The sequence below is a fragment of the Miscanthus floridulus genome, chromosome 7 (genome assembly GCF_019320115.1).
Source record: "Miscanthus floridulus cultivar M001 chromosome 7, ASM1932011v1, whole genome shotgun sequence".
Classification (NCBI taxonomy): domain Eukaryota; kingdom Viridiplantae; phylum Streptophyta; class Magnoliopsida; order Poales; family Poaceae; genus Miscanthus; species Miscanthus floridulus.
In genome coordinates, this window is record NC_089586.1 from 12,995,159 (window position 1) to 13,061,455 (window position 66,297).

Sequence of the window (66,297 nt, forward strand, 5' to 3'; positions counted from 1 at the left end):
TTTTGAGAGCTTTGCTAGCCAGGAGCCAGCATTTACATCAATAGAGAGATATGCGACGAGCTGGGAACAAATGCAACTTCTCCGGTATCCATGAAAACCCCATACCAAGCGGTTCTACTTCATCTCACGTTGGAGCCCACGGTTACCATTTTCACAATATGTGCTTCCAGTTTACAGCACTCAAATTTTTTAGATCAGCTTGTACAGTCGTGCCGAAAAGAACTCTCAAGACATTTTAGCCTTTGCCCGTATCCGGTTTTGCTCTTTTAGTTGTCAAAAAAAGTGAAACAATATTCAAATCGGATCGATTACAAATGCCCTTTATCCGTAGTAATCGCACGAGCATTTTTCCTAGTTTATATAATAAAATTTATGATACCAAATAAGTATCATTAGATTAATTATTCATTGATTATATTTTTATAGTATATACCTATTTGATGTCATAAATTTTTTAATTCTCTTTATAATTTTGGTCAAATTTGAGATGCTTTGACTCTCCAAAAAATATTGGAATGACTTATATAATTTTAAACAGAGGAAGTATATCTCTAAAAATACCAAGCGATTCCTCGTTGGTACCCTTTTGAGCACAACTATACTTTCCATAATAACTCGGATTCTAACAACTTGTCATTGTCCATATGAACTTCCTTTCCTTTTTAGGTCAGCTTAACCTAATTCTAATACCTATTCTTTAATTTTTCTATTTTGGATCCAAAGAAAAAGAATAAAATCCATAGAAGCTCCTAACTAAAAATGCGATTTTTGAAGATTTTGTTGTAATTCTTCAAATTCTCTAATAAATCCAATCCAATAGAAAAGTTTTTTTGAAATTAATAAATTAAGTAATAAAACATAGAGAGAGAAAATTAAATAACATAGTTCTTATTGTCCATCATTTCTTTATTTTATTAAGAATGGCATAAATAGTCATTTCAACTTGCACCGTGGAGCTCAAGATGTTCAATTTGTGTTGGTAGTATATCAAATAATTATATGTGTAGTAGTATGAAATAGAGTGCTTAAAATTAAATTACTAGTATCTATATGGGACAATGTTTTAGCCAAAGGTATAAGGGCCTGTTATTTGGATTTTCTCCTCTAAACGTATATATCCAAGTTGTATACATACATATACGGATACATCTATCTTGATAATACATGCACAAACCTGAATCACAGAGAACAAATCCATTCCCTTTCCATACATACAGACACAAAAGCTGATTGGGCAAGCATATTATTGATTTAAATTAAAAGTGTGGCTGAGTCTTCTAGTGAGTTGACCTGATGATGGGCCGCTCGACCCGTCCCGCTCAAAAAACACAACGGACTAGTTGTTGAGATTGGGAGGGTTGCACTCATCCAATATTTGCAGTATACTCCCTCCGTCTCAAAAATAGAGTCGCTATGGGAATCGTGCTAGTCAAACTTTCTCAACTTTGATTAGGTTTATAGAAAATACGTGTAATATTTATATCTCCAAATAAGTTTATTATAAAAGTATATTCAACGATATACTTAATGATACTAATTATGTACCATAAATATTATTATTTTGTTAAATATATTTGGTCAAAGTTAAAAGTTGCTGACTTTTTGAGAAGCGAAAATGATTCTTTTTTTTGGACAGAGGAAGTATGTATTATCACAATTTGTTGAATAATAATTTGACAAATATTTCTAACTATAGCCAGAGACCAGCACACATATATTATAACTATTATAACGTACAAAGAGGGGCAGAAGATGGATGTATAATTGATATCCACCACTCTCGCTGTGTCACACTTATATCCATCTCGGTTGTGACGGACCAGGGTCCTAGGGGTTTTCCAAGGGGTACTACCCAGACGGGCCCGGGACCGGCCCACGATCTGTTGAATGACACGAGACAAGGTGGCGTGGACTTCAAACTTTCAGATTGACTTAGTCGGCTTACTATGAAGCTAGATTCTATAATAAGTCTAGAACTCTTCTCTTGTAATCGGCTAGGACTAGATACGTGACATTACCCTCTCTCCATATATAAAGAGAGGTACGGTGCACCCCCTTTAACCCTAACAATCATACAATCAATTCAACGCAAAAGGCTACACCGACTGGACGTAAAGGTTATTACTCAACAAGAGGGCCCGAACCAGTATAAACCGTTCGTCTCTTTGCGTTTACTACTGAGTTCTACGTACGCCGAAGCCCTCCGAACACTGTCCCGGGTACCCCCGTGATGGGTTGCCGGTCATCAAACACCGGCAGCTAGCACGTCAGGCTAACCCTTCCCGAGGTCCAGAGCAAAGGGCGCCAGCCCACTCTCGTCTCGGGCCCCAGGGTAACCAAGGGGGACAACTACGAGCGCTAGCCCACTCCCGCCTAGGACCTCAGGGTAACCAGATTAGGAATCAAAGAACCACGCAGTCGGACTACCACGGGCACCAGTACAGCAATATGGAAGGCGGAGGCGAGTCAGAGTACAGGGAAGCCGGCATCCCACTGGATAGATTCTCGTGTTTCTCCAATAGACTACTCAACGTCCATCTCCCCTACAAATTCAAGCCATCCAACCATACCAAGTACGACGGGAAGACAGAACCCAACCAATGGTTGTGCATCTACTCCTAGTCTATAGAATTGGCGGGTGGCGATGATGACATCAAAGTTTTATATTTCCCCATGGCACTCGACACTGTGCCCCTAGCCTAGTTTGGCAGACTATGAGCCCGCTCTATTGATACTTGGGACAGCTTCAGCAAAATTCTGTGAAAATTTTTGTGGAGTACTCACCACTCCAAGTACCCGAAACGAACTCAAAACCTACAAATAGAAGCCAAACGAATCTTTTCAGGAGTACTATCACCGCTTCATGGAAATCAGAGCCCAAGTTTTTAACATCATGGACATGGAGGTGATAGATCACTTTGCTAACGGGATCAAATACAAGTGGCAATTTGAAAAATTCTGCGATGACAACCCAGAAACCGCTGAAGAATTCAAGCGCGCGGTACAAAAGTTGATTGCATCTGAAAACGTACTCGCGAACGATTCCCACATGGCCCACAAGACAAAGGTTACGACTCCAGGGGCAATTAGGGTGGTCCATCTGCCAGGAAGAGAGGACCCGACAACACCGTTGCCTCCACAGACGGGTCTAAGAAGTCAAACAAGAACAACAAAAAATTTGAAGACCTCAAGAATTTACCCTGCTCTTTCCATAAAAACGCCAAGCACATGGCAGCCGAGTGCAGACAACTTCAGGAACTAGGTTTTTACGCCAAAAGCAACAAGGGCAAGGGTAAAGATGATAACAACAAAGACTGAGACGACAACACTGACCCTAGATTTTGGCAACCTAAGGGACAAATCGCAGTAATCTTTGTCGGGTTACCAACCTCCTTAAACAAGCGCTTAGGGAAGCTGGCTCTCTGGGACATCATGGCAGGAGAACCCGCAAAGCCAAAGTACATCAATTGGTCTGAGTACCCGATCTAGTTTTCTAGAAAAGATCAATGGACTAGCGTGACTAACGCCGGCCACTACCCACTCGTTCTGGGTCCAACAATATCCGGCATGACAGTTCCCAAGGTCCTAATTAACGGTGGCGCAGGTCTAAATATCATATTCGCAGACATGTTAAGGAAGATAGGCCTGGATTTCACCAGCCTACTCACTCCCACTAACATCCCATTTTACGGGATAGTACCCAGCAAAGCTGCTATGCCACTCGGATGGATCACGCTCTCGGTAACATTTGGTCCCTCAAACAATTTCCGAACGGAGTTCATCTAGTTTGAGGTGGCTAATTTTCAATCATCGTACCATGCTATCTTCGGTCGACCTACTTTAGCCAAATTCATGGCCATACTGCACTACCCGTGCCTCTTGCTCAAGATGCCGGGTCCTAATGGCGTACTCTCCTTTTGAGGTGACCTCAAGCATTCATACGACTGCGACACGGAAGCTGTTCAGATTGTAGCCAAAACCCCACAAGTCTACGAAGCGCAGGAGATTGCCAACCTCGCATAGTAGGCTAACCCGGAAGATATTGAGATTCCAACAAAGAAGGCGAGAATTATCACCCCCCTCCAAATCAGATACCATTGAGATTGATCTAGGTACTGGTGATCCCTCTAAGATGGCTATCATCAGCACCCACTTCTCCAAGGAATAGAAACTCGCGCTCACCAACTTTCTCAGAGAAAACGGAGATATCTTCGCATGGAAACCGACTGATATGCTAGGTGTCCCGAGAGAGTTGGCTGAGCACAAACTGGATTTAAATCCCAGCTCAAAGCCGGTCAAGCAACGCTTACAACGGTTTTCACCTGATAAGAAAGCAGCAATCAAGAAGGAAATCACAAAACTACTGGCAGCTGGCTTCATTAGGGAAATCCTTCACCCTGACTAGCTAGCTAATCCAGTACTCATCCAGAAAAAGAACTCAAAAGAGTGGAGCATGTGCGTCGACTACACAGACCTCAACAAGCATTGCCCGAAGGACCCCTTTGGCCTACCTCGCATTGATCAGATAGTAGACTCTACGGCGGGTCAACTTTACTGTCCTTTCTTGATTGCTACTCGGTCTATCATCAAATTGCCCTCCGCAAAGAAGATCAAAGCAAGACATCCTTCATCATCCCATTTGGCGTCTACTGTTACACGATCATGTCATTTGGGCTAAAAAATGTTGGTGCAACCTATCAGCGGGCTATCCAGGCGTGCCTAAGTGAACAGACTGGTCATAATGTGGAAGCCTACGTGGATGATGTCGTCATCAAGACCAAGGATCCCTCTACTCTGATTGCGGACCTGAAACAAACCTTTTGACAACCTTCGTGCATACAAGTGGAAGCTTAACCCAACCAAGTGCATGTTTGGAGTACCCTCTTCCTCTGCTCCTACCTGCTCATCCATGGCCTCTTCGGTGGTGGCTGATCCAAATTTTGGGCTCAGCACAGAGTAAAATATCAGCTTAAAACAGAGATAATTTCTTACATCTCTTACCTCGCCTCACTGAAGCGGGCCGACGAGGCTTTTTTGGCACCGGCCCACTACCGCTGGTGGCTGCATCGGCCTCCAGGGACCGCTTGCCTCGGGCGCCTCCCTCCCCAGCACTCGGGTTAACCTAGATGATAAAATCATCTGGGTTCCCTGAGTCGTTGTCGCCCCGTCCCTCCACGGGGTCAGCGAAGGCAGCTCTACCTCCGTCGTCTCCTCCAGACCCAGCTCTGGTCCCGCCTGCTCCACCAGACCTGGTCCTACTTCCGCCTACTCCTCCAAACCCTAGACACGGAGGCCGAGTGAGTAGGTCATCAAAATTGTGCCCCAAGTGCTGCCCCAGTAGTAAATATAGACAAGAAGTTACACATCTACAACTGCAACAGATAGCAGAATAAAGAAGTTTTTAGACTACTTACCGCAGGGGGCGGGTTGTCAGCACTTAGCTCTGAGTAGCGGTATGGGATCACCAACACCGTCTAGAGCACGTTTTGGATCCGCTCTAGGACCTCTTCTTCCGACAACTCATCGGTTGTCACTCGGGCTAGATCCTGTGGCCCAGTATACTCAAAGCCATTGTGCATCCTCTCCTGTAGAGGCTGGACACGATGCCTGATGAAGCTGGTGACTACACCAACCCCGTTCAAGCCTCGGTCCCTCATGACCGAGAGCTGCTTGAGGAATGGCTAGATTCCCTTAAGGTTGATCGTGCTCAGGGGCCCCTTGTCCCAGCGGACGTTGGGTACTGGCGGGTTGTTGCCGTGTGTACCCAACGGCGGGTACATGTTACCCGCATAGAACCACTCGGCCCTCTAGTTCTTCATGGACTCTACAAGGGTATAGTGTGGGTAGTCTTTCTTCCTACTCGCCTGGAATTGGATGCCGGCCCCACCTAGCACATTGGGGTTTGCAGCGTCTGGCTATGGTTTCATCTTGAAAAAATACCAGAAAAGGGTGATGGATGGGGGAATGCCAAGGAAGGTTTTGTAAAGATGAACAAAAATAGAAAGATGAAGAATGGAGTTAGGGTTGAGATGGTTCAGGGTTATGCCATAGTAATGGAGAAACCCATGTAGGAACGGGCAGGCTGGTAACCCTAGCCTGTGTTCAATGAAAGGAACGAAAAGCACAATCTCACTAGTCTCGAGATTGGGGATGCGGTGCTCACCGGGTGCTTTCCACTCCCCTAGCTTCTGATCGGGCAGGTAGCCTTGGTCATGGAGTCGTTGGAGATGTCGCGCCTTCATGATAAGCGCCGGCCAAATCTGTGCGGCGGAGGCCATCTCCGGTACCTCCAAGGCCCACTTCTCAGCTGTCTTCTTCGGTATGGTGCTCAAGTTCTTTCCTTTGCCCATCCACTACGACTCCCTCACGAAATCTAGGGCTTGTGGCGGACGAAGTTTTGAGTAGGAATGGTGGCTACTGTTAAAGGCAAACGCGAATGGGGGATGACGCCGGCGTTGATTACCTTTTATAGGGGAAACCTATCCCCCACGTCACCATTAATCTCGCCACCAGGAGCGGCGTTTTGGTTTTTATCCCCTTAAATGGCACCGCGTAGTTTGATTTGATTATTGTATGCCTTTTCATGATTTCCAACGGGCCAGATTTATCTGTTGGACTTTCATTGCCCGGGTACTGGCCTTGTTTCAACATCCTTACATGGTCCCAACGAGAAGTACCCGGACGACAAAAGTACATGGACATTTCAAGATTACCCGGACATCCAAATAATAATTACGCATCACACAGAGCAGTAGTTCGATAAAGGTTTTTATTCAACAACAGTCATCTAAACACAAAGTTACATCTTTTACAAGATACCAGACTACTCAGTACAACATCTTTTCGGCCAAATACAACGACAACACCTACCCAGATATAACAGAGTACTCAAAGTGCTTCTTGGTCGGTACTTTTCTACCCGATGCACCTAGCTACAAGACAAGCGTGTCACATCGGGGTAGATAACAGAAGTGCAGTGTGTCCTAGCCTAGAACCTTGGGTAGAGTGTCCGGCTATGAACCTTTGTTGGCCGCCTACCCTTGGGAGCCTAGCTCCTGCAACAAGGTGCCTGCTGATCGGCATGAACGACGAGCTAGTCATACATCTTGCCACCCTACCGACACCATTTGTGTACATTCAGGGCCAGGAACGACCCTTTATGGACAAACATCAATAGGAACCCTCGAAGAACTGACATGGGACTGTGGAGTGTGACACTCTCCCAACCGTCACAAGAATTCTTCTAGTTACAGATCCAGACTAGTCTACTATGCACAACTACGGGTTTAGCCTACCACTAAACCCTCTCACAAGAATTCTTCTAGTCACTTTAGTTTTTGGCTATTCCAACAGAGTAATCCTAGGGTCTGGTCTACTTCACTCAACATCATGTTTGCAGGCTCCATCCTTTGCAACACTTAGCTTCTTCTACAACTGAAGTTCAAGTGCTCGCTAGGAGGGGTTTTATAGGCGCTTCTCAGGGTGTCTATGGACCGAGTTCACGCGGACTATGCAGAAAATCCACTGACTTTCATGCAGGTTCACGTGCTACACTTCAGGGGTACAGTGCATCCCACTACACCTTTTCAGTGTACCAACATGCTTTATTATGGCGCGTGTGAAGATACAGTACACCTGGTAGCATCTCTCAGGGCATATTCTCATGAATATACTGAGCATCTCGGGAACAACTGTACTACAAACTTTGCAAGTGACTGTTCTGGGTCCTACCTGCCTCTTTATAGGCCGACAGGGCAATAAGTTTAACTGACATCCTCGAGTATATTCTTTTCAGATCCTTGTCTCGTGTACAAGTACCCAGACATTGGTGCAGGGGCTGCAGGGTACATATCCTCTATGGATGTTTTTTATTTTAGACCCTCTGACTCTTTGTTTTACAAATAGCAAGATGCTCGGGGGCTACACTCAGTGAGTGCACTTTTTCTGAAAAAGCGCACGTCACCCGGAGGTTTTTCAAGAGCACCTCATGGCTTCACTCATGAAAGTACCCAGACTACGCTTGTTTCTACCCAGCAAGACCAGGAGGAACAAGAAGACTTCTAAGTTCAACCATGACACGCTCAGGGGCTTGACGGGCCAGGGTCCTAGGGGTTCCCCAAGGGGGGTACTACCCGAACGAGCCCAGGCCCGACCCACGGTCTATTGAAGGACACGAGATAAGGTGGCGTGGACTTCAAGCTTTTAGATTGACTTAGTTGACTTATTATGAAAGCTAGGTTATGTAATAGGACTAGAACTCTTCTCTTATAACCGACTAGGACTAGATACGTGCCCTTACCCTCTCCCCCTATATAAAGAGAGGTACGGTGCACCCCCTTGTAACCCAAACAATCATACAATCAATCCAACGCAAAAGGCTACACACCGACTAGACGTAATGGCTATTACTTGACAAGAGGGCCCGAACCAGTATAAACCGTTCATCTCTTTGCGTTTACTGCCGAGTTCTGCGTACACCGAAGCCCTCCAAACACCGTCCCGGGTACCCCCGTGATGGGTTGCCGGTCATCAAACACCGACAGGTTGCCAATACAATAGTAGAGATGATGAGGAGAAATGCAGCAATGAAGATGGAGAAGATACTAATTTTTCCATTGATTGTTCTGTTGATGCTGATCATCATCGTTGCCTCCCGTAAGTCTTGTTGGTTACGGTATCAATCCGCGACTAACACCACTATAGTTATAGAAACGATTTCTAGTTACTAATTATTTGATTTGTAGGATGTTTTACTCAACGGCATTTAGACCCCTAGAAATGGATTTTTAGGGATGGTTAGAAACACCAACAGCCACATAGAAACTGATTTCTAGGGCGATTGGCAACGTCGCATGACACTACAGATCGTTTTGAAAAATTTCAAAACGGGCATAAAAATACCAGTCTTTTCTAATCCTGGGAGAAGCCCACTGGCTAAGGTATGTTTGGATACATAGGACTAACAACTAATTCACTATTTTTTTGTCTCTAAGGACCCAAACAGGCAGAATAATCATTAGTCAATTAGTCATGGACTAGTTGTTAGTCTACTGGTCCACAAATAGGAGCTAACAGGACCAGTTCTAGTCCCCTAGATCCAAAGAAGGCCTAAGCCATAAGTCAAATGATTTTTCACGCATGTGCATTTCCTAGCAGTCAAATCTGTGCGGGCAACTCTTCTTTACTACCATGCCACACAATCATTTGTGATGAGGTATACGATTTATAGTTTATTGTTAACTACTAAATAATCTAAAATGAAAAAAGTTACAACTACAGAGTTTTAGATTTCATTGAGCACTACAACTTTTTGGTACATGGTGTGCCTCCATTTGAGGTTGTTTGAAGAAAACAAAAGTTGAATTTGAAAACTCTGAGTGTTTAGAACATTTATTGTGACCCTTAGACAATCTCAAATATAAAATATGTCAAGTACAACATTTTAGATCTTGTCGATGTCGATGTTTCACCACCGATAGCCTGCCACGGGGGTACCCGGGGCAGTATGTTCGGGCTTCAGCGTATGCTGAACTCGATGGTTAACGCAATAGACAGCCGATTTATCCTGGTTCAGGCCCTCGATCGTAGATCTAGTAATAACCTTACGTCCAGTCGGCCTTAGGCCTTTGCGTTGGATTGATTATGATCTCTCTTCTTCTCCTTCTTACAGGAGCCCTGCCCTCCTTTATATAGTCAGGAGGCCAGAGTCCTAGTCGGTTTACAATGAGATTTCCTAGTAGGATTACTTAATAGTTCTACTACTAAGATTTACATGGGAAGAATCCTAGTTGAACTAGATCTTCTCTCTCCCTTGCGAGGAAGCTCTGAAGCCCCCGCAGCGACTTCATCAATAGAATGTTGTGAGTCCTGAGGCTCGGAACTCGTTGGCACGGCAGGAGGCAAAGAAGAAGTCGATGAAGAAATGAGAGAAGACGAAACACTGAAAAATGATAAAATGAAGCACCATTAAGAACCAGAGGAAGGAAGATAAAAGCCAAAAAGATAAAGCTAGAATCTACTCACCCAACCACTTTCTTCTTCGCGAAGCCAAGAGAAGGCCTCGCAGGGGGAACCACGACGGCGAAGACGTCCCCACCACCTGGCGACGGGCGCGGGATAGCCGACAACGGAGCCACGGAAGAAGCCGGGGCTAGAGCCATGGAAGAACTCCGCACCGGAGGAGCAGTAGAGCTCGGGGCAGAGGCAACCAAAGAACTCGACACCGGAGCTTCAGGAGAAGTCGGCGCGGGAGCCTTGGAAGAACTCACACCCGACCTCCGATTACTTCAAAAAGTTCAAGACTAAAAGTCAAAACAAAGAAGAGAAGTTCAATGCAACAAGAATATGAAAAACAACTCACCGCCGCATGACGAGGGGGACTTCATCATCCTCTTCTTCCTCAGCCAAGGAAACCAGAGCACCTGCTGAAAAGAGAATAAAAGTACTCGGATCAAGAGAGAGACATGAAAATAAAGGAACAAGGAGTATTAAATGTGCTCACCTAAGAGCATGCTAGCAATGACTGGAGTACCTGAGGGAGTACTTGGTTTGCGAGGCTTCTTGGAGACAGGCAGGCCAGATGAAGACCCATCCGTTCGCCCCCTCTTCGGGACACTGCGAGGGCCGCGAGGGACTAGACGAGGAACATATTCTTCATATACATCAACAAATCTGAAAGAAACCCCAGGAAGGGCTGTAAAGGTTTGAGACTTACTAATTGCAGAAGTACCAGCTAGACGATCCCCAGTCTCCGCCACAGCAGGGAGAACATCAAGGGGGATCGGATCGACAAAGTTCCGCCCAAGCTCCTGCGAAACAAGATAAAACACCGAGACAAGGAAAAGCTAAGCAAGAACGGATGCAGCAAGAGTACATAAAGAACTCAAACAAAAAGATAGACAACTCACAGCTGGGGGCGGGTTGATGGCCGAGAACTCAGAGACGGCAGGAGGAATGACGCTCACTCCTTTCAGCATCTTCTGGAGGCGCTCGAGTACCTCCTCACCGGTCAGCTCAAGAGCTGGGACCATGCGTGAAGGATCCTCGGCCCCAGAATACTCAAAGCTGAGATGCTCCCGCTCTTTCAAAGGCTGAACCCGGCAACGAAGGAAGCTTGAAACAATACCAAAGCCGGTCAAACCCTGCTGTTTCAGCATGCTAATCCTATCAAGGAGTGGCTGGATCGCTTGAATCTCAGCAGGTGACTCAAGCTTCTTGTCCCATCGGTCATTCACCACAGGACCAGATCCGGAGTGGACGACAAGGGAAGGGATCAAATTGGCGGCGTAGAACCACTCGGCACGCCAATCTTTGACAGAATCGACCAGGTCATAATCAAAAAACTTAATTTTGAGACCCTGGCGAAACTGAATCCCACAACCGCCGAGGGCGCTGGTTTCTTCACGGCGGGGTTGAGGTTTCAGATGAAAGAAAAAGCAAAAAAGAGATAGAGAAGGAGGGATCCCAAGGAAGGCTTCACAAAGGTGAACAAAAACAGAAAGATGGAGAATGGCATTGGGGGTTAGATGGTTCAGACTAACCCCAAAATAACCAAGGAACTAATGAAGGAAGGCGGAAGCAGGAAGACAAAGTCCAGCGTGGACAAAGGAAACAAAAAGGACGATCTCACCAGGACCCGGAGCCAGAACCCGATGCTCGCCCGGAACCCTCCATTCAGCGATGACTTCGCTTTGGATCAAGCCGTCGCTAACGAGCTCGCGCAGCTGGTCTTCGCTTGTTGTTGGAGCCGGCCAAACCTTCTGAGCTGCCCTCATGGCCACAAACTCCTAGTTTTCAATCAGAGAGAGGGATGACTCCTCGTCCACGAAGGTCGCCTGAGACTTGCTTGCGGTTTTCTTCTTTCCCATGAACTGGCGGAAGCAAAAAAGGCACTAAGGAAGATGAAGCTAGGATGATGGTGCTCGGGTGATGGCGACAATGACGGCGGCGGATTTCTGAGAGCTAGGGTTTAAAGGCAAGAGCTGGACAGCAAGGGAAAGGAAGATAAAAGGTCTTTAAATAGATTTTTCAGTGATACAAACGGCCCACAAGGCCCGTTAAAACACAATGTGGGAACGCAACGGTCCATTTACCGACGCAGCTAAAACGACGGAGGGCACGAATCCACACAACGGTAGAAACCAACGGGCAGATTTCAGACTTATCTGTCCAGCGCCACGGCAGGGTTATCAGATTGATACAAGAACAACCCGTCAAACCAAGAAGAAAGAAAGAAGAAAGAAAGGGCTACCTCATGAGGAACAAAAGAACCCGGTTATGTAAGAAAGAACTCGGTAGTCTCATGAACGACAGGGATCACAACAGAAAAGTCAAAGACAACTCAGAAGACAAGATTCGTTACATTACAAGCGACTTCAAAAATAGAAGATTACAAATCTTACAAGACCCAACGAACTCGGCACCACGACAAGCAAAGTAGCAAAGAGAAACACGGACACGACTAGGCTTTGGAACGACTACGTGTCCCAAATTGCTACTCGGAAGGACAAACCGCCATCAGCTACGCTGTTTTCTTCAAAGGACGGACGCAGTGCATCCAAGGCGGAAATCGGCAGCACAGTAGGGCAACATGGAGCAGAGAAGGCCGGCGGGCATCTGTCTACCCAAGACCGATGTGATGCTGGATATGGTGTTGATCTGCACCGGACAGTCTCAAGACAGGCGACGAGGATCAACCCAGAACTGCCGGATGAAGGAACGAAGCCCACATCACAAGACTTCCTCCAACTACCACCACGTACATCCTGGCACAATGCTGTCGTGGGATTAGCCTACCTCTAATCCCTATCACAAGACTTTCTCCAGCTACGACAAGACACACAGGAACTACAAAATATGCCCGGGGGCTGCTCTACTTCACAAACTACCATGTTCATGACCACCAAGGTTTCAATAGAATGTCCAATGGATGAAAACAAGCACTCCAGGACAGTATTTATAGACCAAAGGATCGGCGCACATGGACTAGGAGTACCAACGAAATAAGCCTAACAAAGGACACAGTGAAAAGACAGGACTCAATAATAGATGACTCAGGCGAGAGGAAGCAGTACTCGAAGACGGGCATATTCGGAAGAATATACCAGCACAGTACAACCCGTGGACAAAAGGCATTTACACTCAACCACCACCATACAACTACATCTGACAACAGCAGACCATCAAAGAATACGCCAAGACCTCGCATCCGAGTTCTTCCCGAACAAAACAACACGGATATACGCTCGGAGGCTCGGCCAGCACCATAGCTTAATCAACACTAAGCTAGGGAACCCGGTATTCATTTCAACTACTCCCAGAGGCTCGGAACCAAAGACAAAGGACCAAGAATACAAGAAACTCAAGACTACAATGACGACGACACATCAAGACTCTTCATTCGACTTCTTTTCTAAAGAGAAGAACTCGGAGAAAGCGCGGAGCTGCGGGATAGACCCAAAAGCACGAGGCTCGGGGGCTACAGTCAGTGAGTACTCGGACGATGACATAATCCAAGTCTTGGGGACTACTTCAGAACACAAATTTTCAAACAACATAAAGGATCAAGACCCTCCAACTTTTTGTTCCAAATAGCAAGAGGCTCGGGGGCTACACTCAGTGAGTGCCCCTTTTCTTCGAAAAAGCGCACGTCACCAAAAGACTTCCTCAACGCAGACCATTTCAAGACATTACGACAAAAAGAACCCGGAACGAGCCATATTCGAGTTCTTTTTTATAAAACTTCGACGAACAATCAGAACAACTTCAAGACAAGATCCTCCAGCTCCTTGTTCCAAATAGCAAGAGGCTCGGGGGCTACAACCAGATGGATGTATTTTTTCTTCAGAAAAGCACTCACCACACTCAAAGATCCTAAGAAGCGCTACAAGGTTTCACTCCAGAAAGCACTCGGATGACATCTTGTTCCTACTCAACAAGACTTGAAGGAGCAGAGCGAGACTTTCAGAGCTCAACCATGAAGTGCTCGGGGGCTTATCGATACGGGACCCACAGGATACCCCGCAAGGGAGAGAGAAGATCTAGTTCAACTAGGATTCTTCCCATGTAAATCTTAGTAGTAGAACTATTAAGTAATCCTACAAGGAAATCTCATTGTAAACCGACTAGGACTCTGGCCTCCTGATGTGCCAACGAGTTCCAAGCCTCGGGACTCACAACATTCTGTTGATGAAGTCACTGCGGGGGCTTCAGAGCTACCTGGCGGAGTTGCGGACTTGGCCGCTCTGGAGGTGACTGTGGCCGTTGCGCCGGGTCCTTCTGAGGGTTTGGCTCCGGCTTCCCTGGAGGTTGCTTTGGTCGTTCCTTCTTCGCCCCAGCCGGCCTCTCCTTCCCCTTCTCTTGCTTCCGGCGGCCCCTCTTTTTCCGGTGACGTGGTGCAACAGTTCGATGCCACTCATCGGTTATCAGAGCTGACCGTAGCCTGGGGGAGCTTGTCGACCCTCGCGACTTCTTTTGGTGAAAAGCTCCAGGTAGGTTTTATTGCCACTCCTCTTTTGCATGCTTGTTTTTCTTCTGTTCTTACGCCCTGTTTCTCTTTACCTCTTTTTGCTCAGTCTTTCTCTCGTGATCATTCTGGCTTCTTTTTCTCATCTGAAAATGAGAGGAAGTTGTCTTCGGAGGTGGACGCTCTGAAAGCCGATCTTGACCTCCTCCGGGCTGAGTTGGAGACAGAGCGTCAAATGCACCAAAAGGAGGAGAAGACCCTTCACGCCCGGGTAGTGGAGATGGAGAAACAGAGAGATGCTGCGGTGGAGTCTGCGAAGAATGAATGCAAAGGTGCCGCGGGTTCTGCCTGTTTCTTCCTGTATTTTGACTTCTTTTTCCGCTGACTTGTTCTTGGGTGTTTTGTCTAGCTCTCCGAGTTGAGAAGCAGAAGCTCTCGGAGAGTATCGATGAAATGAAGGCCCTTGTCCGTTCTAGTCATAATAAAGCTGAGGAGGTAATTACTTATGCTGAGGAAGAACTCGCCCTTGCTAAGCTGATTAGGCGCAGAGCTGACAGAGATCTTGTGCAGGCCCAAAAAACTATTGAAGGCTTGTCCGGGAAGCTGGCGACGGCTACTGAAAATTGGAATGTTTTGTGGAAATCTTTTCGTTCAGTAGCCGATGTCCTCCGGACTCCAGCGGATGACGGGCAATCTTGGGCACAGTTCATTCCCCGGATTCTGACTCGTTTCCAAGAGTTTGCGAAGAAGTGTGCCCAAGTATGTACCAAGAATGTGCTGGCCCAGGTCCAGGTCCTTGCTCCAGAGGCGCCTCTGTCCAAGATAGCAGAGGAAGCTGAAAGCCAAGAATACCTTGACGCCGTTGAGAGGATGGAGGCCGAGGTCGAAGGTCTAGCCAGTAGGGTTGTAGACAGTCTAAATATTGACATCTCCCTTTCTGATGACAACGCCTGACTTGATTGAGCATCCCCTTGTAATATTACACTCCTCTTTAAATGAAGATTCTTTATTTTTGTTGATGTATTCTTTGCCTGGGTGCGGTTGAAGTTACTTGACTTGCTGAGTATTTTGTCCTGTTCCTGTCTCTGCTCCGCAAAACAACTCTGTGTGTTATTCTGACGAGACCCCTCGATTTGTCGAGTACTTTTCTTTTCTTCCTCCTTTGTGATCCGTCGAGTGCTTTGTCCACGCTATGACTTTGTTAGATGTAGATCTTTGTGTTGACAACCTTTCTCCTGCGCTACGTAAAACGACTCGGCATAGAAAGTTGCTTTGACAAACTTCAGCATCCGAGTGCTTTCTTGAGTGGCGCTTGTGCTTTTCTGAGGAAAAAGTATTCCTATCTGGATGTCCTGGATGTAGCCCCCGAGCCTCTTGCTTTTCGGAACGAGGAGCTGGAGGGTCTTTTTGAAGTTATATTTCGGTCGACTGGTTTTAGGTGTTAGCTTTTAGCTACCCTCATCGGCGGGCTCAAGCTTCTTTTTAGCTATTTTGCTCTCGGCCGGGAGCTCAGGCATGTTTTCAGCCATTTTGCTTTTTGTCTCGGGTGTTAGCTTTTAGCTACCCTCATCGGCGAGCTCAAGCGTCTTTTCAGCTATTTTGCTCTCGGCCGGGATGCTCAGGCATGTTTTCAGCCATTTTGCTTTTTGTTTCGGGTGTTAGCTTTTAGCTACCCTCATCGGCAAGCTCAAGCGTCTTTTCAGCTATTTTGCTCTCGGCCGGGATGCTCAGGCATGTTTTCAGCCATTTTGCTTTTTGTTTCGGGTGTTAGCTTTTAGCTACCCTCATCGGCGGGCTCAAGCATCTTTTCAGCTATTTTGCTCTCGGCCGGGATGCTCAGGCATGTTTTCAGCCATTTTGCTTTTTGCTTCGGGTGTTAGCTTTTAGCTACCCTCATCGGCGGGCTCAAGCGTCTTTTCAGCTATTTTGCTCTCGGCCGGGATGCTCAGGCATGTTTTTAGCCATTTTGCTTTTTGTTTCAGGTGTTAGCTTTTAGCTACCCTCATCGGCGAGCTCAAGCGTCTTTTCAGCTATTTTGCTCTCGGCCGGGATGCTCAGGCATGTTTTCAGCCATTTTGCTTTTTGCTTCGGGTGTTAGCTTTTAGCTACCCTCATCGGCGAGCTCAAGCGTCTTTTCAGCTATTTTGCTCTCGGCCGGGATGCTCAGGCATGTTTTCAGCCATTTTGCTTTTTGTTTCATGAAAACAACTCGTTGGAAGTCACGACAAGACATGCTGTGGATGAATATCATCTTTATTGATCATGAGTATAAACTGATACATATGTTGTTGAAGAGTATTGTCTTTCGTTGATTGTGAACGTAGGTCCCTTGTGGCTTGCATATCTGTTTTTTCTTGAGTTGTTTTTACGCGTAGAACCTTCTTAGCTGGCTGATGTGACATGTATTGCTGACTTCTTTTCCATCTTCGGTCAATAACTTGTATGTGCCTGGTCCGGTGACTTTTGTGACAATGAACGGGCCTTCCCATGGACTAAGTAGCTTATGTCGTCCGTCAGTCTTTTGTATCCTTCTTAGCACTAAGTCTCCAACTTGTAGTGACCGAGGTTGGGTACTCTTGTTGTAGTGCCGTCTTAAACCTTGTAGGTATCTGGCTGATTGGAGGGTAGCGTTTACTCTGACTTCTTCTGAGCTGTCGAGTTCTAATCTTCTTGTGTGTTCTGCTTCTCCTTCGTCGTATTGCTCTATCTTTGGGGATGTCCAGATCAAGTCGGCAGGTAGTACGGCCTCTGACCCGTAAACTAGGAAGAAGGGTGAGTAGCCTGTTGCTCTGCTTATTTGAGTTCGTAGTCCCCATACTACTTTTGGTAATTCTTCAATCCATTTGGACCCATAGTCCACTAGTTCTTCGTATAATCTTGGCTTTAATCCGGCTAGTATGAGTCCATTAGCTCTTTCTACTTGTCCGTTGGCCTCTGGATGTGCAACAGACGCATAGTCTATACTGAAACCACAGTCTTGTGCCCAGCTCTTGAATTCTGTAGCTGTGAAGGGGGAGCCTAGATCTGTGATGATTCGATTGGGCATGCCGAAGCGGTGCATAATGTCTTGGATGAACTCGATTGCTTTGGTTGCACTGTATTTCGCGAGTGGTTTGTATTCAATCCACTTGGTGAACTTGTCGATTGCCACAAAGATGTATTCGAAGCCGCCTTTTGCTTTTTTCAGGGGTCCTACTTGATCTAGCCCCCAGCAGGAAAAAGGCCAAGCGGGTGGGATGCAGATAAGATTGTGAGCTGGTACGTGGGCTTGTCTTGCAAACATTTGGCAACTTTTGCATTTTTTGACAAGCTCTTCTGCGTCCTTCAAAGCGGTTGGCCAGTAGAAACCGGTGCGAAATGCTTTGCCAACCAGTGTCCTTGAAGCGGCATGATTTCCACAGCAACCTGAGTGTATTTCATCTAGGATTTCTTTGCCTTCTTCAAATGAGACACATTTTAGTAGTACTCCTGATGATGCTGCTCTTCTGTAAAGTTTATCCCCTACTAGAACGTAGTTTTTGCTTCTGCGAACAACTTGGGTGGCCTCTGCTTTATCTGCTGGCAGTTTATTTTCTTTGATATAGTCGATGAAAACTTGGCTCCATGAAGTGTTGATTACCAAGATCTGAACGCCTTTAGCCTGAATTTCATGTGTTGTTTCACCGGGTTGTTTTATAGAGGGAGCTGATAGTTCTTCTATGAATACGCCGGGTGGAACCTTTGCTCTGTCTGATCCGAGCTTGGCAAGGACATCTGCTGCAATGTTGGAATCGCGTAGGACGTGTAAAATTTCTAATCCTTGGAAATGTTTTTCAAGTTTCCGTATCTCAACACAATAAGCACCCATGTTTTCTTTGGTGCAATCCCAATCTTTGTTGACTTGGTTGATGACTACTGCTGAATCGCCGTATACGAGTAATCTTTTTATTCCGAGGGTAATCGCCACTCGTAGCCCGTGGATGAGGGCTTCATATTCTGCTTCGTTATTTGTAGCTTGCCATAATATCTGAAGGACGTACTTGAGTTGTTTTCCTTCTGGAGAAATGAGGAGAACGCCTATACCGGCCCCGCCTAGTTTGAGTGATCCGTCAAAGTACATCTTCCAGTGGTCAAGGATTGTATCTGATAAAGGCTGTTGAATCTCTATCCATTCGGCCACGAAATCGGCGAGGGCTTGAGATTTGATTGCTTTCCGTGGGGTGAAATTGATGTCAAGAGCTCCAATTTCAACTGCCCACTTGGATATGCGCCCCGTGGCATCTTTATTGTGTAGGATGTCTCCGAGTGGAAAATCTGTCACCACGGTGATCTTGTGGCTTTCGAAATAGTGGCAAAGCTTCCGTGAGGTAATGAGTAGAGCGTAGAGTAGTTTTTGTACATGCGGGTACCGGATTTTGGATTCTGACAGTACTTCGCTGATGTAGTATATGGGACGTTGCACTTTATACACGCGCCCTTGTTCTTCTCTTTCTATGACTATTGCTGTGCTGATTACGGTATGAGTTGCCGCAATATATAGCATCATATCTTCATCTTTCTTTGGAGGTGTCAGGATAGGCGACGAAGTGAGGTATTCTTTAAGTTTTTTGAAAGCTTTGTCGGCCTCTATTGTCCACTTGAACTTGTCTGTCTTCTTTAGTAGTTTAAAGAAAGGTAACCCCTTTTCGCCGAGTCTTGATATGAAACGGTTGAGGGCCGCCATGCATCCTGTTAGTTTCTGCACATCTTTGACACTTCTAGGTGGGCCCATTTCTGTTATAGCTCGAATTTGCTTAGTGCTGGCTTCGATCCCGCGCTGACTGACCAAAAATCCGAGTAGTTGTCCTGATGGAACTCCAAATACACATTTATTTGGGTTCAATTTCCATCTCCATTTCTTCAAGTTTTCGAAGGTTTGCTTTAAATCTTTAATTAGAGTGTCCGAGTTCTTTGTTTTCACCACCACATCGTCCACGTATGCCTCCACATTTTCACTGATTTGATTCCCAAGGCAAGTCTGGATAGCTCTTTGGTACGTGGCACCAGCGTTCTTTAGTCCAAACGACATGGTCTTGTAGCAGTAGGCACCAAACGGGGTGATGAAAGATGTCTTGCTCTGGTCCTCTTCTTTTAGTGCGATCTGGTGATATCCTGAATAGCAATCGAGAAAAGATAATAGCGCAGATCCTGCTGTTGAGTCAACTATCTGGTCAATGCGTGGTAGCCCGAACAGATCTTTTGGGCAATGTTTGTTGAGATCTATGTAATCGACGCACATACGCCACTCGTCCGTGTTTTTCTTCTACACCAGGACCGGGTTTGCTAGCCAATCTAGATGAAGGATCTCCTTGATGAATCCGGCTGCCATCAGTTTTGTTATTTCCTTTTTAATTGCTGCCTTCTTGTCGGGTGAGAATCATCGTAGCCGTTGCTTTACAGGCTTGGAGCTTTTGTTAACATCAATTCTGTGCTTAGCCAACTCCCTTGGGACTCCTGGCATGTCGGCCAGCTTCCAAGCGAAGATATCTTTGTTGTCCCGAAGAAAGTTGGTGAGCGCGAGTTCCTATTTTGCCGAGAGGTGAGCACTGATGGTTGCTGTCTTGGAGGTATCGCCTGTGCCTAAGTCGATTTGCTTGACGTCGGCTTCTTTTGGTGGTGCGATGATGCTGGGCTTTTTAGCCGGTATTTCTAATTCTTCTTAGCTTGTCTCTGCAGCGATTGCGGCTATTTCTTTTCTTCCATTGTCGGCTTGCGCCTTAGCTGCAATTTGGATTGCCTGAACGTCGCAGTCAAAAGCGCGCTTTAAATCGCTTCGAAGAGAAAGGATACCGTTGGGTCCTGGCATCTTAAGCAGTAAGTATGGATAATGTGGTATTGCCATGAATTTGGCCAGTGCTGGACGTCCGAGGATTGCATGATATGACGAATCGAAGTCGGCGACTTCGAATTTGATAAACTCTGTTCGGTAGTTTGAAGGAGTTCCAAAGGTAACAGGTAAAGTAATTTGTCCGAGTGGCATGGCTGCTTTGCCAGGTACTATTCCGTAAAAAGGTGTGCTTGTTGGCGTAATCATCCCGGCGAGTTGTAATCCCATTTTCCTTAGAGTTTCTGAAAAGATGATGTTGAGTCCAGCTCCTCCATCGATTAGTACTTTGGTGACGGTCATACCAGCAATAGTCGGATCTAGAACCAGTGGATAATGGCCTGCGTTTCCCACGCTAGTCCATTGGTCTTCTCTGGTAAATTGGATAGGATACTGTGACCAATTGAGGTATCTTGGTGTAGCCGGTTCTGCTGTCATAATGGTCCATAGTGCTAGTTTTTCTTGATGTTTGCTTCTGCAATCCGGAGCCCCTGAGAAAATCACTGCTACCGTTCCCCTGGGTTTTTGGAATCCTTTGTCCTCGTGGTTGTCTTCTTCCTTTTTCTGATTGTCCTCTTTGGTGTTTTCCTTACTATCTTTTCTTGTGTATCGATCATTGAAAGTGTAGCAATTTCCGATGGTGTGCCTCCCACTATGGTGCAATGGGCAACGTATGTTTTCAATGTCATCATATCTTCTGGGTTTGGGAAACTTCTTTGATTTGTCGGCCATTGCCACAGTATTGTCTGGTCTACGTTTTCTTTCTTGATGTCTGCTATTTCAGTGATTTTGCTTGTCCGAGTTATCCTAGCTGCTTCTGTCCGGGAACCTCTCTCGTGTTTTTTCTTCTGCAGTAATCATCTTTTCTACTGTACGTCTGAATTCTTCATTGTTTCTCGAATTTTCTTTGCAGAAGTCTTGAAATTGCCATCTAGCCATGATTCCGTGAGAGAAAGCTTCAATTACTTCTCGTTCGGTTATGTCATGCACTTGAGCTCGTAGTTCGCCGAATCGTCGATAGTAATTTCTAAGACTTTCACCTCCCTTTTGCTTGAGTCCTTTTAGTTCTGCATGAGTGATTGGGTGTGTAATGATTCCTGCGAAATTCTCACAAAAAGCTCTTTGCAAATCCTCCCAATTTCTGATAGATCCTGGGTTCAGTTTGTCGAACCATTGGAGGGGCATGGCCTCCAGTGCCATGGGAAAGAAAAGGGTTTTGATATCGTCGTCTTCTCTGGCTAGTTCAATTGATTGTGAATATATTCTGAGCCATTGCCTTGGTTCAGTTTTGCCATCATACTTGGAGTGGTTAGACGGTTTGAATTTGTGAGGTAATCGTACCAATGCAAGCCTGTTCGCGAAACAGGGGAACCTGTCGTGTGCCTTGGTTTCTTTAAATTCAGATTCGGCACCTTCTTCTGGCCAACTGTTGTTCTGATGGGAACAATCTTGCGAGGTTGTCTGGGTAGGTATCCTGCTCTTAGTCTTCCTTAGTTGTTCAAATCGGTGGCCTTGATTATGTTCCTTCCTACTTCCTCCGTCATGGCTTCCACCCGGCCCAAGTCTTTCGAAAGCGGATTTCCTTTGATTTTGATCTTCTTGCCGGTGGGTTGTTGATCTAGCGGGTAGTCTTGATCGAGCTTTCTCTTCATGCGTTCTCGGGGTCGTCGATCGGAGCAAGTCCTAGAGCTGTTCATACTTCTCACCAGGATGTGAAGTTGCTCTGAGTTCTTCTAATGCTTCTCGAATCTTATCGTAAGGCGTATTGGTCGTGCGTCTTCCTTCAGCTTCTCGTTGCGATTTTCTTTTGTCGTACTCAGCTAATTCTGACTCGTATCTGATCCAAGCTTCCCTGCGCTGCCTAGCACGGTGTTGACGCCCCTGCTTCAACTTGTTTTTTCTTTCTCTAGCTTGTTTTTGACTATCGGTTTCTCCATCGTAGCCCTAGGCAAAGGGTGATATGTTGGATTCTGATTCATCTGATGATATGACATCGAGTGCTTCTGGGGGATTTAATGGTGACCGCGGACGCCGCACCATGAGCACTTCTCATGCGTGAGTCGTTCTGTTATTGGCGTCAGTTTTCATGCTGTCGGAGTCGCTGATAACTTTAGTAGATGCCTCGGTGTCGTAGATCGAGTTTCCTTCTTGGTAAGGTAGAATAGCTGTTGTTGTTGTGCCGACTAGTTGGGTTCCGCTACCCTTAGGAACGGAGTCCGGCCAGTGGATGATACAGTCCTACGATGTTATCGTTAGCACGAGACCCTCCTGAGCTCCTGTCAGTGGTATCCCGAATCTAGGATTGAAAGATCTTTCGAACTGTCCCTGATAGGATTTTGCCATGTTGTCGAGCCCAAATGGAAAAAGAACTCGACTTCTTGAGAGAACTCTGGGGGTAATCCGAGTTGTTTTGAGTTGTGCTCTGGAATCTTGCCAAAAAAGAACTCGGTTTCTTGAAAGCACTTGGATAAAACTTCGCCTTGGGGCTTGAATTCGAATCGGATACGAGTGGTCGTGAAATCTGATTTGAATCGGATACTATGAGCTGCGCGAATCTTCTGGTGAGCTGATCCGTTGGAGTTGTTGAAATAGGAACTTCTTTTAGATGATCTGGATCTTCGAAGAGATGGCTTTGAAGCTTGCCGTTGTTGTCTACCTCGCAGATCCATGAGCCGAAGATGAAAGTTGATCCTGTCGGGAAGATTATGTTGTCGAGGTCCATCGAGCTCTCGGATGCAAAGTCGCCGAAATCCCCTACCTGGCGCGCCAGCTGTCGATGTTTCACCACCGATAGCCTGCCACGGGGGTACCCGGGGCAGTATGTTCGGGCTTTGGCGTATGCTGAACTCGATGGTTAACGCAATAGACAGCCAATTTATCCTGGTTCAGGCCCTCGATCGTAGATCGAGTAATAACCTTACGTCCAGTCGGCCTTAGGCCTTTGCGTTGGATTGATTATGATCTCTCTTCTTCTCCTTCTTACGGGAGCCCTGCCCTCCTTTATATAGTCAGGAGGCCAGAGTCCTAGTCGGTTTACAATGAGATTTCCTAGTAGGATTACTTAATAGTTCTACTACTAAGATTTACATGGGAAGAATCCTAGTTGAACTAGATCTTCTCTCTCCCTTGCGGGGTATCCTGTGGGTCCCGTATCGACAGTTGACCTCTAGAACTTTGATATAAAGTGTCTTCCTCTAACTTGTAACACGCTAAAATTTGCACTTTTGGAAATAGAGCTAAAAATATTTAATTTGGAATTTTTGTGCACATGAAATAAAGGGAAAAAATTCATTAATTTAAAATTTATCATAAGGCAGCAACATGTTTGTGCATACATGTCGATGCATTTGATTTATTGATTGAGTGGTTTGAATCAAGATTCAAAATGGTTTGAATTGCTTTTGGAAATAAATTTGAAAATGGCTTTGAAATAAAAGAAAAGAACATTAGAAAATAAAAGAAGTTAAAAAGTTGTAAAATTTATTTTTTGAAAGCCTACCGAAATTGCCCATTTTATTTGAGTTGAAAAGTATATTTGAAAACATATTCGAATTTGATTTGGTTTACATTTGAATTTGGTTTTGAAAACAAAATAGAAAAGGATTTGGAAAAAAAGAGAAAACTCTCTCTCCCTCACCTCATTCCCCCGCTTGGGCCTAATGCTCTCAGCCCAGACTTCTCTTTCCCTTTCTCCTTTCTTTTCTCTGGCGCCTGCCCGACCTTTCTCTCTGTTGGCCCATCACTCTCTCCTCCTTTTCTTTTGGCCCTCTCTCACTCTCTCGGCCTCGGCCCAGTTCGGCAGCCCAGCTCCACTCAGCCGAAGGCAGCAGCCCACGCCACGACCTCTCTCCCTCACTGACCGTCCGACATCTCTTTCTCTTGATGTCGACCGATGGGACCCCACTGTCAGGTGCTTCTCCTACCCCTGACGTATCCTACTCGGACTCGCACGACGCCATGTTCACCCCATCCATGCCCCCTCTCGCCCTTAGCAGTACCCGACCCTTAAATAGCAGCCTCCCCGTGGCCTTGTCGTCCCCCACCGAGGCCTAGGACCACCAGCCGCGCCGCTAGGAACCCTAGCGCCACCGTCTAGTTTCCGCTGAGAGAAGCCAACGTCTCCGCATCGATTAGTTTCTCCATCGTCACGGTAAGTACCTCGCAGAGCTTCGTGTGAACTTCTTGAACCCACATAACCCCTTCACACCCTCTCTCTCGCTCTGTGTCACCTTGAACCGGTACGCCGAAGCTTCGTTGCCGCCATAGTCCGCTGCCCGAAGTCTCTGCTCAGCAATAGCCGCTGCAAGTCGCATAATCTCAGTTCGCCATGTTCCTATCCATCTCCCTGTGCCAAATTAGAGTTGAATTAGAGCCCCTAGGCGCTTTGCCCAATAGCTCCGGCGAGCAATCAATCTATGCCGGCGACAAATTCCCCACCGAGCTCATGTTCCGGCCGGCTCTCCTCTCTCTTTCTCCCTCTCTTTTAATCTGAGCTGTCCACCTCCGATCCAGTGGTCCAGATCATCCCATACCCCTTCGCAGACCATCTTGCTAAAGAGCCCCTCGGTTCTCAGATATGTGTGTCGTGGTCCATTGCGTATTTGACAGATTACGCCTTCTTCTTTTAAAAGCGTATTTTGTTCGGTTGACTTAAACAATATGTTTTCAGTTATTTACAGTTTTGCCACTAGATTTATTTAGGCTATAACTCTGTCGTTTTAACTCTGATTTGACCCGTTCAAATTGCATTAGGTTCGTATTTACATTGTCTACGTGTTCATATCACTGTTAAGGATGTTTTCAACTTTTAAAATTCAAGCTAGATTTAATCTATTATTTTAATAAATGAAATCTTATTAAATTTATATCTTCTACGTTTTAGCTCTGATTTGACCTGTTCAAGTTGCGTTAGATTCATAGCGACAAGATCTACGTGTTAGTAACAGTGTTTACCATATTACTATTTCTGAAATTTCATGGTTTAAACTCTAATTTGAATAATAATTATACAACTGGATTTTATAAATAAAATATGATTTGTTTTACTTTAGTTTTATAAATCAAATCTGAATTTGACTTAATTCAATTTATAATATTTATAAAATATCTTATATATATGAATTTATATAGTTAAAATAAATGGAGCCTATAGTTTTCTTTTCCACGTATGAAGCAAATCTTTCGGTAGATGTATCTTTTTCACCGTAGCTCCGATTAGAGTGATTTTCACATCTGTGTGATTGTAGCAAGACGTAGATTTGTTTTACAAACTTTTCATCTTGATTTTATATTTGGTGTACTATTCTAATTTAGATCTATTGTTTGCTTCATGTATGATTGCATGGATGCTTGTGTGGTGCTTTATGATCTTGTCCAGTCGATGAGTTATACGTGGTGAATCAAGAAGCAAATCTTTAAAGTTTTGGACTTCAAGAAGGATCTAAGTTTAAGGCAAGTATAGCATGAGATCTTCCTTGTTGTCCTATACACTTTTAATCATTTAATTCATACTGCATGTGTCTACCTTGATTCCCACTAAAGATTTCCTAATACTTTGTACCTTGTGCCTTGATACCTATGGGTTATTGCATTGGGTAATATGATGCTAGTGCTCAACTACAGCCATGATCTTGTAACTTGACTAATGGTATATGCAATGAACATTAAACGATGCTTTTTAGCAACATGGAACAAGGGGGCTAGAGCATTAGGTTGTTTTTATGGTGCTCTAGATTCCTCTCCCTAAGGACTTATCTGTAAGTGATCATCCGGGACTTACAGTTCAATTATGAGGGCTACATGGTTCTGGCTTTAGCTCAGTATGAGGACCTTTTCTAGCTTGTTAGTGGTTACATTTATTGGCGTATGAATGGCTTGACGAATCGGGTATAGGATAGCCTCTACTCTTATGTGTATAGTCGTGATGGAATTGTGCCATTCGATAGGAGGTTCCTATATCTGTTTGTCGAGTGAATCTAATGGCCCTAACTTGTTAGACAAACCTTTGAAAGGCTTCATAGTGAACTCTGCCGACCTTCCTTGGTAGTGGGTCAAGAGGCTGATCACCTCGGGCGAAAGGGTAAATCACGACTCACAGTGAAAGTGTACAACCTCTGCAGAGTATAAAACTTGTATATCAGCCGTGCTCATGGTCATGAGCGTCTTTGGAACATTTATGGAATAGATGATGAACACAGATGATACTGATGATGAAAATGCTCACTAATGATTACTGTTTATGCTATTCATTATTGATGTTTACCTGATCATGTGTTTACATGGGCTTGTGATAAACTTGTTGATACTCAATTGCAAAAATTATGACTCAATAAAAGCTAATCGCAGTTAAACCAGTGTCAGCCTTCTGAGCCTCATGAACCCTATGTTATATTTGTTGAGTACGACATGTACTTACGCTTGCTTTACTTTTTAAATCTTTGGAAAAATCCCGTATGGGTACCAGATTGCTAGTCTAGAGGAGTTAGGTTTGTGATCAACCAATTAGTTGTCCCTATGGAATTAGAGTCTTCACCCAAAGATCAGAGTTGTCTTTCTGCTGTTTGCTATCTAAGGTTATATTCTCTATACTAAGTACATTATATATTGAGCATTGTCTATTGATATTACCCTTATTTGTAGCTATATGTGAGATTTGACTTTCTGGGCTCACATATGGTGTGTATCTGGTTTTGTTCTTAAAATTGGGTAATACAAAGTGGTATCAGAGCAATGCTGACTGTAGGACGCAAGCCTAGATAGAACTAGACATTTTAGCATGCTTTCATCTCTACTTAGTTCTGGCTTTCTCTCCAATCTTGTTATTTGCTAAAAGTTATGCTCACTTCAACCTCCGTTCTGTTATGAAAACCTTGTCTCTATTCTCAATCCTCTCTCTTCATCTAAATAGATGGGTCGTAATGAGGAGACCACCAGCATCAAAGGTCAGGAGGACCAAGCTACGTTGTCCGTCATTGCATTCAACAAGGAGAAGTTTGTAGCTATGCAACAACAAATACTTGAAGGAATGACTCAATATGGGAGTTCTCCACAGTGCTTGCCACAAGGTCAAACCGACATACCAAAGGTACCAGTGAAGAGACAAGTGGCATAAGCTTGGAAGAAAATGAAGTCTAATGAAGGTGTTGGTAGCAAGACTCTTGGAAGTCAGGATCCATGTTAGTGTTGTAAACATTATGGTTTTCCCTGTCTTCAGGACAAGTCTAATAAGTGGGAAGTTAAGGTGAACCCAAGTTGTGAAGCTAATGTGGATAAGAAGAGAAAGGAGGTCTCACCAGAGCCAGAATTGGAAAGCAATCAACATTTGAGTTCTATTACATTATTACATCCAAGTCCAATCCCTAGCCAGACAAGTTCAAACTCTAAAGAGTTAGAAGTTTCTCAAGCTAAGATTACTCCACTCTTTCCATAGGAGGTATGCATAGATGGGTGGACAATCACTTATAAGGAGTTTCCACCCCGAAAGATCAAGCAAGCTAGAAAGCGGTCCAGTCAAACAAAGATGAACCTTCAAGGTCAGCAAGCTGATAATACTCTAAGCAACAATTCTGTGGAGTATGACATCACAAAAGATCCAGCTAAGAGAAAGTGTTATCATTGCCAGTAGGAAGGACATTATGTTAAATTTTGCCCACAGAAGAAGTCATGCTAGACTACCCAAGATCAACAAAGTGGAAGATGTGTTGCCCTCATTGTCATGCAAGGGATGCTACCCTAGATGCCCTCGCAGCCACACCTTAGTTAAGGAATAGGAGTTTGTGCCTTTTATGTAATAAAAATGATAGTATTGCAAGTTGAGTCAATGATTGAGTTATGCATCTTTAGTGCTTTGTTGATTTGTCATTATGCTTTTGATTGTTTTGCATCTTTGTAACGATTGCAATGATCTTGTTGGGTGTTCCCACAATTTCATTTAGTTCATAGGCTTGAGGCATAAGGATTAATGCAATAAATAGATGGGTTTCGTTTATCTTCTGTTTTCCCTATTCTGTCTTTTGGGCGCAACCTGTCTTTATCGGCTTATATCTCTGTTCTTGGATGACCTAAAATTCTGGAAAAATTCTAGACAATAGAACACTTCCATATCTTTCTCGAACGCAAGAATCAGCCTGATAGCTATTTTGGTCATGGAGTTATGAAAATCACAAGATGATGCAACCATGCTATCTAAAGCCTGGAATAGTTTCTATTGTGCACTATTTTTGACTACCTGAACTGCAGAATTTGAAAAAGTGTTCTATAAGGAAGTTGTGGAGAATTTGATAAGCTTTCCGACAATATAAACTATAGCTCTATTGGATTAACACAATGAGAGTTACAGCTGTTTTACTGCGCTATTGTTTTTCTACTCGTGAGGAATTGCAGATTCCCTATTCTTGCCCATATACAAGAGTATCATCGGGATGTCAGAATGTCTTGATACTAGTTAGCTTGTCTAGAAGGAGATGTAAGCTATACTTTGGTGTCCCCTACTTTATGTTCTCTTAAGGGGTTAGCCAAGTTGAAGGATTTGTAAGATGAAGTATTCTACGTTCTAGTTTGTGCAGCGGAAGCGTGGTGGTACCCAAAGATGTGATAGAAACTCAGAGTTCCAATAAGGTTTGGTTAAAGGTTCAAGGAAGGTTTATCCAAGATCATCAATTATTGGTAGAGCTACCGGAGAAGCTTTTAAGTTAGTTTGGATCAAGAAACCTCAGGTAAGTGTTTGAAGGAATCCAAGAAGAGGTTGAAGTAAAACTATGTATTAGCTTTGCCAAATCAGGACAAGAGTTTTTATATCCATTATGATACCCTATCAAGGTGTGGGATGTGTCCTTATACGAGAAGAAAAGTAGTGGCTTGTTCATTAAGTCAATTAAGGAAGCGTGAGTTGAACTACCTAACATGTTATCTGGAGTTATCCATTGTGAAGCATGAAAGTAATATCTTCTTGGAGTAAAAGTGACATCTAGGAGGATCGCAAGAATCTACCAGACATCTTCACTAAGTTGATATTGAGCTTGTGATATCCTTGTTGGAATGAAATTGGTTATGACTTGGAAAAGTGCTATCACTTCAAGGAGCAAAGTCATGGCCGATGTCCTTAGTAGCGGAGAATTGAGCTAAGAAGGTTCGGGTGACACCAAGGACTACGAATTGTATTCCCAGTTCAAGCAACTTAATCGGAATCATTAATGTTTTGAAGATTGGTGGTAGATTCTCTTTTGGACCAGGAAAGTAAGAAGGTTCCGTTGGAAGGTTAATATTTTAAGAAAAAGAATTGATATTATGGACTAAAAAGGAAAGGTGGCCTAGTGATTGGAGTTACCTGGGTATTGTTTGGAGTATCCGTCAAAATTTTGGAATTAGTAGAGCAAGATATTTGGAGTAAGGTCAACAGGTAAGCAAAGCTACGTGAGGAAGTAAAGAAGAATTCAAAGACAGAGTATTCTTATCTCCTAGTCGATGTCTTCCGAATCTCGGGGACGAGATTCATCTTAAGAGGGTAGAATTGTAACACCCTAAAATTTGCACTTTTGGAAATAGGGCTAAAAAGATTTATTTTGGAATTTTTTTGCACATGAAATATAGGAAAATAAAAAAATTCATTAATTTAAAATTTATCATAAGGCAGCAACATGTTTATGCATACATGTCGGTGCATTTGATTTATTGATTGAGTGGTTTGAATCAAGATTCAAAATGGTTTGAATTGCTTTTGGAAATAAATTTGAAAATGGCTTTGAAATAAAAGAAAAGAAAATTAGAAAATAAAAGAAGTTAAAAAGTTGTAAAATTTATTTTTTGAAAGCCTACCAAAATTACCCATTTTATTTGTGTTGAAAAGTATATTTGAAAACATATTCGAATTTGATTTGGTTTACATTTTAATTTGGTTTTGAAAACAAAATAGAAAAGGATTTGGAAAAAAAGAGAAAACTCTCTCTCCCTCACCTCATTCCCCGCTTGGGCCGAATGCTCTCAGCCCAGACTTCTCTTTCCCTTTCTCCTTTCTTTTCTCTGGCGCCAGCCCGGCCTTTCTCTCTGCCGGCCCATCAATCTCTCCTCTTTTCTTTCGGCCCTCTCTCACTCTCTCGGCCTCGGCACAGTTCGGCAGCCCAGCTCTGCTCAGTCGAAGGCAGCAACCCGCGCTACGCCCTCTCTCCCTCACTGACCGTCCGGCCTCTCTTTCTCTCGACGCCGACCGGTGGGACCCCACTGTCAGGTGCTTCTCCTACCCCGGCGTATCCTACCCGGACTCGCACGACGCTGTGTTCGCCCCGTCCACGCCCCCTCTCGCCCTTAGCAATACCCGGCCCTTAAATAGCAGCCTCCCCGTGGCCCTGTCATCCCCCACCGAGGCCTAGGACCACCAGCCGCGCCGCCAGGAACCCTAGCGCCGCCGTCCAGTTTTCGCCGAGAGAAGCCGTCGTCTCCGCATCGAGTAGTTTCTCCATCGTCACGGTAAGTACCTCGCAGAGCTTCGCGTGAACTTCTTGAACCCGCATAACCCCTTCATGCCCTCTCTCTCGCTCTGTGTTGCCTTGAACCAGTACGCCGAAGCTTCACCGCCGCCATAATCCGCTGCCCGAAGTCTCTGCTCAGCAATAGCCGCTGCAAGTCGCATAATCGAGTTCGCCATGTTTCTATCCATCTCCCTGTGCCAAATCAGAGTCGAATTAGAGCCCCTAGGCGCTTTGCCCAATAGCTCCGGTGAGCAATCAATCTATGCCGGTGATAAATTCCCCACCGAGCTCATGTTCCGGCTGGCTCTCCTCTCTCTTTCTCCCTCTCTTTTAATCTGAGCTGTCCATCTCCGATCTAGTGGTCTAGATCATCCCATACCCCTTCGCAGGCCATCTTGCTAAAGAGCCCCTCGGTTTTTAGATATTTGTGCCGTGGTCCATTGCGTATTTGACAGATTACGCCTTCTTCTTTTAAAAGCGTATTTTATTCAGTTGACTTCAAAAATACGTTTTCAGTTATTTACAATTTTGCCACTAGGTTTATTTAGGCTATAACTCTGTCGTTTTAACTCTGATTTGACCCGTTCAAATTGTGTTAGGTTCGTATTTACGTTGTCTATGTGTTCATATCACTGTTAAGAATGTTTTCAACTTTTAAAATTTAAGGTTAGATTTAATCTATTATTTTAATAAATGAAGTCTTGTTAAATTCATATCTTCTACGTTTTAGCTCTGATTTGACCTGTTCAAGTTGCGTTAGATTCATAGCGACAAGATCTATACGTTAGTAACAGTGTTTACCATATTACTATTTTTAGAATTTCATGGTTTAAACTCTAATTTGAATAATAATTATATAACTAGATTTTATAAATAAAATATGATTTGTTTTACTTTAGTTTTATAAATCAAATATGAATTTGACTTAATTCAATTTATAATGTTTATAAAATATCTTATATATATGAATTTATATAGTTAAAATAAATGGAGCCTATTGTTTTCTTTTCCACGTATGAAGCAAATCTTTCGGTAGATGCATCTTTTTCACCGTAGCTCCGATTAGAGTGCTTTTCGCGTCTGTGTGATTGTAGCGAGACGTAGATTCATTTTACAAACTTTTCATCTTGATTTTATGTTTGGTGTACTATTCTAATTTAGATCTATTGTTTACTTCGTGTATGATTGCATGGATGCTTGTGTGGTGCTTTATGATTTTGTCTAGTCGGTGAGTTATACGTGGTGAATCAAGAAGCAGATCTTTGAAGTTTTGGACTTCAAGAAGGATCTAAGTTTAAGGCAAGTATAGCATGAGATCGTCCTTGTTGTCCTATACACCTTTAATCATTTAATTCATACTGCATGTGTCTACCTTGATTACCACTAAGGATGTCCTAGTACTTTGTACCTTGTGCCTTGATACCTATGGGTTATTGCATTAGGTAATATGATGCTAGTGCTCCAACTACAACCATAATCTTGTAACTTGACTAATGATATATGCAATAAACATTAAATGATGCTTTTTAGCAACATGGAATAAGGGGGCTAGAGCATTGGGTTGTTTTTATGGTGCTCTAGATTCTTCTCCCTAAGGACTTATCTGTAAGTGATCATCTGGGACTTACAATACAACTGTAAGGGCTACATGGCTCTGGCTTTAGCTTAGTATGAAAGCACATGATACAGGAAGAGGGTGAGGCCCAGTGGATGGCTGCCTCAGCATACAGTACAGGCTACAGCAGCCAGCATGCACATCAGAACATGCCTCAACCACTCCACTTCTCCAAAAAAAAGAAAGAAAAAGAAAGGGAAGAACTGGACAGTGAACAACCCCAAGATGGCTGATTCCCTTTTTCCAATCGGAGCAAGCATCGAGTGAACGGGCATGGAGAAACAGGGGCGGATCCAACGGTGGGGCAGGGGGGGGGGGGGGGGGGGGCTCGAGCCCCCCCTACCCATACAGAGCAGTGGAACATCTTTGGAGCCCCCATGAATTTTTAGGCAAAGTTCTATAGTGTAGGTGGGGCTGAGACTTAAAATCGAGCAGCAATCGGAGGTATGTGTTGTAGATCCACCGCTGATGGCAAGTGCACGGGGCTTGCCTGCAATTGCTGCAAGACATCGAATATTAATTTCATACGCAACAAAAAGAGAGAATAGTGTGTATGAATCGAGCTGCATGACTAGAAGGATGAACAAAATAATATGGTTATTTCTTCCTTTCATTTGTTCTTCGAGACTTAATCTACATGGTATCCTATATGGAAAGAAAAACATAATCAACTGTGTATGAATCGAGCTGCATGACTAGATGGCTGAACAAAATAAAATGGTTATTTCTTCCTTTCGTTTGTTCTTTGAGACTAAACCGACATGGTATCCTATCTGGAAAGAAAAACATAATCAGCTGTGACTAGGTATAGGATGCTATTTTTTTTTAGATAAGCTACTGTGCTTGGGAGGAACCACCGGTTCCTACTATATTCTCAGCCGTTGATCATTCAAATAAGTAAATAAGGCCATTTTATTTAGTACTTCAGTCATTGATAATAACTGAAACCGTCCTTTTACACGATCTGCCGCTCGAGCTTTTACCCGCACCCATGTCCTCCCATGGCCGCCTTCAAGGGCTCAGTGCGACCCTCCTGAGGAGCAAGGGCTGGACGATCAATGGTAACCGGCGCCTCACGATCCGGTCGTCCAGGAGGGGTTCACCTAACAGCAAAAGCAGTTTATTTCCCCCCTTCAAAATCAAATGATTTACATCCAGTGTTTTCTTGTTTCAATGACAGAGACCTTTAAAATCAAATGATTTCCATCCAGTCACTACAGACCAAATTCTTCAGGTAGCAGGTTTGACAACTCAAATGAAATGTCAGCAGCTCAAAGGAGCATGACATAAACTTCACCCAGAAAAACATTATACATCTCATGTGCAACTCGATATCACCTTTCAAGGAGTATAATACAACTTGGATTGACACAAATATTAATTCTCTAACACATACTACTATACTAGTGACTAGTGAGCCCAGCAAACTCCAGCTCCCTTCAAACAACCCTGACCGGCAGACCCTGAGATCACTATATTTCAGAGCCTGCATTTGGAGCCCAGCATAGTACACCAGTTAAGTCATAGCCGTGGCAAAAAGTTGAAATACATCAGTAAAAAAGAACAGAGCTAGATATAGCTCCATGCCATAGTACAGTTTGAACAAAAGACAAGAGGCAAACAGAACAATCTAGGAATCTGCAGCAAGCTGACAGTGTCAAGAACAACAAGCAAGATGTGAAATTGATGAAAGCAACATGCATCCATGCTAATAGCATGGAGGCAGCATTCCCATGGGCCAGCAGGTGTAGTAGGAGGCGCCGCGGTAGGAGCATGGCATCTTGTCCTTCTGCATCGCACCATAGCCGCCACGCCGCTCTGGCCACCGGCAATCCGCCATCGTGTCCGTGCAGGCCACGCCATGCATTGGGAGGGGAATGGGCACGGGCGCCGGCGTGTTCGAGTCATGGTATCACCGCCGGCCCCTGCCGCGCCACCAAATAAAAGTGAAAGAAAAACAGGCCCGTTAGCCTTGATCTGAAGTTGCTCTCGTGGACTTTGTCAGGCCGAGCCAAACCTACTTACGTGACAGTACTATTATACCATTATAATTTAATTATTATTAGAACTTGGTTCCTGGCCCACCAAATTTTAGGTTCCGGTACACGACTTAAGTTCCTCTAAACTGGTTCCTCATTACTTTTAACCATTACATCTTTTTGCCAAATGAAAGGCTCTCATTATTTCCAAGCGTTGTAAAATTTCACATTTTTTTTACAAATGTTGTATTGCATATTTTGACCCCTAAATGTTCCTAAAATGTAAAAAACTCTCAATTACAAAGTTTTAGATCTCATCGAGCACTATAATTTTTTTGGTACATGATGTGCCTACATCTGAGGTCATTTGGAAAATTCAAAATTTGAATTAAAAAAATCAAAGATTCAAGGTGTATATTTGGACCCTTATATATATGATTTCAAATATATATAGAAGTCATCAAGCACAAAATTTTAGATCTCGTCAACCTCTAGAATTTTTATATAAAAGTTTGTATTCATAAGGTTTTGAATTGTCGCGTGACACCTATTTCTAGGGACAGTTTAAATTACCAATCATCCCTTGAAAATCGTTTTCTAGAGGGAGTTGACATTTATTTGCAGGGGCGATTGGAAAAATCGATTGTCACTAGGGATGAAAACGGTACGGATATTTTCCGACCGTATTCGAAACCGAATCCGTTTAGAGGGGTTGAGATCTGTCCATATCCGAGTCCGGATATCCAACATCCGATACCGTATCCGTATCCGAATACTCAAATCGCATATTTGTGATGTCGATATCCAATCGTATCCTATCCGACATAGTTGACACTATCCGTATTCGAATCTGAATCCGGACAGAAATATGAAAACAAATGTAATATCGGTGATATCCGTCCGTATCCGATCCGTTTTCATCCCTAATTGTCACTTGAAGAAAATAGCATTTCCAGCATTGGAAACACCGACCCTTGAAAAATATATGATGTTTTTATTGGCGGTTGCCGGTAACACCAGTCACCCCTACAAGTCATTTCTATTAGTGGTTGGTCGGCGATACAACCGTGATTAGAAAAGATAACAATAATGGGTGTGTCTAAAAATTGTTTTTGTAGCAGCGTATTTACAACTGGGTTATTTGTGCATTGCCGGTAACAATAATGTTGAAGAGGAGGCAGATGAGAACTTGGACGTGCGCACTGAGGTCGATTATTTGTGCGTTGCACGGGATCCATTCCCATAGTGTTTCGCAAGTTGCTTTCGTCCAGGTGCTTGCAACAGGCTGCAAGGGTTTAGGCTACTACGAAGGCAAGTTTGTGGCGCTTACCTGCATTTGCTGCCAGATATCGAATATTAACTAATTTCAAACACAACAGAGAAGGAGAATAGTTTGTATGAATCGAGCTGCATGACTGGATGGATGAATAAAATGATAATTCATTCTCAATAAAATAAAATAAAATGATAATTTCTTCCTTTGTTTTTGTTGTTTAGATGGACATGCATGCTATCCTATCAGGAAGTTTGGTTCTCCTGTCATTTCAAATCAATCTCTGGAAAATTTGATCAGGAAGTGAGAGTTTGATTGGTTTGCATTGGTTCATTGGGCTTTGATTCATGCTTCTTTGTTGTTTTCATATTACAGGACAGCATATTCCAATTTCATTATCAAAGCAAAGCAATAGTAGTATTGAGTTCGACCATGCATTCACTTTTGCACGTTGATTTTGTTTCCATGCAATGCATGTTCGTTAGTTCAGGTGTTAGGTGCAATGGATAGTGTACGTACGTCGAGGCGCTTAGAGTGAGAGTCCCGACGATGGATCCATTAACCTCGAGAAGATGTGGCGGTTCAGAAATTAAAACATTAATTAACGTACTACCCATCCTTCTCTGCAAAGGTAACTTTAGATGACCATTATTAGGATTTAGGAATCCTAGTATAATGCAATGTAGCCAAAGCAAAGGCTTCGGCGAGAGGCATCAGTTTTGCCGGGCCATAATTACTATTATATTTTTATTACAACATTCTAAATTAGTGATGACAATAAATGAAATTGAATTTACATGCTGCCAAACAATAAAGGAGATGTTAAGTTAGGTTACTATAGCAATGATTACATTTGGCTAATTTACTAGCATTGATAATGTACATGGTGTTCATCGTACATATAGACGTATTCAAACATTTCTAACTATGCTAAAGACCAGCACACTTATATATACAGATATATAGGTGCAGAAGTTGGACGTATTTGATAGATATCCATATATAGTAGACTTGCTCACTCTATCACACATATATCAGTTGACAGTACAGTCGAGATGGTGAGGACAAATACAACAATAATGAAGATGGAGAAGATCCTAGTTCTCCTAATGCTGATCATCCTTGTTGCCTCTCGTAAGTCTTGTTGGTTATTGTATCATACCTGTGTAGAATCGGTCAGATTTGATTTGTAGAGGCGATAGGGTCAATACCGACCACCCCTAAAAATAGACGATGTTTCTATTGGTGCAGTTGGTAACACCAATCACCTATAAAAGTCAATTTTCTAGGGACAATCTGTTGGTGACATAATCGTGTCTATAAAAATATAATAGGGTGCCTCTAAAAACTGTTTATGTAGCCGTGTAACCAGTGACGGAGATAAGCCTAGGGCCACTAGGGCCATGGCCATAGGCATTAGCCCATGTTTTCTATCAAAGTGTTGTAAAGAGGCTCAATTCATCTAGCAAAATCAGCCCATGGAATGGCCCCAGGCGTTGGGCTAGCCCAGCTCCACTACTGCGTGTAACAAATGGATTGTATGGACATGTTGCAGAGGAGAAGATGGAGGTGGGCGCTGAAGAACCATGCATTCAAAGGGATCCGTTTCCAAAGTGTTTCACAAGTTGCTTTCGTCCAGGTACGGTGCTTGCGACGGCTGTTGCAAGGATAGAGGCTACACCCGTGGCAAGTGTGTGTTACTTGGCTGCGCTTGCTGTGAATAAGACATGGATGGAATATTAGTTTCATTCATACACAACGGGAAAAGAAAACAGTGTAATAATCGAGTTGCATGACTGGATGGATATGAATAGAACAATAATTTTCCTATCTTGTGTTCTTTGAGACTGAACCAACATGGTATCCTATATCTGGGAAAAAAATCATTCTCTGGCATATATATTTGCGTTGGTTCAATTCATTGGGCTTGATTATTCATGCTTCTTTGTTGTTTTCCTATTATTACAAGACAGCAGTAGATTATCTTGTTGAGAAATGGCGAATTTGTTGCGAATAGTTATCTTGGCAATCAAAGTTTATTAAGTCAGACATGTACATAACTTATTTACATGCCACTCTCCACGTACCCTGCACCTGCAGCATGAACAAGTTGGCATAGCTATGAACAGAATGTACTTTGAACTACACATGAAGGTTTTGCACAAACACCCCCTCCATATTGATGGATCTCCAGCCTCCAGTTCGGCTTGTACTGGATGGAACTGAAGAGTGGATAGCAGCAGCTCACTGATTCCCTGCAAATTTGTACATCGCCTTAAAGATGGAAACAGATGTTTAGTAAAAGCGAGTTGTGCAGGTATCTCCCTTCTCTCCTGTTTTCTTTAATGATGGAATGACCAGATGGTCCGTCAGTTAGACAGTATGGTTTTGTTTTTGTTCCTTTTATTGTTGGTACGAGAGAATGTAGCTTAGCCCGACTTCAAATTCTGATACCTTTTGGTGCTGTCGTGGTAAATCTTGCCTGGCATGGGCCTATGGCATGCCATTGCTGCGTGTCATTTTTTTAATATTCCACGGAACTATTAGAATGTGTATAGTCTAGTTCGAAGAGTTTAGTTGAAGAGTCTCAGTAGTTGAAGAGTCATGAAACTCCTTTTATAAACACTTGATCAATCTATGGAACAGTAGGGATTATTCGTCCTTCGTGGTATCAGCTAGGTGACCCTTCTCCTACCCACCACCTCCTCTCCCGTCGCGCCTCCTCTCCATCGCGACGCCCCTTCCTTCTCCTTCCATCCATGGCCGACGATGATACCCAGGCTGCCGCTGCTCTCCCCCCCTCCCCCTACCTCGAGCCTCGCTTCGGCACTCGCTACTATCAACGTCAAAACCCACATCCCCTTCGTCCTAGAACTTGATCCACCCAACTACTCCACCTGGCGTAAACTCTTTCTCACCCTCGTCGGCAAGTTCGGTGCGCTATCTCACATCGATGGCACACCGGCTCCGGAAGATCCCGATGCTTCGTGGTTGGCAATCGACTGCTCCATCCGCTCCCTGATCTACTCCTCGTTGTCACCTCGTGTGATGCGGTTGATCATGGAGACTGGCGCTTCTGCTCACACCATCTAGACCAAGGCGACCAACCTCTTCCTCGACAACAAGGCTTCTCGCGCCATGACTCTTGAGGCCAAGTTTCGCGCCTTGTCCCAGGGCGATTTACCGATGCTCGAGTACGCCCAATGGCTTAAGGGCCTCGCTGATGGGCTCACTGATTTGGAGCAGCCGGTCAACAACTCCAGGAAGCTGCTAGCCCTCCTCCGCATTGTCAATGAACCGCTCCGTGGCATGGCCTCCATGCTAAAGATGAAGACTCCGTTGCCCTCGTTCCTCGAGGCCCAGTCGCTCCTTGCCCTGGAGGAGTCTGAGCTCCCAGCGTCCACCTCAGTGAAAGGTCCTTATTTGGTTTTGGTAATTGAGTGATAACTTAGGTGGACTAATAAGTGTTTTATGTGAGATACACAGGAGATTAATCCATGGGTACAAATGCAATGAAGGAGCTTATTGCATATGAGACATGACATGGAGTCATGTGGCTAGGTGGAGAAGATCAAGACAAGACTTGGCTTGATGGACCGGTTGCAAGTGTGAAGGGCAAGTTAATGGCTTTGAAGTGACAAACCGCGTGGCGGGGAAGTTTGAGTAAAGACTTGGCGCCGATGGACCAAGGCAGCGGTGAAGAGCAAGTGAGGTCAAGAACTCAAGATCGATGAACTAATGATGTCACATGATGATATGAAGTGGATTATATCATTTGTGATGGTTGTTGGTGCTTGTGTAGCATCAACATTGGAGGAGATGGAATAGAATGCACAAGGCAAAGGTATAACCTATAGGGTATTTCATTTCACTGGTCATAGGTGTATAGAGAAGTTTATGACCGGGTTTAGGATAAATGGCCGTACTATCAAGAGGGGCAAACTTGTTTGCATATCGGTTATCTAGTGCCACTCGAGTGATCTAACACTATGACGTTGCTAGGATCGAGTGGCGTGGTGAAAAGAGAGAGAAATCCTTTGAAAATGCTTTGGAAAATGCTAACACACATGCACATATGTTGGGACACAATGGTGTTAGCACATGGAAGCAAGGATGTTGAAGTTGGGCTTGAAAAGGATGAAAAACAAGCTCCGGACCCTGGTTGGCAGAGCTCAGGACCATTGGCCTGAGTCCTGAGCTCAAGACTCTAGCTCAGGACCAGTTCAGACCTAGGATCAGGACCATTTCTCCTAGGTCCAGATGTGCATTTTTGTACTGTGTTGGAGGGCTCAGGACTCTGGGTGATGGTCCAGTCTGGAGCTCAGGACTCAGTCTGGAGGTTCTAAAATTAACTGCGCGGAAGACAGATAGCAGCCAAAACGCTTAGGACCCGAGAGGCATTGTCCGGAGGTAAGCTTCGGACTGAGTCCGGAGCAAATTGTGCTCTCTGGATCCTTAGTGGACACCTCAGGACCAAGGTGCATTGGTCTAGACCCCTAGTCTAGAGATCAGTCTGGAGCTTAGCAGAGAGCTGCTGGAGCGCGGCAATGGTCACCTAGACACGTGGTGGTCTGAGATTCAAAGTCGGAGTGAACTGGACCCGTGAGGGATGGTCCGGCCCCCCTATTCATGGTCCGGAGCATGGGTCCGGAGGCCCTTTATGAGCATAACAACTAGTTTGGTGTTGGGGCTATAAAAGCATACCTTGGTCGGCCTTAGCTAGCTGTTGAGCACCCTTGGGCCTTGGTGGCTTGTGTAGGTGTGCATGGGAGCCCTCTAACTCATATATGCTTGATAGTGATCATCCGAATGTGTGAGAGAGCGATTTTCTAGTGCGTTGCATTGCGAGATTGCATCGAGTTGCACTAGGTGTTCGTGTTGTAAGCCGGTGGTGCTTGTTACTCTTGGAGGTTGCCACCTTCTAGATGGCTTGGTGGCTTGTGACTTCGTCGAAGCACGCAAGAAGATTGTGCGGTGCTCCAGAGAAGGCTTGTGAGGGGTATTGTGCTCGCCCCGCGGGGATCGCGGAGAGCAACTCTAGTAGAGCGTGTCATTGAGTTACCCTCACTTATGGGTAGGTTCTTGTGGCACCCAACCTGTGGGCTAGGCTTGTGAAATGCCTATTAGCTTGCCGAACCACCATGTAAGCGGTTGACACAACAGGGACTAGCTTGTTGGCAAACAAGTGAACATTGGGAGAAAAATCACCGTGTCAACCTTGTCATCATCTTCTCGGTGGTTTGCAATTTACATACACAAGCACTTTACTTATTGTTAATACATATTGCTTGTGTAGTTGCTGCTGTAATTAGTTAGCTTGTGTAGCTTGCTAGTTACCTTTCTTGCTTGTGTAACATATAAGTAGCTTTGCTTAGTTTGTGCAGCTAAGTAATTTGCGCTCTCTAATTTGGCTTGTATAGCCTTGTTATTAGCATTGCTAGTGAACTTAGGCTTTGTGCTTTTGCATACTAGTATGTGTAGGAGCACTCCGGTTGCTCAAGTACTAGTTGCATAGGTTTGTGTGACCATACAAGCTAGAATCGTTTAGGCGAGCTCTTCCTAGTCCGTCACCTAAATTACTTGATTAGGATCTTTTATAAGGTGCTTGTGAACATAGATAGAGGGGTGTAGTCTTAGCTAGACCGAATAGTTTAATTCTATATTTGTTTCAGTTAGCCGGTGCGATTAGATTTTAGAAAGGACTATGTCTAAATGTGGTATTAGAGCTATGTCTCTCATTTACGGTCTTTACCGACCTGAGAGGATGGTGACTAGTGGGCTAGATATTGAGTGTCCACAGATTTTTGATGGCACACACTTTTTTATTGAAGACACAATATGACTAGATGGATTAGGTGTACCAATGACAATTGTGGTAAATTTTATATGAGGGCTCTTCTTATGTGTTAAATGAGAAGAATCTAACACAAGAGAAGTGCCTAGATCTTGAAAACCAATGTACTAACATTTTACACAAGTCTTTGAGTGCGAAGGTTTTCAAGAAAATCAAGAATATGAAGACCGCTCATGAGATTTGGACTTATCTTGATGAGAAATATGAGAGGTTCCTCTGATGATAATATTGATGATGATGATATCAAGGAGGAGGTGCATGAGGATGTTGAGCATATCTACAACACCGCGATTGTGGAAGATTGCTCCACCTCATGGTCAAGTGATGATGATGATCATTCTACTACAAGTTCACTTGACAAGGTTGATGTTGATGGTTCATACTTGGGTGATATTGCCACTACGAGCCCATCCACTACACCACATTGCTTTATGTCATAAGTTAACGCAAAGGTATCTAATGCTAATGTGGTTGATCATGTTGATTCATATGATGAGTTTGTAGTTAAACTTATTAGCATGACCATGTCTTTAAAAAATGAGAAAGCTAAAACAATAAAATTGGAAAAAGAAAACTTATTTCTAAAGAATTCATGTGAAGAACATAAGCGCTTACTTGATGTTCTTAGAGCTTCACGTGATGAGCTAAAATTGACTCATGAGAAACTTTGTGTATCTCATGAAGAATTAATTGAGCACCATGCTTCTCTCATTAAATTATTTTCAAAGAAACTTAAAAATAATGAGAGCTCATCACTTGAGTCAAATAATCAATCATAACATGTGACTAACTCTTGTGGTGTAGGGAAGAAGCATATATCCACCTCTTGTGTGCCATGTTCTTCACATATAGATGCTTGTTCTACTTTTATGCCTTGTGAGACTAACCTTTTGAAGGAGAACAATGAGCTCAAAAGAGAAGTGAAGAAGTTGAGCAACAAGTTAGAGAGGTGCTACGACTCAAAAGTCACCTTCGAGCATATATTGAAGAATCAAAGAAACTTTGGTAACAAGTGTGGCATTAGCTTCAATAAGAAGAGCATGACCAAGGGCGAGAGGAAAAGAGAAAGAAATATTAAGAAGCAAGAAAAAGAGAAATTTTCTCATTTCATGTGCTATCGGTGCCATAAAGTGGGACATCTTGAAAATAGTTGTCCAAACAAAGAGAAGCTCAAGTTGATGAAGGAAGAAGAGAGGCTAAAGCATGTCGAGTGCTTCAAGTGCCGCACTTGGGGTCATCTCACCTCAATGTGCCCAACCAAGCAATTGGTGAAGCAAAAAGAAGAGCCTCAACCAAAGCCATAAGTTGAGTAAGAAGAGAAGCCCCAAGTACAAGATAAGACTAACCATGAAGATGGTGGTGATTCGGGGATAAAGAAGAATACAATAAGGGGTGGAAGAGAAAGGCATCCAACTCCTATTCAAGATGCTAAGATGATGAGCAAGAATCAAAATGAAAAGAAAGATTATGCTCACGTCAAGTGCTTCAAGTGTGAAGAAATGGGACACTTTGCCTCGAAGTGTCCTACCAAGCTTGAGAAGAAGGCTCAAACAAATCATGAGAGGCAAGGCAATGAGAAGCAATACACGAGGAAGGAAGAGAAGGCTCTAACCAAGAGAAATTGCTACTCATGCCGGGAAAGGGGACACATGGCTAATTCATGTCCCCTAGGTAACACTTCTAAGGCCATTTCAATTGATGATAATAATGTGCTTAGAAAGGATGGTAATGTACCTCTATGGTTGCTATTGCAAAACATCCCGCTATCCATACTAAGGCTACGCCTAAGTATATTGCACCTAACTTGAGAGGAACCAAACTAGTTTGGGTACCATCAAAAAGTGGATGAATGAATGTAGGTACCATTGGCATTGGAGGCTTGATTCAATTGGATTCATTTATGTTCATCATATGATTAAGTCAAGTATTGAAGCCTAGTGCAACTCCAACCCAATGCCATGACAACAAGTGAAGTTCAAATGTGCTATAGCATACAAGTGCAAAATCAAGTTGTGATGATTTATTGGAATATTTAATGGCTTGCAAATGAGTTGAGATGAAGCTTACAAAGTTGATTATGAGCTACCAAGGTATATTTCTAGTTGATCAAATTTATTTGGGTGCATATGAGTTGATTGAATTGGATATATATATATATGCATACGTTGCTTGCTATGAGATGTTTGAATGGATTGAATGCTTAGTAATCAAATTTGGATTGATTTGAATGAATATGTTCATGAGAATTCTTTTAGTAAGTGATTTGAATGGATATATGTCTTATGACAGTGTTCAAACAAGTTGATTTCAAGTTTGATTCACATTTAAAGAAGAATAGCTCAAATAGTCAAATCTGCCCTATATTGAAAATCTGAGCTAGCTATGATGATAGCCATGATTGAGTGACCAAATCTTATTTGATTGACTTGAAATTTGGAATACATGCTCTACATTTATGATGTTAGATGCTGTGAAAATTTCATGAGTATTGGATAAGGGATACTTTGGTTTTGGGGTGGATCTTGTCAGCTATAGTACAGCAGTTTTCAGCATGCAGTAGTGCTAGAAGACTTAGTGAAGCATATCTCCACCAAATTTCATGGTTGTTGGAGCTGTACATTGGGAAATATAGATTTTTCTTTGGAGTGTACAGAATCTGCAAGAAAAGTGACAATTATTGGATTAATCAAGAGTCACTTGGATTGAAAGGTCCTCAAGTTGGAGTCATGTTTATAAGTGATTGAGACACCTATGTTTGATTTTGGATTGATCTAGAAGCATGACAAGTGATGGGTGCAAGGTGTAACACCCCGGTGTTACTTGATAATTAATTCTTAAGCCGTGCTAACTCATTTGACATGTTGGAGCATTTGGTGGAGTTGAGAATTTTTAGAAAAGGCTTTGAGAATGAAGTTTGTTGGGATGGATAGCTCTCCGAATAAGCTTTCCAAAATATTCAAGATTATCGAAATCGGAGTTCGGAGCTAAAAATTATGGACATTTTGGTTTCTATGCTGAAATTGAAGAGGCCAAACCGGAGGTTCGGTCGAGACCAGAAGTCCGATGTTGTGCGAAAATTGATTTTTGGCGATACGAGAGCTCCGACTGGAGGTCTCGTTCTGGGCTAACAAGTGATGTTTGACCATGTATCTCTTAATCCATCGCGCTAATAACCTTGGTCCCTTAAGCAAAGTTGTAGTCTACAGTTTCACGAAGATCTTTTGTATAGGGTGCGGGACCCGTGCTTGACCCGAACGCGCCATGCCTAGCTTGGTCCTTGCCATGCTATGCGCACACATGGCTGCCCATGCCTTCCCTTGCCGCTACCCATGCCGCGCTACCCTACCCCTCTGCCTTCTAGAGGACGCCGTGCTGGCTGCGCCCGCGCCCTGCTTGCTCTCCCACCCGGCCCTCGCTGTTCATCGTGAGCGCGCACGCCATGGCCGAGCTGGAGCTCCATCGCCACCACTGTTGTCCTTGCTCCGGCATCCTCACGCCAAATAGCCACCACCAGCAGCTTCACCACCTTCGTCTGCCCCTATTGCGCATCCTCCATCGACCTGCGCCGCTGCTAGAAGCCGTTGTCGCCAGCGCAGCCATCGCTGCCGCCGCCTGCTCCACTGCCAACAGGCTGCGGGCCACCTCGTGCCACGCTGCAAGTGCCTGCGGGCGCGCCTCACAGCTGCACAGCCTGGCCGGCCCTTCCCCGCCGCCGACGGGCATTCTCTGGATGGGCCTCGGCCTCCCCGATAGCCTCTGCTTCAAGAAGAAGGACGAGGATTGGAATAGAAGCTTTTCCAGGATTCCCAATGTAAATCTCGTGACTCAAATGAATAGTGCTGCTTAGTGTATCATACCGTTGGTTGATTCCTACAAAAGTGCAGGGGCTTGTTTGCAAAGTGTTTGTCTTTTATGGTTTTCTCTTTTTCTTTTTCTATAAATCGGATGAAACTTTGAAAATTCATAGTAAATAGTAGAAAAATCATAAAAAGGAAAATGAATACGTTTTGGAATCCTTGTGACTAGCTCTATGCAGTAGATATATAATACCATGTGGTTTTGTATAAAGTTTTTGTTGTAGTAATATATCTATGTTTTCTAGAGTTAAATTCATAAATGTAGTTCCCTTGCTCCTATTGTGATGGACTTTTTATGGTAGACTTTTGTTGATGTGTTTGTGCTATGGTAAAAATTCCATGTCCAATGGATGCTTATTTCCTGAGTTATTGATTTATCTTGTGATATGCGCGTTTAATAGTTTTAAAATAGTTAAAGATATATAAAAATAGAAAATGTGTGTCATCTCTGTGTTATAACTGTTTTCATGTCCCATGAACCTTTAATATGTCTCTGATGTCGCATAAAATGTTGATTTATAGATTTATCAAGTGTCATGCTTTTATTGCCATTAAATCTTAATTAAATGTTAGTGAATAATATGTTTAATCTTATGTTTAAAACACATTTTATGTATTGCTTTGTGCCCTGTGATGACTAAGAAAGGTATACTTAGTTTCTATTTTGGTAAGTAGAAGTGTGCTTAGCATGATTATGGTAGCTTGCACTTGTATGTTAAAATGCAAATGGTTGTTTTGCTCACTTAAGTTAGAGTGATAATAATCAACCCGCAAGTAAGTCTCTCTCGGAGAGGATGAGAGTTGGGTCGAGAACGCTTAGTTACCCTTGTTCATTGCGATGGAGTATTGTGGTCCTTTCATGCTTTGTAATGTCTTGGTGTATGCTTGTTTCACTTAAGCATTGCATTGCATAGTGCATATCATTTAGGAACGATGACGGATCGATGGATCAAATGAAGGATGTTGGCGTCAAGAGTGAAGATGGTGTAATGGTGACTCAGTCCTGAAGATGATGGTTGATTGTGTTCTAAAGATGGAGCCAACTAACTTATTGTTATGTGTTACCCAGACAAGCCCCGGTGCATAACCCTTATTTTTACAAGCACTTATTATACGTTGTTGTGCATTAAGTTCCAGGAGTTGCTTGAAACCCACCTGCATAAATATTCTATCATATGAGTCCTACTAATATGACAGGAAGCATATAGTATGCCATGCTACAGGGTTTATGGTAGAAGTCGAGTGATGGACGGTCACTCGCGAGAATTAGGTGATGGTTATATTGTTACTACTATCACATGAACTTGAACTTCTGGATAATAATTGGAGACCGGGCGGGACTAGGAACTTGGTTGTGGATTTGGTTGGGCGACAGAGCAAGGCTCTGGTTGCATTAGTCTCGCCTGTATTGATTAAGGATTGTACCGTTGGTAGCATTGTGGCAAGTTTGAAGGTACCAAACACATAACAGGGGCCCGAGTTAAAGTTGACCATGAAGCTAATTACTTTCCTATGACCCAGGGTCCTAAATAGTTTATTGGGGTGTTTCTTTGGCCGTTTGAGGCGGTGTTTGGAGGTGGGGAATGTCCATGGACCAAACTTATGAGGGGGAAGCCCGTCGCCGCTCAGTGGGGCGGGCCTCATAGGGTGGGTTCCCTAGGATGGTCAGGTCGCTTTCAAACTTGGGTCATACAAGAGGAAAGGTTGCCTTGTACTTGCTCCTTCGAAAAGTACAAGCGTGTGTTTGGGATTGCCCAGCTGGATGTACATCGATAGCAATCGCCGCCCTCCTCGGATATGGATACCACTTGTCGTATCACTGCCATCGTAGTTAATGCAACTTGAACATGGAGTTGATGATGAGGCTTCCAAATGATGATGAAAAATATTCTGATTGCTTACCACATGCTTGAAAGTAGTTCAGGTGCTTACCTAGAATGGTTAAGTAATGAACTGGATGTGACTGCTAAAACTTTGATTATAAGGATGCACTATTAGTACTGCTCCTCTGCAAAAACAACTAAACAGCTAGCCAAATAGCCCTGCATATCCTTGAGAGTCGGGAGACTACTCCCACCTAGTCGGGTAAGTCTTGCGGAGTGCATTATGTACTCAGGGTTTTATTCCCCCTATTGCAGGTAATAGGTGGATGCAGGAGAGAACTATTGTTGTGTGGGGATACCTCCTGGTGGGCTCTGCAAGGCTTCCTTTATCGCTGCGATTGTAGCAGTTTTACTCTTCCATCTCTACCTTTGTTTCAATATTAAAAACTGTTTAATTTCGCTGCTTTTAAGAAATATGTTTTGTAATAACTCTGATTTTGTAACTCTGTGATGTATGAAATAGTTAAGAATGTTGTAAGCTTTATTCACTTGTTTACGACCCTGATGAAAACGTGGATTTTTGAGTTCTCCCATTGGGTGTACTCGATAGACTACCGGGTTTAATTTGATTTCGTGTGTACTTAGTGTCAAATGGCTGACGAGTACACTTGGGGTTAGGTTAAATTGGGCGGTTCTTCCACACAAGACTATTTGATTATGGAGTGTATTTGGCACAAAATAGGTACTCAAATTTAAAGATCAAGACCAAACTCAAGATGAAGATAAAATTTAAGTTCTAGTGATGATTGAAGATCATTTGGTAGAAAGAAAAGGACTTAAAGAAGGAAGAGTTGGACTTAAGCAAGAATTCAAGGTCTTTCATCAAGATGAGTTCATCATATGGACCAATCAAACAAGTGTAATTCAAGTGAGTATCAAGGATGGTTCTTTGGAGGGAGGTCACTTCGCCCTAGTGTAGAGACTTGCCGCCTTTTGTAGGTAAATTGAGCACGTGGCTTGGAAGGCTAAAATCAAAGTGGTGATGTAAGGGACATTTGAGATGCTTAGTTGAGGCAATAAAAAGGGTTGATCTAGAAAGCAAGCAACACCCAAAAAGAGAGCAATTCATGAAATTCAAGTGGTATTCTCTCACATGGTGCTCTCAAGCAAGAAAATTGACATAAATGAAGAACCAAGCCAACCACAACAAGAGTTAGTGCACTTAATCATAAGTGGTTCTCAATTCATTTGGGTGAAGAATGGATTTCATTATTGATGATTGGTCTTCACCAAGCTATTCAAATGGACTTCACATTGCTATTGGAGAAATGAATTGGAATCTATGTGACTATCCTCTTCTCCAACATAACAAAGGTATCATTGTAATGTGCATGATCATTTCATTTCTTACTAGTATGCGGTTAGTGCATATAGTTCATGCAAATTAGGTTCATGCATAACAAATGAAAGTTTAAATTCATAGCCTACCACTATCGCTTGAATGATTGATTGAATCTAGTGGTTAGTATATGAGTTTGTTCATGAGCTAGTGAACCCAAGTATTTGATCTATTTTGGGCTGCAAACAAGTGACAAATACAACCTGATAAGATAACCGCTTAGGGCGTGTGAAGAAGCTTAGAGAGGGTTCAAACCGAACTTGGAAACTTAGGCAAATTATTTAGCTCAAGTCAAAGAGAAAGAAGCTCATGGAAACATTCTAGTTCAAGAAGTTGGTTACAAATGACAAATCCAACAAGTGGTTCCATATTAGTTCTTACACATGACAATGCTAGATTATCACATTGCTACAAGTGGCAAGATTTCTACACATGGTATATCTCAAGTGGTATCTAGTACACGGTGGTTCCAAAAGTGATCCTCAACTTTAAGTGATCAATTCAAGCATCCCTCATTTGCAAGAACTCAAGTTTATCAAGTGGTATGACCCATGCTATGACAAAGGGGGAGATTCCAAAGTCCTTATTATATCCTTCATGTGGTATCTCTATTTTCATGTGGTGTCATTCCAACATATATGGTGGTGTCCATCAAAAATACAACTCAAGTGTCAACCATCTACCCTAGTGCAACCCTTTGTATCAAAAAATGCATACCTTTTATGGAAATTGATGACAAAGGGGGAGAAGTTAAACAAAGATATGAAATAATATTGGGAAGTTGGTACAAAGGACATGGACATGGACCAAGAGGGAGCAAGATTGGAGAATGGAGAAGGAGACATGGACATGGACCAAGAGGGAGCAAGATTGGAGAATGGAGAAGGATCAAAATTCTTGGACAAAAGAAGCACATAAGTAGGGGGAGCATAGTCATGTGCTTGCTTGCATTTGCAAAAGTTTTAAAATTTTTATATTCATGGTTGTGTGGTGGATGCTAGTTATAAACTTGAATGATGATTTGATAACTAGCATGCATAGGTTGGTAGCTAGATATGTGATTTTACATGTGGTACTAGACTCATAAGTTATCTAGTTTTGTTTCATGTGGTATCTAGCTAACCATGGTGCTAAGGATGGTGTTAAATGTGCAATCTGATTGGTATCACTTCAAAGGTTCATTCTTTACACCTTTGCATCATTTGGTAGTTATTACTCTCCCATATTTCATATCTATGCATATCCACAAGCTTCAAACCAAACACTCTAGCACATATGTAGGGGAGCTAATACTAACAATTCGGGTTTGTGGTACTTGTCCAAAATCATTTACACATGGTAAAATTGCCTGGGCAAGCAACTCAAATCCAAAAGTGCTAAATTTCCATATCTTTGTAGAGTTGTCATCAATTATGAAAAAGGGAGAGATTGAAAGGTCCTTGTTTGGTTTTAGTAATTGAGTGACAACTTAGGTGGACTAATAAGTGTTTTATGTGAGATAAACAAGAGATTAGTCCATGAGTACAAATGCAATGAAGGAGCTTATCGCATATGAGACATGACATGGAGTCATGTGGCTAGGTGGAGAAGATCAAGACAAGACTTGGCTTGATGGACTGGTTGCAAGTGTGAAGGGCAAGTTGGAGGCTTTGAAGCAACAAACCACGTGGCGGGGAAGCTTGAGCAAAGACTTAGCGCTGATGGACCAAGGTAAAGGTGAAGAGCAAGTGAGGTCAAGATCGATGAACCAATAAGGTCACATGATGATATGAAGTGGATCATATCATTTGTGATGGTTGTTGGTGCTTGTATAGCATCAACATTGGAGGAGATGGAATGGAATGCACAAGGCAAAGGTATAACGTATAGGGCATTTCATTTCACCGGTCATAGGTGTGTAGAGAAGTTTATGACCAGGTTTAGGATAGGTGGCCGTACTATCAAGAGGGGCAAACTTGTTTGCATATCGGTCATCTAGTGCCACTCGAGTGATCTAACACTGCGACGTTGCTAGGATCGAGTGGCGTGGTGAAAAGAGAGAAAAATACTTTGAAAATGCTTTGGAAAATGCTAACACATGTGCACATATGTTGGGACACAATGGTGTTAGCACATGGAAGCAAGGATGTTGAAGTTGGGCTTGAAAAGATGAAAAACAAGCTCAGGACCCTGGTTGGCAGAGCTTAGGACCATTGGCCCTGAGTCCTGAGCTCAGGACTCTGGCTCAGGACCAGTCTAGACCTAGGATCAGGACCATTGCTCCTGGGTCTAGATGTGCATTTTTGTACTATGTTGGAGGGCTCAGGACTCTAGGTGATGGTCTGATCTGGACCTCAGGACTCAGTCTGGAGGTTCTAAAATTAACTACGCAGAAGACCGAGAGCAGCCAAAATGCTTAGGACCCGAGAGGCATGGTCTGGAGGTAAGCTTAGGCTGAGTTGGGAGCAAATTGTGCTCTATGGATCCTTAGTGGATACCTCAGGACCGAGGTGCATTGGTCGAGACCCCCAGTCTGGAGATCAATTCGGAGCTTAGCAGAGAGCCATTGGAGCACGGTAATGGGCACCTAGACACATGGCGGCCTGAGATTCAAAGTCAGAGTGAACCGAACCCACGAGGGATTGTCTAGACCCCCCTATTCATGGTCCAGAGCGTGGGTCCGGAGGCCCTTTGTGAGCATAACGGCTTGTTTGGTGTTGGGGCTATAAAAGCATGCCTTGGCTGGCCTTGGCTGGCTGATGAGCACCCTTAGGCCTTGGTGGCTTGTGTAGGTGTGCTTGGGAGCCCTCTAACTCACATATGCTTGATAGTGATCATCTGATTGTGTGAGAGAGTGATTTCTAGTGCATGGCATTGCGAGATTGCATCGAGTGGCACTAGGTTTTCGTGTTGCAAGCCAGTGGTGCTTGTTACTCTTGGAGGTTGCCACCTCCTAGATGTCTTGGTGGCTTGTGACTCCATCAAAGCATGCAAGAAGATTGTGTGGTGCTTCGAAGAAGGCTTGTGAGGGGTATTGTGCTCGCCCCACGGGGATTGCGAAGAGCAACTCTAGTAGAGCGTGTTATTGAGTTACCCTCACTTGTGGGTAGGTTCTTGTAGCACCCAATGTGTGGGCTATGCTTGTGAAACACCTATTAGCTCACAGAACCACCATGTAAGCAGTTGACACAATGTGGACTAGCCTGTTGGCAAACAAGTGAACCTTGGGAGAAAAATCACCGTGTCAACCTTGTCATCATCTTCTCGGTGGTTTGCAATTTACATACACAAGCACTTATTCTTCATACATATTGCTTGTGTAGTTGCTCTTGTAATTAGTTAGCTTGTGTAGCTTGCTAGTTACCTTCCTTGGTTGTGTAACATAGAAGTAGCTTTGCTTAGTTTGTGTAGCTAAGTAATTTGCACTCTCTAATTAGGCTTGTGTAGCCTTGTTATTGAGCATTGCTAGTGAGCTTAGGCTTTGTGCTTTTGCATACTAGTATGTGTAGGATCTCTCCGGTTGCTTGAGTACTAGTTGCATAGGTTTGTGTGACCTTACAAGCTAGAATTGTTTAGACGATCTCTTCCTAGCTCGACACCTTAATTACTTGATTAGCATCTTTTATAAGGTGCATGTGAACATAATAGAGGGGTGTAGTCTTGGCTAGACCGAATAGTTTAATTCTGCATTTGTTTTGGTTAGCTAGTGTGATTAGATTTTAGAAAGGACTATTCACCCCCCTCTAGTCTGCCATATTGACCCTACACTCAACCACCACCTTCACCATGCCCAAAGGCATCCCTGCCCCTCCTCGCGCTCCTACGCTAGCAACTGCGGTGTTCACTGCCACTCCAATGCCACTGGCCCCTCGTCCTCTGTCTCGTCCTTGGTGGTGTGGCAAGGACAAGGGATGGGGTAACAACACCTGGCATGCTCCTAGTCCATGGTCCAACCCATGGAGTGGCTCATTTCAGATGTGGCCTATGCCAGGCCAGGGGATTCTAGGTGCTCGCCTGGGTGGAGGTCCGTTCCATAAACAATTCCATCCACTGCCACCGTTTTCGGGCGCTGCTCTGGGCGCACCTTGTTGCGGCTCCTCAGCCCTGCTACTCCTATGGCGCCCACCCCTACAGTCGTGGCGCCTATGACCTCCATGGCGCCCTTGACTCGACAGCGTCCTAGAACTAGGCTGCCCTGGCCAACGTTTTCAACAAGATGACGCTGCAGCAGCCCGATGCCAATTGGTACATGGACTCAGGTGTGTCCTCGCATCTTTCATCATCTTTCAGTAATCTCTACTCCATCAGCTCCTCTCTTCCTTCCAATTCCAACATCATCGTTGGTAATGGCACCCATCTTCCTATTACTTGTTCTAGTCAAGCCTTGCTACCTAATTCCCACTGTCCTCTCCACCTTTCCAATGTCCTTGTATCTCCTCAAGTCATAGCTAATTTTTCTTTTAGTTTGCAAATTTACCAAAGATAATTGGTGTTCTATTGAATTTGACCCCTTTGGTTTATTTGTGAAGGATCTCCACACCAGGACAGTGCTCCACCATTGTGATAGCTCTAGAGATCTTTATCCGCTCCTTTCGATGCCCACTTCACATCCTTGAGTCACGTTGGCTGCTCTGGAGACTACTTGGCACTAATGGTTGGGGCATCCCGGCATCCAAGTCCTCTCTCGTTTGTGTTCCAATAAATCTATTTTTGTTATTCCTAGTGATCATGACACCTCCTTGTGCCATGCATGTTAGTTGGGTCGTCACTGTCATTTGACTTTTTCTAATTCCTTGTCCAGGGCCTCTAAACCTTTTTAGTTAATTCAATGTGATCTATGGACATCTCCTATTATGAGCATATCCGGCTCCAAATACTATCTTGTGTGTTTGGATGATTTCACTCTTTATTTGTGGACTTTTCCGCTTAAACTAAAATTTGAACATTCACCACTTTGCGCAATTTTCATAGCTATGTGCTCACACATTTCAATTGTCGTATATAGTTTGTTCAAAGCGACAACGGTCGTGAATTCAACAACAATGCAGCCCGCTCTTTTTTCCTTCAATAAGGTATTCATCTTCGTCTTTCTTGCCCTCACACATCCCAACAAAATGGCAAGGTTGAATGTGTCATTCTCTCCTTCAATAATATCATGCTCACCTTGTTATTCCAAGCATCTATGCCGCCTGCATATTGGGTCGAATCCCTTTGAACTACAACTCATCTTTTTAATCTTCACCCTAGCAAAACCCGTCAAAATTGCACCCCCACCAAGCTCTTTTTGATACACTACCCACATATGACCATCTCTGAGTTTTTGGATGTCGTTGTTATTCTAACCTCTCCGCCACCATGCCTCATAAACTTTCCCCCCATTCTGCTGAATGTGTCCTCCTTGGTTTTTCTAAAAACCACAAAGGCTATCGTTGCCTTGATCTCACCACCAACCACATCATCATCTCCCATCACGTGGTCTTTGATGAACACCAATTCCTATTTGTGCACAACTCACTGGCACCTTTGAGTGCCTATGATTTTTTTGGATGATGCATATGTTGATCCGGTTGTGCCTAGTGGCATTCCAATGACGACATCCACATCTGCTGACCCTTCAGCGGTCACGCCGGCACTAGTTCCGCTTCATCTTCAGCAGCAAACGGTGCTCTACCAGTGCTAGCTCTAGTCGTGGCACCTGTCCCTGAAGCTAGTCATCGTCAAGGGTCGGGGCCTGATGTGGCTCTCATCCCTCTGTACCAAGGGTAGGGGCCAAGCGCGACACCCATTCCTATGCATGGTCTAGGCCAAGAGCCTAGACTAGGAGCACCTGTAGCTGGTTTGGGACACCAACCCCGGGACCCTACTTGTTGGGTATCGATATTAGGGATACCCAAAGCAAGGGAGTTAGCGCCCACACTAACTTCCTCGGATGGCTCAAGATGTATTAAAAGGTCTTGCCCGGCCCCAAAGTCATGGGCTCCGTCTCGCCCGACCTCGACGCCATGGGGTCTGTCTCACCCTACCCCTTGGGTGCGGGCTCCATCTCGCTCGACCCCAAGGATGCAGGCTCCATCTCGCCCGACCTCAAGGCTACGCGCTCCATCTCACCCAACCCAAGGACGTGGGTTCTGTCTCACCCAAGGCCACGGGCTTCATCTCTCCCGACCTCGAGGCCACGGGCTCTATCTTGCCCAACCTCGAGACCATGGGCTCCATCTCGCCTGACCCCTTAGGTGCGGGCTCCGTCTCGCCCAACCCCAAGGACACGGTTTTTGTCTCACCCAAGGTCGTGGGCTCCGTCTCGCCCAACCTCGAGGACGCGGGTTCCATCTCGTCCGATAAGGACCCATACCACCGCCAACCACTCCAGGTCCAAGCGTATGGGCCTGGGTCAAAACTCTAATGCCAGGAAAAAGGTTGGCATGCCTCGATATAACCCATGGTCATGACAGGCCATACCTAGGGATTCACATCAACAACAGTGTCAGGCGTGCCAGTGATGTTCTGCCTAATCCTCGTACGGACGCTGACAGGCGCGTTAGTTCACCACGACGTCCACCGGGATGGAGTGGAATGCCATGACCGGTAGATGACTCCTACGCATGGTGCCAGTGATGAATAGGGCCACGACATGGAGCCGTCCCTGTTAACATCTACAAGATTAGTGGGACCCGCATGAAGGAGAAGGACTCGGCAACCCTAGAAGCGTTCTTCTCTATCTCATTCTTCTCCTTTTCCTCCTCTATAACCCGTACTTTCCCTTCACCTATAAAAGGGGAAGCAGGGCGCCCCATGAAAGGGGGATCTAAATAGAAGAGCACGATAGGAGCACATGGCTGAGCGGTAAGCGAGCTATCAGCACCCGTTCACTCCTTCCACCAGAGACTTGGGATCCTCTCCCTCTCTCACCTATTTGTAACCCTTACTGCAAACCAAGTGCCAGTAACACGAGCAGCAGTGAACTAGACATAGGGATGTTTCACCTGAACCAGTGTAAACCCTTATGTCCTTTGAGCACACCATCTGAGCTAGACGTGTAAATACAAATTTACTCGTCGGTGGTCCAAAAACACCGACAGTTGGCGCGCCAAGTAGGGGCTTTTTGCGCGTCTCAACATCCACATGAGGCCTCAGATGGCTAGTCATGGTGTCAGCTAGGTCCTGGGCACGTATGTGTGCTTCAAGAACCTAGACTTCATTATTACAATGGAGGGAGAGTTGGCGTAGGTTCCCGCCGCCGTTTAGCCTCTCCACTCCGCCGACCTCGACCCGATCGCCGAGGCACTTGAGGAGCTACAACTTCACGCACTAGAGGCCCATGCCCTTGGGAGCGACTAGCTCCTCGGCTTCGATTACGGGAGGCTAGAGCGCCCGCTCGGTGCCTTCCTAGGACCTCGACCATCCTAGGAGGATCTGTGCCGCCTCACCTTCTTGTTCACCAATGTCATGATGCAGCTTATTGAAGGAGAGCCGCTCTCCCTAGAATAACTCATCCGGAGCACCCCGACAGCGCTCCTGTTTGGTATGCACGACATCATAGAGACCGTTGGCCACCTTGTGGCGCAGCACATGCACCCATCCCCTATGAATGACGAGTTTGTGGGGATGACCGAATATGTCACGGAATCTTTCCATGACCTTCTCGCGGGAGAATCGGAGTCGCCCTCCGACTCTGACTCCAGTAGGGGAACCATCACCCCTCGTGAGAATGTTTCATGGTAGGTACCCCTGAGGGATACATCAAAACCATCCACAAGGGAGGGGCTACCCCAACAGATGACCTCGACGACGAGGTCGAGGGGGATGCAGGGGCCCCAACTCGCCTGCGGGTAGACCAGCTAAGGGCGCAGCACCAAGAGCTCAAAGAAGCACGACTCCAGCTTGAGCGGGAATGCGCGGAGCTCGAGCGAGAGATCAAGCGCCATGGAGATGGTGGGTGTGCGCCTGCTGTGACCCGCGATGTGAATCGGAGGATCATCGAGGATGACGAAGCCATCCCACACTTCACCCAGGCAAGCCAGAACATTGCTACCGCGGTGGCCTTGTTCTGGGGACTTCCAAAGCCCATGACACCCGAGGATCGTCAGGCCCATCGCGAGATTCGCACGCTACTCGAGCGTATGGCGGTGCAGTAGGCCGAGAGATCGCTGTCCCAATGATGCGAGCTTGACGCCAGCCAGCGCGTGCCCTCAGAGTGACCCGACAGGGACATGTCAGTCCACTAGGCATAGCGAGGCAGTAGGCCGTGCGCCGTGGCCCCATTGCATGAGCGTCTCGGCCTCCACCATGACGCGCGCAACACCCTCGATGCCCGCAGGCGTGCCCATGGCGATGAGAGGGAGGAGGCTAGCCATGGCTACCACCCTCGTTGTGGCGGATGCTACGATAGCGGCAAGGACCGAAGCTTGAGCCCCGACTTGATAGGACCTTAGGCCTTTGGTCGACACATCCTCAATGCCGTCTTCCCACCGTGGTACCGACCGCTGACCAACATCCTAAAATACACCAAGGGAACAAACCCTGGACTATGGCTCAAGAATTATTGGCTTGCTTGCCAAGCCAATGGAGCGGATAGTGACAATTTCATTACCTGCAAACTTCCATTGTTCCTGGCCGATTCGGCACGAACATGGTTGGAACACCTTCCACCCAACCAAATCTAAAGTTGGGCGGACCAAAAAGAGATCTTCGTGGGAAACTTCCAAGGCATATACACGCATCCTAAGAACCCATGGGATCTCAGAAACTATCAACAGAAGTCTAGGGAAACTCTTCATGGGTACATCCGACGCCTCTCTCGGCAGTGCAACGAGCTGCTCGACATTTCCGACGCTGACATCATAGGAGCTTTCCTATCTAGGACCACTTGCGAGTCCCTAGTTCACAAGCTGGGACATAAGGGCCCACAAACCACCAAGGTGCTCCTCGACATTGCCACCAGCTATGCCTCGGGCGAGGAGGCAGTCAAGGTGATTTTTGACCGCCCCAAGGGCAAGGCAAAGCAGGACGAGGACACCGACGAAGGCACCTCCAACTGCCCCAACAAGAATAAGAATAAGTAGCGATGCTCTAGAGCCTGAGGATGACCCCTAGCCAGGCCATTGGCTACACGCCAATCTTCATGGTCTATGGTTCCGAGGCTATCCTCCCAACCAACCTCAATTATGGAGCACTGAGGGTAAAGGCATACGATGAACAGGGAGCCAAGGCGTCCCTCGAGGATGCCATGGACCAAATAGATGAAGCACGCAATGTTGCCCTCCTTCGCTCGGCCAAGTACCAGCAAGTATTGTGCCGGTACCACAGCCGTCGAGTGCGGGGTCGGGCCTTCAACGTTGGGGGCCTTCAACATCGAACAAGCAACAAGAATCGTCATAAGCTCTCTCCGCCGTGGGAGGGACCATACGTTGTCATGGAGATGCTCCGACCAAGCACCTATAAGCTCAAGACCATCGATGGCGAAGTCTTCATCAACGCCTGGAACAACGAACAACCACATCACTTTTACCCTTAATCTACGCACGTTTTCTCTTATCGATTTCGCTATCGACTCCTCGATCTTCAGTGACGCTCGACCCCAGCAATGGCAAGGGGTTGGGCCTCACTTGAGGGCTGATAAGAGCATATCTATCTGGTAGACATTCTCTATGCCTGACCCTTTCTCACGTTAAGATCTAGAAGCAAGGGTTGTGGAAACAAACGCTGAGTAAAACTGGTCGGACCGCAAGAAACCTAAGCCCCAATGGCTATGGCCTTTTTGCTCACCAGCGTGATCAGAGTTTTTGCAATCACCCTGAGCTTTTTAGCCTTAACTACGAAAAGAGTCAAAATGCATTAAAGAGTATATCTACCCGGCAAACATTCTCTATGACCGACCCTTTCTCACGTTAAGATCTTGAAGCAAGGGTTGTGGAAACAAACGCTGAGTAAAACTGGTCGGACTGCAAAAAACCTATGCCCCAGCGGCTATGGCGTTGTTGACACCATTTTTTGCACGTGTCAAAATGATCGGAGTGGACTAATCGGCAAGGGGAAAGTTACTGTATACTCTGATAGCCGATGAAGGCCAGCTTGTAAAGATGGTTGCCGATAGCTGGTGGTGGTCGATGGAAAGGTTGATTTAGACTCGGGCGTTGCCGATGAGGTTGGAGGTGTTTTTGTCGATGCCGATGAAGGGAGGCTTGAAGACTACTGCCGATGAAACAGGGAGTATGCCGATGAAGGAAGACTTGAAGACTACTGCCGATGAAGCAGGGAGTATGCCGATGGGAAGGAGGACGGTGAGATTTCCATCGTAATTGAGGCGGACAGGGAAATAGATAAGAGTTGATTTCCTTTTCTATATTTGTTAGAGTATGATTCATGTAAGAGTCACGTGTTTCCTTAGATATGGGCTTGGTGTTCTAGTTGTGTTTGGTTGTGTCTCTTTAGATCAGGGTATAAATATGGAGTGAGGGGCAATGTAATGAAGATATATCAATCAATATCAAAACCAATTTTTACTCCTATTTGCATCTACTTACTTTTCGGCGACTTCGTCAATTTGTATACTTTTTTCTTTTTACGAGTTCTCATTGATTCGGCGAGCTGCATCGCTTCAGTGCGACCTTCGGCGATTCTCGAGTTCCACGTGAGTACCTCTTGGCCGTGACTTCCGGGCGTATCGCTGTTGTCAGGACCAAAGTGCTCGTATCTTCATCCTTGTCGATTAATAGGTCAAATCGACTGGCACGCTTTGGATATCGATTCGGGTATTAGCCCTTTGTGTTTGCAGATCCACTTTTGCATCAACACATCTTTTGGCACGCCCGGTGGGACCAATCAATCCGATCAATATGTTCAATTCTGAGATCGATGCGGGGAACATTATCGCGGTATCAGAAGAAGATCTTAAGGAAGAGCAGAGGCAGGCTATGGAAAAGGCTGTAGAAGAATACAGGCAGCTTTGTCTGAAATCGTTTAGCCTGAACAAGAGTGGACAAGTCATCCAGAAGCAAGATTTGCCGTTGCCTCGGCAGGTTACCTTTGACTCCAATCTTGGTAAACTTCAAGAGATGGTTAATTCTGCAGTAAATCATGCTTTGATTAATCATTCCAATGTGCTATCCAATACTGTTCATAATGCTGTGGTTCGAACTCTCAAAGAAGGACAAGCGGCACCGCATTACGTTGGGCCTGCCTATCACCAACCAGAGCCGGCATCTGTCAATACTCCATCGGCTCCCTCGGCCGTTGTGGGTACAGAAGTTACTTCTTCTCCAGTATCGGCAGGCTTACCTAATATTCAATCTACACCGATACGATCAGGAGGACGAATTCATCTTAGTACAGATCTATCGGCATCAGCTATGTCAGGCCCTGTGTCTCAGAATAGCCAGATTCCTACTAATTGGTGGGGATATGGTATGCCTCCGGAGTCATCTGCTTTCAATCCTGGATTACCTCAAGTGTTTGATGCAGTAGGAAAAGCTCCTATACCATCGGCTGTTTCGCCGATGGCTCAAGTGCCTCAATATGCCACAGCAACTACTGTGCAATCAACTCCAGGAGGTTTCCATATGCCTTTGGTTCAAGTACCCAATTCAAGTCCATCGGCAAGCTTACTGCCGATGCAGCAGAAAGCCCCTGCTATGAGTCAAACTGGGGTTCAGTTCATGCCTCAAGCTGGTTATAATTATCCAACAATGTCAGCAAATTACCAGCCATCGATAAGTTTTGTACCGATGAGTTCTAATAATGGTTGGTCAGGACAGTTACCTGTTCAACATACAGTTCAGCAAAATCAGCAGGTTGCAGGGATTCAACAAGGTCATATGCAAGCTGGTTTTCAGAATCAAGCATCGGCAGCTCAGCCGATGAATCCTTTCCAACAGGTTAATGGACCACAAGTAACAGCAAATATGCCAATTGCTGGAGATCGTGGGCCACAAAGATATGTGGAGGGATATCAGCAGGCACTTCCTGTAGAAATTCAGCCAGTTCGTCATCAGGAGGCTGATGCTTTTTGGGCCAATAGGATAGCAGAAATTATGAAGGATCAGTTTGGGATAAAGCCCAAGGTCAATACTTATTCTTATCGGACTCCATATCCTCCTGCATATGATTTAATTCCTCTCCCAAATCGGTACAAGGTACCAGATTTCACTAAATTCTCCGGGCAAGATGACACATCAACAATGGAACACGTCAATCGCTTCATTATTCAATGTGGAGAGGCAACTAGCAGAGATGAATTAAGAGTTCGATTATTTTCATCATCTTTGTCTAGATCGGCATTTACGTGGTTCATTTCATTACCACCAAATTCTATTATTACCTGGGCTGATCTAGAAAAACAATTTCATAAGTATTTCTTTGCTGGAATCCATGAAAAGAAGCTTACCGATTTAGTAAAATTGAGACAGCGCAATGATGAATCGGTAGAGAGCTTTGTGCAAAGGCTACGAGATGTAAAAAATAAGTGCTATAGTCTGGTGCTGGATGATCGGCAGCTTGCCGATCTGGCTTTCCAAGGGTTATTGCCACATCTTAAAGACAGATATGCTTCTCAGGAGTTTGAAAGTCTCAGTCATCGTGTGCAAAGGATCTCTGATCAAGATACTAGGGTTTTTGAACCTAAAAAGAATTGGAGTAGAAAGGTATCATTTGTTGAAGAAGTAGGAGATTCTGATTCTGATGAAGAACCAGTTATCGGCTTAGCTAAGTGGGTTAAGAATAAAAAGTCGATATCTTGTCCCTTTGGTCAAAAAGAGCCAGAAAAGTTTACCTTTGATATCACTAAGGCCAACAAGATATTTGATCTTCTGCTTCAAGAGGGCCAAATTAAGCTGTCACCTAATCATGTGATCCCATCGGCAGAAGAGTTGAAGAAGATCTTGTACTGCAAATGGCACAATGCAACTTCACACAGTACAAATGAGTGCAAGGTGTTCAGGCAACAGTTACAATCGGCTATTGAATCTAGGAGAATTAAGTTTGGTACTTCCAATGCCTAGAGGCCGATGAAAATTGATCAACACCCTTTTCCAGCAAATACGTTGGAGGCCAAAGGGAAGACCAAAGTATTGACGTCAGAGGCTGCTGAGAAAAACGCATCAGTGGATCCCCAACATCGGATAACTACCGATGATGCAAAAAGTAAGGGTTTGCTGGGAGAAAGCAGTAGTTCCAAAAACCTTCCTCGACCTGGCATTGTGATTACTCATCGAAGGCAGCAGGAGAGTTGGCGTCAGCAAAATGACCGATATCGACAACAGCAAGAAGAGAGACGTCGGGAAGAATGGCATCGACATAAAGATCATTGGAGGTTCCCGTTTTTCATCCATTGCTGGGAAGAAGGTATTAAATTGCCAACTGTTGAAAATTGCCCTGAGTGCAATGGTTATTATGGGGTCAATCGGTCAGAAAGGAGGTTTCAACCTGGCAATCAGGGTTTATTTATCAATGAGCCGATCAGAGGCAGAGCATCAGTGCATGATCGGCTGGGGGGCAGACTTAGTGTACATGAAAGGCTTGGTAAACGCGCTGGATATTTTCCAAGGAATCAAGAGGAGCTTGAGGAAATGGCAAATGCAAGAGTTCCCGATGAGGAAATATTCTACAGGGACCCTAATATACACCGTGTAGAGTCAACTAGGACCTGTTATCAGCCGGTTTAGAAAACCAAGTTTCCTCGATGGTGCCCGGAGGGTCTGACAAAGACGCAGAGAAGGAGGATGCAACGTGAGCGTCAGGAGGATTTATACCAAGAGGAAAATTCCTCCAATGAGAGGTCCGGTCATCAGCAGTGGCAGGTAAAACACAAAAATAAGGGTCCATCGGCAGATGTTAATATGGTATTCATGTTGCCGATGGAGTTTTTGGCGTTATCTGATAATGAGGAAGAAGTTGTTCTCTCTGATCAAATAGCTCAGTTGACACTAGATCCAATGATGGCTGTTTTTGAGAAACCTACCGATGACGAGAGACAGCATCTTAAGGCTTTGTTTGTGAAAGGCAGAGTTGATGGGCAGCCTGTATCTAAGATACTTATCGACGGAGGGGCTGCGATTAATATTATGCCTTATGTGATGTATTGGAAACTTGGTAGGGGAGATCAAGACTTGACCAAAACCGATATGATGCTGAAGGATTTTGAAGGCAATGTGTCACCGGCTAAAGGGGCAGTATGTGTTGAATTGACCATCGGCAGTAAAACCTTGCCGACGACGTTCTTTGTTATTAATGGCAAGGGTGCATATAATTTGCTTCTAGGGAGGGATTGGATTCATGCTAATTGTTGTGTTCCTTCTACAATGCATCAATGCCTCGTACAGTGGATTGGGGATAAGATTGAGGTTGTCCCTGGTGATTCTTCTTATATCATCGCATCGGCAGAATCAGATACTTATGAGCGAACTAAATGCATATCAGGAGAAGTTTGGGAAAAAGAGTTCCTTAGAGTTGCTGATTATGAAATTCCACCGATCCAAGCAGTCGGTTCTGAAGAAGAGTTTTAATGGATAGGTTTGCCGATGATGGAAAATTAGGTCAAGGGTTCACATCGGCAGATGATTTAGTAGAAGTAGATATTGGTAATGGCGATAGGCCAAGACCTACTTTTACTAGTGCTAAGTTAGATTCCAAGTGTAAGCAGCAAATAATTGATTTGTTAAAAGAGTATAAAGATTGTTTTGCTTGGGATTATACTGAGATGCCTGGGTTAGACCGATCGGTAGTTGAACATCGGTTACCTATCAAATCTGGATTTTGGCCACATCAGCAGCCAGCGCGCCGATGCAACCCTAATATACTTCCTGATATTAAGGCCGAAATAACTAAATTAATTGAGGCAAAGTTTATTCGGCAGTGTTGATATGCAGAGTGGATCTCTAATGTGGTTCCTGTTTATAAGAAAAATGGAAAACTTCGTGTTTGTATTGATTTCAGGAATCTCAACAAAGCCACACCGATGGATGGCTATCCAATGCCGATTGCTGATTTGTTGATTGATGCTGCAGCCGGACAGCAAATTATCAGCTTCATGGATGGTAATGCAGGTTACAATCAAATATTCATGGCTGAAGAAGATATTCCCAAGACTGCTTTCAGATGTCCAGGTCATGTGGGGTTGTTTGAGTGGATAGTTATGACGTTTGGTTTGAAAAATGCCGGCGCTACTTATCAGAGAGCTATGAACTTTATTTTTCATGAATACATCGGCACATTGGTAGAGATCTACATTGATGATGTGGTGATTAAGTCTGGAGATGTTACAAAACATTTAGCCGATCTACGAAAGATACTGGAGTGCACAAGGAAGCATGGATTGAAGATGAATCCTAATAAATGTGCATTTGGTGTATCGGCAGGACAATTCTTGGGTTTTATGGTACATCAGCGGGGCATCGAAATCAGTAGGAAGTCTATTGATGCGATTAACAAGGTGGTTGCTCCTATCAATAAGACTGAATTGCAATCTTTGATCGGTAAGATTAATTTCATTAGAAGATTTATATCTAATCTGTCGGGTAGGATCAAGGCTTTCAGTCCACTACTTAAATTGAAAGCCGATCAGGAATTTGTATGGGGAGCTGAGCAGCAATTAGCCCTCGATGAAATTAAGAAATATTTAATAAATCCTCCAGTGCTAGTTCCACCTCAACACGGGAAGCCTTTCAGGTTATATTTGTCAACTGATGATACAGTTATCGGTTCAGCTCTTATTCAAGAATTTGAAGGGAAAGAACGTGTTATTTATTATTTGAGCAGAAGATTAGTGGATGCTGAGACGAGGTATTCGGCCGTCGAAAAATTGTGTCTGTGTTTATACTTTTCTTGTGTTAAATTAAGGCATTATTTGTTATCTGCCGAATGTACGGTCATATGCAAAGACGATGTAGTCAAGTATATGCTGTCGATGCCGATATTAAGTGGTAGAATCGACAAGTGGATTTTAGCATTATCAGAATTTGAACTACGTTACGAATCAACTAAGGCAGTTAAAGGGCAAGTGATGGCTGATTTTGTCACTCAGCATTGTAATACAGTGGACTCTCTGGAGGTTGCTCCCTGGACACTTTTCTTCGATGGGTCCACATGTGGTGAAGGAGCAGGTATCGGCATTGTGTTAATTTCACCTCAAGGAAGGAAGTATGAGTTTTCATTGCCGATTGTTGCTACGTCGACGAACAATCAGGCTGAATACCAAGCCTTGATAAAAGGGTTAGAATTACTGAAGGAGATACGTGCCGATGCTGTTGAAATCTTTGGTGATTCTATGCTAGTTATAAATCAATTGGTTGGAATTTATGAATGCCGAAGTGAAGCTTTGATTTCGTATTATGAAAGATGTTTGCAATTGTTGAAAGGATTTAGAGATTTTCGTCTTGAACATATCTCTCGATTGCATAATGAGGAAGCTAATCGACTAGCTCAGCATGCTTCAGGGTATCAGCCTATTCAGGAAGTGCTAACATCGGCAGTTGATACTGATGACTGGAGGAAGGAGATTGTCGATTATTTAAAGGATCCATATAGAAAGGTTGAGAGACGTATAAGGTTCCAAGCTACCAAGTATGTGCTCCTCGATGATGAATTATATTATCGGACTATAGATGGAGTTTTACTTAGATGTGTTAGCAGTGATGAATCGAAAAGCTTGATGGGTGAAATTCATGAAGGAGTGTGTGGGGCGCATCAATCGGCTTTCAAGATGAAGTGGATGATCAGAAGGAATGGATACTATTGGCCGACTATTCTTGAAGATTGTTTTAAATATTTTAAAGGATGTCAGGGGTGTCAAAAGTTTGGTAATATTCAAAGAGTGCCTGCATCGGCTATGAACCCTATAATCAAACCTTGGCCGTTCTGGGGATGGGCTATCGATCTCATTGGTCAGATTTATCCGCCATCGAGCAAAGGACATAAATTTATTCTGGTTGCTACCGACTATTTCACAAAATGGGTTGAGGCAATTCCTTTAAAAAAGGTGACATCGGCTAATATGATTGATTTTGTGAAAGAGCATATTGTTTACCGATTTGGTATTCCTCAGACTATCACTACCGATCAGGGTACTATGTTTACATCAGGAGAATTTGATGAGTTTGCTGTAGGTATGGGAATTAAAATTTTAAATTCTTCTCCATATTATGCTCAAGCTAATGGTCAGGCTGAGGCTTCTAACAAAGGGATTATCAAACTCATTAAGCGCAAAATTGAAGAAAATCCTAAGAGGTGGCATACAGTATTAAATGAAGCCTTGTGGTCATTTCGGATGTCATATCATGGTGCAACCAAAGTGACGCCTTATCAGTTAGTATATGGACACGACGCGGTATTGCCTTGGGAAATTAAAACTGGATCTAGGCGAATACGTTCTCAAGATCAGCTGACAGCCGATGATTATGATATTCTTATGAAGGATGAGTTGGAAGATGTGACGGGTCATTGGTTAAGGGCTTTAGTTAGCATCAAAGAAAACAAGAAAAGAGTAGCCAGATGGTATGACAAGAAGGTGAAGGTAAAGGAGTTTGCCGATGGGGATCTGGTCTGGAAATTGATTTTACCGATTGGGACTAAAAGTTCAAAGTTTGGAAAGTGGTCTCCCAATTGGGAAGGTCCATATCGGATAAATCAGTCTGTTCCTGGTAACGCATATATTCTAGAAACCCTCGAAGGGGTTGTGTTTCCCAGAGCATTAAATGGAAAATATTTAAAGAAATATTACCCTAGTATCTGGATAGATGCATAAAAGTATAAGTGCCGA

At 44.3% G+C, this 66,297-nt stretch overlaps 1 protein-coding gene across 1 annotated transcript; it reads left to right on the forward strand.

Moving 5' to 3' along the window:
- The first annotated feature begins 38,774 nt into the window (after positions 1 to 38,774).
- On the forward strand, positions 38,775 to 39,080 carry LOC136465084 (uncharacterized). The gene has a single exon (XM_066463964.1). The coding sequence runs from the start codon at positions 38,775 to 38,777 to the stop codon at positions 39,078 to 39,080; it is 306 nt and encodes a 101-aa protein (XP_066320061.1).
- The last annotated feature ends 27,217 nt before the right edge of the window (positions 39,081 to 66,297 follow it).

Coding starts and splice junctions, on each gene's coding strand:
- LOC136465084 (XM_066463964.1), top strand. CDS start 38,775: ATGACTCTTGAGGCCAAGTTTCGCGCCTTGTCCCAGGGCGATTTACCG.